Genomic DNA, 72,089 nt, shown 5'->3' on the forward strand with positions numbered 1-72,089 from the left:
GATATAACATTAAATTAACAAAATGATTGAAAAGATAAAATTAAAAAATGGGAAATGAGAAAATTATCCCCTCCAATATTAGAAGAATCTTTCAGATTGCACAGGATCAGCAAGTGCCCGAGTGGTTAGAAACAGACACACAGCCTCATGAAATGTCAGAAAACCAAAAGAGGAGAATCTAAAAGCATTTACATCAACAGCAATAAAAAAAGAGGAAATTCCAGCTGACATCAAACTTTTCTGGAATTTACTTACAAGAAATTTTAAAATGATTATATGTAAATATTATTAATTTATAGCTGGAAATAGCTTTCAGTAACATTTAAATCATTGCACGAGGTCAGAGTGGGACCATCCAGTTTGAAGCTCCGTGGAACCATAAAGGACACACTCAGGGTGCAGACTCAGTGAGCACCAAAGCCCCAATGAAGCAAGTCTTGCCCCATAAGGGTGTCTCCAGCACAGAAGTTCTCCCACTGCAGATACAGCTGAATCTCACAACCAGTTGGCCTGGTGGTCAATTCCTCCCAGTGATAACTACAACAATCAAGGCTTAACTACAACAAGACTGTGCAAAAAGCCCACAAGAGGGTGCACCAAGAGTGTCTACCGCAGGTAATTGGGACACTTAGCACAGAAAGTCACTCTATCGACACAGCAAAGCATAAAAAATGCTGAGACAAAGGAATAGGACACAAATGACAGAAATGGAGGAAAGCAAACTGCTGGATATAGAGTTAAAAACCACACTTTTAAGGTCTTTAAAGAACTGTCTAGAAGCCGCTGATAAATTTAGTAAGGCCCTCGAAAAGACTGGTGAGACCGCCAATAAATGTAGTGAGATCCTCAAGAAAATTAATGAGACCCTCGATGTTGTGATAAAGGACCAACTAGAAATTAAGCATACACTGACTGAAATAAAGAATATTATACAGACTCCCAACAGCAGACTAGAGGATCGCAAGAATCAAGTCAAAGATTTCAAATACCAAGAAGCAAAAAACACCCAACCGGAAAAGCAAAATGAAAAAAGAATCCCTAAGCCAGTCAATGAAGGAAAAATACCACATGATCTCACTCATTCATGGATAATAGAGACCATTATAAACTTTTGAACAATAATAGATACAGAGGCAGAGCTTCCTCAAACAGATTGTCAAACTGCAGTGGGAAGGCTGGGGAGGGTTGGGGGGCAGGAGGTAGTGGGGTAAGAGATCAACTAAAGGACTTATATGCATGCATATAAGCATAACCAATGGACATAAGACACTGGGGGATAGGGGAGGCTAGGGGACTGTCTAGGGCAGGGGGATAAAATGGACACATATGTAATACCCTTTGCAATACTTTAAGCAATAAATAAAAAAAAAGAAAAAAGAAAAAAGAATACGAAGATAGTGTAAGGAGCCTCTGGGACAGCTTCAAGCGTACCAACATCCGAATTATAGGGGTGCCAGAAGAAGAGAGAGAGCAAGAAATTGAAAACCTATTTGAAGAAATAATGACAGAAAACTTCCCCTACCTGGTGAAAGAAAGAGACTTACAAGTCCAAGAAGCGCAGAGATCCCCAAACAAAAGGAATCCAAAGAGGACCACACCAAGACACATCATAATTAAAATGCCAAGAGCAAAAGACAAAGAGAGAATCCTAAAAGCAGCAAGAGAAAGAAAGTCAGTTACCTACAAAGGAGTACCCATAGGACTGTCAGCTGATTTCTCAACAGAAACTTTGCAGGCCAGAAGGGAGTGGCAAGAAATATTCAAAGTGATGAATACCAAGAACCTACAACCAAGATTACTTTATCCAGCAAAACTATCAATCAGAAGTGAAGGTCAGATAAAGAGCTTCACAGATAAGAAAAAGCTAAAGGAGTTCATCACCACCAAACCAGTATTATATGAAATGCTGAAAGGTATTCTTTAAGAAGAGGAAGAAGAAGAAAAAGGTAAAGATACAAATTATGAACAACAAATACACATCTATCAACAAGTGAATCTAAAAATCAAGAGAATAAATAATCTGATGAACAGTATGAACTGGTGATTATAATAGAATCAGGGACATAGAAAGGGAATGGACTGACTATTCTTGGAGGGGGGGAAGGTGTGTGGGGGGTGCGGGAAGGGATTGGACAATAATCGTGCACCTATGGATGAGGACAGTGGGTGGGGAGTGAGGGCGGAGGGTGGGGTGGGAACTGGGTGGAGGGGAGTTATGGTGGGAAAAAAGAGGAACCAATGTAATAATCTGAACAATAAAGATTTAATTAAATAAATAAATAAATAAATAAATAAATAAATAAATAAATAGATAAATAAATAAATCATTTCACCATTTTCCAAGCAACTGTTATTAGTATACTGCAGCTAAATATCTCCCTGTCTCTGTTCACTTCTTCAGTCTGCCTCTGCTACAATCTGGTCCCCAATTAGAATGTTGCCTCCTGCTTACCATCTATCTCTGTACCTCTGGCCTTGGCATTTATGTAAGGTTACTCAGCAGGTTCCGGTCTCCCCTCCTGGACTCTGGCTCAGTTTCACACTCTGACCTTCTTACAATGAATTACTTTTGAAAGCACATAGCTTTCTTATCCTTACAGCCCAATAACCAACTAGAAAGTCCTTTGCAACAGGGAGAATGAAAAAATCTTATGTTTTTTCCTTGAAATAACCAAATTCATTTTAATCATTCAGGTGGATTTATCTTTTTTGTTGTTGTTGGGGAGCAGGTTTTTTATTTTTCTTCTTGTTTTTATTTTAGTTTATTTTCTCAGTGATTGAAATAATACTCATTTTCATTCCATAGTATATTTGTCAATTTCCTTTAGTCATTCAAAGTTTGCTCACTATATAGTATGTTTCTGAGCCATCCGCAACTACAATTCATAGCCCATGCATGTCCAGATCAGCAAAATGTATTTCAGTAGAGATAAGTTGAATAATAATGGATTCAAAAGTGACACTAATGAAAATGCTCAAAATATAAGATGTATTGCCTGTTGTATTGACAGAAATTAGTCATATTTAAAATTAGGTATGCATGCTGCACAAGGCACCAAAGCCTAAAGAGGATTTTATCCTAAAATGGTTATTAAGAAAATGCTACATGATTTTCAAAAATGCAGTCATTCAAGAACACACTAGGTAAGAAGCTGATGTGAGCACTACTGTGTGCAGTTTTATGTGGAAACCCAACAGTTAACTTCTTACTGTAAATGAATGAGGTGGTAGAGACCTCCCTAAGAATAGTTTCTGAATGGACCGGAAGCCCAAAGTCAATGTTTACCCATGTTTTTCACAGCACTTTGCTTTCAACATTGATTGAGCTTATTGAAAAGCTCCAACTGTTCATTTTTAAGCATCAAGTTAAATTGAAAGTTCCCAGTGGTGTTACTGAAACCTACAACTAGCAGGCACCTGGGTTTTTCAAAGAGCCAATGACCCTGACTATCATCAGTTGCTTAATCTCTTGGCAAGCAGCCACAGGAGATCTGAAATTAACTGCTTTTCTGGACTGTTTTCTTTGAATTAAAAGAAAAAAAAACTTATAGAAAGTAATTACAAAGACTTTAATTTAATTCTAGTAATTAAATGTGACTGCACCTATTATTATCATCCTCTTTTCTTTTCTGCATTACTACAGGAAAGGGGAGTTCCACATAAGAGTTTATGCCTAGCTGGGCATAATAAATTACATAAAATAAATGGACATACTACAAATGTATTATACTTGAACAACTTGAAAATAATTAGTATTTTTGTTTGGAGTGGGAAGAGTTATTAATTTTATAATGAAAGCAAAGTGTGACCAGGTCCAAGAACACTAAAATGACCAAATTCCACTTTTTACATAAGTGTGTGTGTGTGTATGTATGTGTGTGTGTGTGTGTGTGTGTGTGTGTATGTGTTGCTGTTGTTGTTTTTTGGTTTTTTGAGGGTTTTTTTTAGGTAAAGCTAGTATTGAAAATGGCAGAAATTCAGAGACCTGTATGACTGAATTCTTTTTCCTAAATTACTTCTACCTTAAGTTGAAAAAGAAAAAATAAAAAGGAAGCATTTTGGATAAAAAAAGTATGCCATGTCTTCCATTTACTCTCCATGTGGTATTTATGGCATTTTGACTAATGCCTATGTATAAGATTATCATCTAGTGAGTTCCAATTTAGCATAAGAATGAGCAACAAAAAGAATGAGAAGATCTCTGTATGTAACCCTTTAATAAAAGTTGTGTATTAAATTAATACCTGTAAAGTGGTTATTTCTTTCTATGACATTCATAAGTCCAATACAGAGAAGCAGAAGCAAATTATGTATTAGTTAACAAATATTTATTTATTCCATTTTGTCTTCAAACTATTTAAAATTAGAGGGTTCCCCATGATATTCTCATAGAGTTACATTAAAAGGTTAATAATTGCACTCATTATTACTGCTTACTCTTTACTATTGTTCCTAGTTTCTGCATACTATTCCAGGAGGTCAGCCAAACTCCCATCTAGAAATGCAGGCATGAATCCTTTACTATAGCAATCATCACAACCCATACGCTAACCACAGTATTTGTTTCAGTGATGAGAAGGTGATTGAATTGGTCCAACTGAAGTGCAACATAGAAACTCTGTGCACAATTCTAACGTATATGCTCTCTCCAAAAAAAGATGATATATTGGAAAGATTGTTACAGTTTGGCTATAAAATGAATGTCAGTCGTAGGAAGAACTGATACATGGAGAGAGCAGAGTCAGTGATGGATTCTAAGCTTTCCACAATCATATCAATACATTTTAGTTAATAAATAATATATATATTTTTTGTAAAACTGAGTATATTTGTTGTTTGAATCAAATGCCATTAATGTAGTAGATAGATGATACTACATCTAAGCTTAGTCAGTTACCCTAATCGGGAATTTGAATTCCAAGGAGATTCAGTTATATTTAAACTTAGGAAATCTAAACTTAAGCATAACTACTAAAAGCACTTCTAGTATCCATGTTTCAATCTATACTAAGGCTTTTTCCAAATAGCATAATGAATCTTAGAAATATGTTTCTACTCATGATATTAATGGCTTGTTAATCACCATCATGAATATTAGAAATGGGTTTTCAGTAAAATTAATAGTATTCTAAATATGTGAATTGACTAAAATAATTAAGAATCACTCATATTTGCACAAAACATAAATTCTTACAAAACTTGATCATTAAAGAGTTTGTGTCTAACTATTGGGTTCAAAACGTCTAATTTTTGTTATCATGTAAAAGTAAAATAGAATCTTATCTCTGTGATATTAGCATGTCTGACTTATGTGAACCTTTCATTCAAGGTGTGGTCAAAGCATCAAAAAGTCAGAGAGCTGGGGTTTCATTGAACTCATAAAATAGTGATATGAACTATTTTGTGTCTACTGGTTAATGTTTGCTTAATAAATTTCTGTATATAAGGCTGGAATTGGCCTAAGGGTTTCTTTCATTTTAAGCTTTTAGCAATACTAGAAATAGAGCTCATCTTCATCTACCTCAAAATTCTCCAGTGATTAACATAATCTAACAACAACAAAAGCTAAGCATTGTACATAACACAAATAGCTTAGAAAAGTTCACAATACCTATTGTTGAAGCAGTGGCTCTCACATATAATATTGTGATGCATGTGTCTGAAGGTAGGGTTTTTAGAGTGAGACAAAACCTGTTTCAGGAAGTAGGTAAAATTATAACTTTGACAGATTGTCTAGAGTTGAAAACAGTTATATTCTAATATTGACACAAAGCTAAATGTCAACTGAATGAAGAACATTAGGCCTGGAATTATATATTTTCTCAAAGATATTACTGTATTTATTTTAAGCTGATTTTTACTAAACTTTTTAAAGTTTCACTCTGAATGCAAAGCTTTTTTAGTTCAAGTATAATTGACATACAATATTAGTTTCATAGAAATTTGACATTTATATACCTTATGAATGATCACCATTAGAAGTCTAGTAACCATCTATCACTACACAGTTACTGTGATATTAATGAGTATATTTCCTATACTACACTTTATAGTATATGGAAGCAACCTAGGGGTCCAACAATATATGAATGGATAAAGAATAAGTGGATATATAGGGTGTCCCAAAAAATGTATTCATATTTTAACAGATGATAGCTCAGTTTTGAAAATAAAATGTATTTTAATAAACACTGCCTTAGTAATTATTAAAACTATGTGTATACACATATGCACATACAATATAATATTACTCAGCCACAAAAAAAGAATGAAATCTTGCCATTTGTGACAACATAGGTAGACCTAGAGGGTACAATGCTAAGTGAAATAAATCAGAGAAAAACAAATATTCATTTCACTTATATGTGGAATGTATAAAACCTAAATAAATAAAAAACAAAAAAAACAGTCTCATACTAGTATATATAGAAAACATCCTGATGTTGCCAGAGGATTGGGCAAGGGGTAGATGGGCAAAAAGGCGAAGAGGGTAATAAGTACGAACATAAATTAAAATTTTTATTACATAAATAACATAATTCTTTATAGAAAAATATTGATTGATTGTACATAATAATAAAGTCACTGCAAACATTGCTTATAATAAAACAAATCCATCTTCTTATTAGTTATTAATTATTTTTTGTCTCCCAGAATTGTTTTCTTTGTAGTCACACATACATGTACACACACATGTACAGTTATGGGAAATATATCTATAATTTAGGAGAGACGAAGAAAAGTTATAAAATATATTAGTTTTTCATTTAACATTTCCTTAGCAAAGTAATGCACATAATTCCAACTATTGTTTTAACTTAGTCATATTAAATTGTGTATTTGTCTTTTATTTCTATTACAAACAATGTTGTGGTGAATGTAATTATAATGTTATTTTGTTAATAGAGGAGGATTTCTTCATGGGTTAATATGAGAGTATTTCTCCCACCCTAAATTATAAAAAATAGAAGTAGAATTGCTGAGTTATAGAGAATGTATATGGAACATTTTAAGAAATACAACCAACTGTCTTTTAAGTGCTTCTCCAGCTAAAGAGAGGGTCTGTATCCATATACTAATTTTGTTATCAACTCTTGATATTAACATATTTTAATAGTTTGGTAATCTTACGAAAATAATCTATATCCCATCCACACTTTATCTGATTTTAAGTTTAAAGAGTGTTTCATAGATGTATTTGTGATTGGAATTCCCTCTTTTATAAATTTCCTGTTCATAACTTGAGTCTAGAAATGCTTTCATAGATACAGATGATCATTGCTATTTAGCATTAGCAATTACTAATGATTTCCAACTTATTTATTGTTTTGACACTTTTAATCTCTCAGTCATATCACTTACAAAAACAATCTACTGCTTTAAAAAGGTGGGCTACAAAAAATGATTGTGAATCACTGCTAAACTTAATGAATCTGTACTTATGTAAATACATATGTTTATATAAAAAGTGTACAACTTTCCTGAAGAGGGAATTATGGGAAGAAATTACTAATATTTTTTCTTTTAACTTCACATTCAAAGGCACAAAAAATAATGGATTTTTTTTCTAAATTTTGAACAACAAATCACAGGTATGGAAATTTTCTTTTTCAGAAAAAAACGCTTATTTTAATGTCAACAAACATTAAAAATACATGAAAAATATTCAATGAATTTCATTCCATTAATTGTGCAGTAGAATAAAAATACAGCTACATAGCTTTAGATATGAACTATTTAAATATTTGGAGTCTTGCTTAATTATACTTTTTCTTTTATGCCTTAAGTAAATTCTTCAACCACTCTGGTTTTTATTGTTCTTGTTCACAAAGTGAGAAAATATTTATGTCACAGTGTTGTTGTAAGTTATTGTACTAATGATGTGAGCAAATTATGCACTACAGCAATTACAATAATAAAATTGTAATATGCAAATTAGACCAGACAGCTGAATGACCTTCCGGATATCATTCCGGACATCCTTCCTGATGAAGCCATGGCAGCAGGGGTAGAGACAGAGGCAGTTAGGGGTGATCAGGCAAGCAGGCAGAGGTGGTTACAGGTGATCAGGCAGGGAGGCAAGTGGTTAGGGGTGACCAGGCAGTCAGGCAGGTGGTTAGGGGTGATCAGTCAGGCAGGCGAGTGGTTAGGAGCCAGTGTTCCCGGATTGTGAGAGGGATGTCTGATTGTGAGAGGGATGTCCTGTGATCGGGACTAAACTGGCAGATAGACATCCCTCAAGGGGTCCCAGATTGTGAGAGGGTGCAAGCCAAGCTGAGGGACCACCCACCACCATGCATAATTTTTGTGCACTGGTCCTCTACTAGTCTATAATAATAAAAGCATAATATGCTAATTAGACCAGACAGCCGAATGACCTTCTGGACACCCTTTTGGATGACCTTCCAGATGAAGCCAGGGCTGTGAGGGCTGAGGCAAGCCGCCATGGCTGTGAGGGTTGAGCCCCTCGCACAAATTGCATGCATTGGGACTCTAGTATATATATATATATATATATACAACCGCCTGTGGCCCCTCCCCCAACTAGCCTGGCTCAATGGGCCCCCCATGAGGGTGGGCCCGCCAGACACTACCCATGCACAAATTCACGCACTGAGACTCTAGTTTGAGAATAAAATAGAAGTAAAAATTGTGCTCATTAAATTAAAGATGGTTAAATAAAAATATAAAAAAGTATTTCTTAGGAAAAAGAAACACACAAAAGAACATATTCTCCTTTTACTTTCTTATCTCCCTTAAAAATTCTGGATTATAATTTTGTCTTTTTAAAAGATTTAGATTTTTTTTTATAATGTGGCTTTCAGATACATGCTAGCATTTTTATACTAGCATTTCATTAAGGCATTTTATCTTTAAATTTTCTGAATCTATTTCACAAAAGATACATACAATTACTGAAATGTAATATATATAATGGAAATCTAAATTTCTTGCTTGATCAGAAAAATTTTCAACAGGTTTCATGTCTCGTGTTTCCTATCGCTTTTATGAACAATGTCATTTTCTAAGGGAGTAAAAAGGCCAATTCTTTTCTTATGTAACACTAGAGGCCCAATGCACTAAAATTCATGCAAGAGTAGGCCTTCCTTCCCCCAGCTGTCGACACCAGCCTCCTTCTGGCACCTGGAACCCAGACTTCCTTTCTCTGGCTACCAGCAGGCACTTAAGAACTGGGCTGCTTCCCTCCTCTGGCCACCGGCACATACCTGGGACCCAGGCTGCTTTCCTCATCTGGCCACTAGCAGACACCTGGGATCTGGGCTGGCTTCTCTCCAGCCCCAGTTTCATCAGGAAGGATGTCCAGAATGACATCCAGAAGACTTCCAGTCTAATTCACATATTATCCTTTTATTATTATAGGCTACTAGAGGCCCAGTGCATAAAATTTGTGCACTGGGGGGTGTCACTCAGCTCAGCCTGCACCCTTTCACAATCCAGGACTGCTGGATCCCAACCACTAGCCTGCCTGCCAGCCTGATAGAAGCCTACCTGCTCCCCTGCCAGCCTCATTGCCCCCAACTGCCCTCCCCTGCTGGCCTGTGACCCTAGCTACCCTCTTCTGCTGACCTGGTTGCCCTTAACTGCCCTCCCCTGCCGGCCTAATCTCCCCCAACTGCCCTCCCCTGCTGACCTGATCGCACACAACTGCCCTCCTCTGCCAGCCATCTTGTGATTGTGGGTGCCACCATCTTTGCTGGTGGGGCAGTCAATTAGCATATTCCCTCTTTATTGGCTGTGGGTGCCACTATCTTTTCAATGGCATGAGGGTCAATTAACATATTCCCTCTTTATTAGATAGGATTATTATCTACACTAATAAAAGAGAAAAATGGTAATTGGCATACGGCGATACCGTTTTCATTGGCTAATCAGGGCTATATGCAAATTAACTGCCAACTAAGATTGGCAGTTAACTGCCAACTAAGATTGGCAGTTAACTGCCAACAAGATGGCGGCTAATTTGCATATGTAGGCACAATGCAGGGAGGCGAAAGGGAAAGCAGGAAGAAGCCCCCTGCCACTGACAGTGATCGGAAACCCAGGGGGGAGCTAAGAGCTGGGGGGCAGGGCAAAGGCGGCCCCAGGGCCGCCTTTGCCCTGCCCCCCAGCCATGATCGGAGAATCAGGCGCCTTTGCCACCCTGGCCAGTGATAGCAGGAAGTAGGGGTGGAGCCAGCAATGGGAGCTGGGCAGGGTCGAAGCTGGCAGTCCCAGGAGCTAGGGGTCCCTTGCCTGGGCCTAAAGCGAAGCCCACGATCGCGGCGCCCCCCTGCTGCCACTGCAGTTCCCCGCTGCCTGGGCCGGAAGCCTAGGCCAGAGGCATTAGGCCTGGGCAGGGGCGGAGCCTGCAACCGCGGGGAGCTGGGGGTCCCCTGCCCAGGCCTGACACCTCTGCCGGAGGCCTCAGACCTGGTCAAGGGGCCAATCCGGTGATTGGTGATCAGAGGGTGATGAGGGTCAACTCCTCTGGCTGAGGCATCAGGCCTGGGCGGGGGGCGGAGCCGGGGATTGGGGGGATATGATGGTCCCCTTGCCCAGGCCTGAAGCCTGGGTCAGAGGAGTCAGGCTTGGGCGGGGGGTGGAGCAAGCGATCAGAGGGAGATGGGGGTCCCCTGCCCAGGCATGATTCCTGGGCCAGAAGCCTCAGGCCTGGGCGGGGACCAGAGCCAGTGATTGGGGGGAGATGGGGGTCACCTGTCCAAGCCTGACACCTCTGGCAGAGGCGTCACGCCTGGGCAAGGGGCCGATCAGGCGATCGGAGGGTGATGCGGGTCAACGCCTGAGGGCTCCCAGTATGTGAGAGGGGGCAGGCTGGGCTGAGGGACACTCCCCCCCCCCCAACACCCAGTGCACGAATTTCGTGCACCGGGCCCCTAGTAGATAAATAATGGTCAGTTTCAACCTATTTATTCTGTGATCTTGTCTCCCTATCTATTGGTTTACATTTTCTAATTAGGTAACATGATAAGGAGTATGCTTTTTTTTTTTTTTGAAAGAAGTAATTTGTTGAGAGTTTTAGCCTATACATTATTCCCTCACTTCTGTTGTAATATTTTTATGCTCCTCATTCTGTAAGATTTCTGATCATTAGAATGAATGGCAATATTGTAGTTTGTTTGAAGAGCATTGATTTATCAATTGAGAAAGCATTTTTATGAGAAGTATCTAAGACTGTTCAGAGCAATTTCCAAATAAATTCACTGTTTTAGAATGGTTTTAAGCAACATAAATAAAACTTACACTCCACAGGTCAATATACCAAACTGATATCTCTATAGATTTTCAGAAAAATTATTGGGAGGTTTGTGAAAACAATTTAAGTTATGCCTCTCTTTCCATGTACTAGTATTTTGTCTTACTTTCAATACTACACTTGGTTGAAAAATCTTTGATTTTGTATGTCAAGAACCTATAGAACAGCTAGTGAAATGACACAAATAGATTTTTAATTAGACATGGAAAACATAGTTATGAATTAATTGACAATCCTTTAGATTGAAATAATAAAATAGAAAGTTAAAACCAGTGGAGAACCTAAACCCTCACTTGTTCTATAAATTAATACCAAATTATTAGAGAAAAATTACAAAAATATAATTATGTCTTTTTTCTTTGCTGCTAGTAACCATCTCTAGGTATCCTAAAAACACATCATTTCATCTCTAGTGATTGTCCCTCACTAAGAAGTTCTGTTTTCTAGAAAAGATGCCTCAGATACAGGACTGGAGATTCCTAAATTCTGGAAAGAGATATTATTGGACAACAAGGTTTTAGAAGATAATGCATTATTACATTAAATATCTGGTGAAAGATGAATAGCTAGTTTAATATTTTCTAATGTTATGTGTAAATTGTTCTTTCAATAAATTTAGCTTTCATGTAGAACATTCTTGAAAAAAGAGTAAAACATATTTAATTTTTATTTGATTCTTGCAGAAGGTAAAAAACAAACAAACAAAAAACTAGTAAAAGTTACATGTTAGAAACTAACATGTTTGCCAAAATCATTTGGGTTAATCACTAATAAAAATAGCATACTATTTTTCAGATGTTTTCCATGCTGGTTGGTGAGTTATAGCATTGATGGCAGCAGCTGTTTTCTTATTCTTATGCATAACCTAGTAAGTGTGATAAAGTAGGATTAGAAACTATTGGTGAATAGATTATTTATCCTATCTAATAATAGCCAAACATGGTAATTGATCATACCTTCGCTATGCCTCCCATTGGCTAATCAGTGAGATATGCAAATTAACCGCCAACAAAGATGGTGGCTAATTGGCATACTGCAGGCAGGGCAGGACAGTGAGAGCTGCCAGCGTGAGCCGCCATCCAGGCTCCCGTGGGAGACACCAGAAGCCACTTGCCTGCCGCCCAGGACCCGATCCGGGCGCGGGCCGTATGCACACTGGCCCTTCAAGCCCCAGGAGCCACCTGCCTGCCGGGCCCCGGAAGCCCCAGAAGCCAACAGATATGGCGGTAACTCTCTCAGTGAGTACTCTGAAAGTCAGTGGCATAAATACACCAATTAAAAGACAGATTATGAGGGTGAATCCAAAACAAAACCCACTTTAAATATAAAGACACATATAGATTAAAAGTAAATGAATTAAGCTGCAGCCTGTTTTGCTCAGTGGATAGAGCATTAACCCTTGGACTGAAGGGTTCCAGGTTAGATTCCAGGCAAGGGCATGTACCTCAGTTGCTGGCTTGATCCCCAGTCCCTATCAGAGCATGTGCAGGAGGCAACCAATCAATGTGTCTCTCCCTTTCCCTTCACTCTCTCTAAAATTCAATGGAAAAATATTCATGAGTGAAGATTCACAAAAACAAAGTAAATGGATTAAGTAAAATTAAAGAGATTATAAGAAAAATATATTCCAAATTTTGTTAGTTGTATAATGGTTATGTTTAAATTATTAACACCTAAGAAATTGAGTGAAGGGTACATACAATATGTTGTAGTATTTTATAGGGCTTTTTTTACATGTATTTCAAATTAAAATATTTAAAAAATTAAAAATTAATAAAATATTAATTGAAATGTATCTGTACTACATGAAAAAATCTCTTGTTTCTAGAATAATTTATTAAATTGTGCTAAAATTTACAAGGGTTCAATTAAAAAATATCTTAATTCTAAATGATATAATAGAAAATATATAATAATGCAGTTATAAGCACCTATCTGAAAATAAAAATTTAAAGAAGTGAATTTAAAGAAGGCATTAGCCAAAGAAAATATATGCACAACCCATGGACACAGACAACAGTATGGTGATGGCCAAAGAGAAGTGGGGGGCAAGAGCTGGGTAGAGGGGGCAAAAGGAGGGAAATAGGGACATCCTATATCCTATCTAATAAAAGAGAAACATGGTAATTAGCCGTACCTCCGCTACCCTTCCCATTGGCTAATCAGGGTGATATGCAAATTAACTGCCAGCCAAGATGGCGGCCGGCAGCCAGGCAGCTGGAAGCGAACATGAGGGTTGCTTGCTTCAGTGACAGAGTACTCCAACGTTCCCCGCCTGCTGCTGCCGGCCTCTGAGCTTGCAGTTTGAAACATTGTTACAAATATAGAAGCTAAACAAACCCCCAGAAACCTGCTTTCAGCTAGCCAGGATCTCAGAGCTGGAGTTAAAACAGTGTTTCGATTATAGAACCTAAACAAACCAGTTACCTGCTTTCAGCAGTGGAGGCCTAAGAGCTGGAGTCAAGCCTCAGAGCTAAAGCTGTCCCAGAATAAAAAGAAAAAAAAAAAGAAAAAAAGGAGCAGTTGGGAGCTTCAGTCATCCTCCAGCCTGAAAACAGCCCTCAGCCCCTCACCCAGACTGGCCAAGCACTCCAGTGGGGACCCCCACCCCGAAGGGGGTGTGACCAGCTGCAAACAGCCATCATACCCTCATTCAGGCTGGCCAGGAACCCCAGTGGGGACCCCCACCCTGATTCAGGACACCCTCAGGGCAAGCCAGCCGGCCCCCACCCATGCACCAGGCCTCTATCCTATATAGTAAAAGGGTAATATACCTCCCAGCACCAGGATCAGCGGAGCTTAGAGGCCTCCCGGCACTGGGATCAGTGTGACAGGGGGCAGCACCCAAACCCCCTGATCACCCTGCAGCTCTATCAGTGACAGGGGGAGGGGCCACAACCTCCCTATCGGCCCTGCTCTGTTCATGACAGGTGAAGGCGCCCAAACCCCCTGATCAGCCCTACTCTGTGCCTGATAGGGGGGAGCTCCACAACCCCCTGATTGCCCTGTGGCTATGTGTGTGACAGGGTGCGGCGCCCCAACCCCCCCCACCCCCCATGGGCCCTGCTCTGTGTGTGATGGGGTAGAGCCATAACCTCCCCATCGGCCCTGCCCTGAGTGTGACAGTGGTGGCGCCCCAACCCCCTGATCGACCCTGCTCTGTGGGTTATAGAGGGCAGTGCCCCACACCCCCCCCCCCGCCCCGCACGGGCCCTGCTCTGCGTGTGACAGGGTAGAGCCATAACCTCCCCATCGGCGCTGCCCTGAGTGTGACAGGGTGCGGCGCCCCAACCCCCTGATCCACCCTGCTCTGTGACAAGGGGCAGTGCCCCAACTCCCATATCGGCCCTACTCTATGAGTGACAGGGGGCAGCTCCTCAACCCTCTGATCGGCCCTGCTCTGTGAGTGACGGGGGGAGCTCCCCAACCCCCTGATCTATCCTGCTCTGTGCCTGACAGGGTACGGAGCCCCAACCCCCCTGATGGGCCCTGCTCTGTGAGTAACAGGGGGCACAGTGCCTCAACCCCCGGATTGGTCCTGCTCTCTGCATACAGGGGGTTGCGCCGCAACCTCCCCATCGACCCTGCCTTGAGTGTGACAGGGAGCGGTGCCCCAATCCTCAATCGACCCTACCCTGAGTATGACTGAGGGTGGCATCACAACCTCCCGATCCACCCTGCTCTGTGCATGACAGGGGGCGGCGCCCCAACTCCCCAATCTGCCCTGTTCTGAGCCTGACCAGGGGCTGCACCTAGCTAGGGTTTGGGCCTGCCCTCTGCCACCTGGGAGCAGGTCTAAGCCAGCAAGTCGTTATCTCCCAATTGGTCCCAGACTGCAAGAGGGCACAGGCCGGGCTGAGGGACCCCCCTCTCCCCAGAGTGCACAAATTTTTTGCACTGGGTCTCTAGTAATAATAATAAAAGGCTAATATGCACATTGACTGAATGGCAGAATGGCTGGTTGCTATGATGCACACTGGCCACTAGGGGGCAGACGCTCAATGCAGGAGCTGCCCCCTGGTGCTCAGTGCACTTCCATATGGGGAGTGCCACTCAGCCAGAAGCTGGCTCATGGCTGGCCAGCGCAGAGGTGGTGGCAGGAGCCTCTCCCACCTCCGTGGCAGCACTAAGAATGTCCAACTAATGGTTTAGGCCAAATCCCTTGGGGGCCTAAGCCTTTAGTCGGACATCCCCCGAGGGCTCCCTGGCTACCAGAAGGATGTCTGACTGCAAGTTTAGGCCTGGTCCCCCAGGGAGTGGGCCTAAGTCAATGGGTGGCCATCCCCCAAGGGGTTCTGGACTGCAAATGGGTGAAGGCTGGACTGAGGGACCCCCCCCCAAGTGCACAAATTTGTGTGCACTGGGCTTCTAGTTTGATTATATTCTTGCTGAAATTATAGAGATAGTTTAAAGTTATATATTTCTGAGTTATTTAGTTTGCTTTAATTCAGAAAGATGATAATTAACTTAATAAGTCTAGAAGCATAATAGGTCACAAAAGATCATAAGACAAACATTTAATTTATAAGTGTCATCATTATGATTTGTCAATCAGACTGCTTTCTACTCTTATTTTTATAACACTTAAAAGAGGTTTCCTATAAGAACCATAATTTTTAGCTCTCATTGGAAACAGACCAAGTTTCCATAAGCACATAAGTTGATAAAAATGTTGTGGTACATTTACACAATGGAATACCATAAGGCTATAAAAAGAAAAAAGAAAAAAAAGTGGGACCCTTTGAGACAGCATGGAGGGACCTAGAGAGCATTATGTTAAGTGAAATAAGCCAATCAGAGAAATACAAGTATCACATGATCTCACTCATATGTGGAATCTAATGAACAAAATAAACTGATGAACAAGGGAAAAAAAGGAGACATATGTACTACTATTTGTAATACTTTAAACAATATATATTTTTTTTAATTTAAAAAGAATAATGTAAAAAAAAAACAGATTCAGAGACATAGAAGCATGGAACAGGTTGATGAATTTCAGAGGGAAGGCGGGGGTGAAGGTTTGGGGAGTAGTGATTAACTAGGAACATATATGTATATATGCATAACCCATGGACACAGACAATAGAAAGGTGGAGGACTGGGAGGGGTGGGTGCTGGGTGGAGGGGGCCAATGGGAAAAACTAACAAACAAAGCTGATATTTGTAATGATTTCAACAATAAAGATATTTTTATAAAAAAAAGAACTATAATTTTGTTATGCTTTTTGAATGCTGCTGTTTCCCCCAAAATTTTCCACTATGCGACAAAGATGTGAGAATACAAATGTTCTCTTTTTTTAATCCTTGCCTGAGGATGTGTTTATTGATTTCAGAGATAGAGAGAAACATTAATATGAGAGAGAAATATTGATCATTTGCCTCCCTTACATGCCCCAACCAGGGATTGAACTGTCAACCTGGGTGCATATCCTGACCAGGAATTGAACCAGCAACCTTTTGGTGCACAAACTAATGCTCCAACCAACTGAGCCACCCTTCTAGGACCAAATGTTAATTTTAAAAGGCCATTCCTTCTATATTTGGGGTGTTCTCAGGCAAAAAAAAAAATGTTCTTTCATCAGAAATATCATTCCATCAACCATGTGCAGGAGTCCTATGATAAATTGTGAAGAAACAAGGCAATTAATATGAACCCAATCTAATAGAGCACACTATATAAAAGAGAAGGCAGGTTTATAAGTAATTAACTCTATACAATGTAAGTATTAATCTGGCACTATGAATGCAGTAGTTATAGAACAATAGGGAAAATAAATTAATCTCTGAGTGGAAAAAATGAGATTGTTAAGAATTCATATATTATATTTGCATATGGACTCAAAGGGTGATTAGGTGTAGGAAAGGTAGAAAGGGTACTCTAGACAGAGGGAGGAGCACGAGTAAAGACATCTAGTGCATTGGGCAGCTGGGGTCACAGGTCCTATCAGGAGAAGTTGTAGTAAATGAGGCCAGGTTGTGAATGGCCATGAATGCATGTATGCAATGATTAACCACAAAGAAATTACATGTTAGGATAAGTGATGTTAATAACTGTTAATATTGGAGAGAAAGAGGGGCTGAATGCAAGGATGCCTTTAGAAGCCCATGTAAATAATGCTAGCCAGAGGTGATGAAACTATATAAAGACAAGCTGAATCAGAATGAAAATAGGTTCTTAGAAGCATTTTAGACATTAATTTACAGTGTCTAAGGTTGTTTCTAGAGATAGATAAGAATACATTATATTAACTGAAATAAGGAATCCAGGGACAATAACCTGTGAGGGTGAGAAAAAGAAAATATGCTCATATTTGAACTTGGTACACTTGACAGGACCATGTATACTCAGGTAGAGAACATCAGTTTCAATTGCAAATCTGCATACGGATTTGATAAAATTCCTTGATCCAGCAGCTAGTGCTTCGGGAATTATTGGCATATCAACAGCAGTTGAAAAGAGCTAAAATTAAGTATCAATACTTAAGTTTCGAATAAATAACAGTTTTCAGTGGAAAGCTTGGGGACTTCACCAGGAGCCCACTCTCTTTGCTTACCATTTATTTTTCTCAACTCGGGGAATCTACTGAATTCTCTGCTTTGCTTTTGAGCCCCCTAATGACTATTTTTGGCCAAGTTTAAGTATGTACCATTATATTCAGGATATTGACCCTTCAAATCTCAACCTTGCTGGTAGCCTTAAATCCAATATTTTTCTATTCAGCTCAGTGATATGCCATAAACTTCAGGCTGTTACTTTCTCTACAGTCTCTCTGTATCTGTAGTAAATAAATTCTCTGACAGAAAAATTCTACAGAAAAACTCAGCTCACCACAACACCCTCTTGTTCTCTCTGGAATATTGACCATTAAATTCTTGGCTTTAGTTTTCTTTCTGATGAGTTCAAGTGGTTCTTTTTAAAAAAATACTATATTCAGATTCTATAGTTGGCCATGTGTTGGGAGGATGAATCCTGTAACAAGGGCTCTATCACAGACAGGTGTGAATTCTCCCCCATAGCATCTTATATGTAGCTCTATTAAAACATTATTGTAGCAGGGTTTTATTATTTATCCATATTTTTCTTAAGTCTAATGTGCTTTTCTCCCATTAGACTTAACAACAGACGATAGTTTATTATATATATATTTTAGCACTTAGTATCTGGTTCAGTAAAAGATGGATAAATAATGAAACTTTTAAATCTATGTGAAATTTTCTGAGAGCTATAAAGGATTATCATTTGTCCCTAAAGAAAAAAAGAACCTGTATTCATAATCACGCAGTGGAGTATGCCTGATGCCCTCACACTTTACCTTCCATTATTCTCAACTTCTTATTGTCTTCTGCTGCCCCATCCATTCTGCATCACTGCTCCAAGTTTTAATTGGTATGAAATAATGTGTTTTGCTTTTGTTTCTCTCTCTATGAAACTAATTTTCCTTCCTCAAAATCTCATTAAGCAGCATCTCCTTAGTGAAGGGTTTCTAAATGTCCTAACTTTCTTATGCTACTTCAATATTTTGCATTTTTACTGTTACACATATTATCTGCCTATACGTCTGTCTCTTCCATGGAGATAACTGCATATGGAGCCCACACGTAACCATTTTCTAAAACCTCTGTGACTAATATCAGCTACTTTCCATGGAGGGCCTACAGGCTATGGATAAGAGCTTTGTAAGCATTTTTTCCTTTACACTTCACATACACTGTAGTGGTAGGTATCACTTACATTTTATATATGAAAAACAAGTTCAAAAGTGTTGGGGAAATTATTTAAATTCACAAAGATAGCAGCAACATATCAGATCAAATAGTCATATATTGTCTCCAAACACTTGTTATTTTTTCCTTTTCTTTTTCTTTTTCTTTTTGAGTTCAGCTTTTTGTTTAATGTGTTACAAAAGAGGTTTAGTCAAAAAGACCAGAGTCCATGTCATCATCAGACTCCTCTTTCTTTGCTTCCACTTTCTCCTCCTCATCTGGAACAGCAGTGGACAGGCCTCCTGCTGGTATAGCATCAGCTGCTGGGAAGGTCCATCAGCCCCTACACTGCAGATGAGGAAGCCGTGTTCACATTGGCCAGAGTCTTTGCACATAAGCCTGGCCAGAATGGTTCAGTATTTACAAGAGCAGCTTTAATGAAGGCACTGATCTTATTTTGTGTCATCCTTAACCTCACCTTCCTTCAGGATAAGAACCCAGTAGGAGCAAGAGAGCTACAGGAGGAGGATATGGGGCCTGTAAGTGCTGTGTCGGGCGTGGTGCTAGTCTCAAGATGAAGTGAGGCCTTATCCCAACAAGGCCCTAGTGTCCTTGGAAGAACCTTACTGGAAGCTGGGGAAAGGGATCCAAATGCTTGTTCTTAATTTATATTCTTGCCATCCATATCAGTGCTTCGCACAAGGCAGGCACTACATAAACAGTATGAAACAGGATATACTATTTCTATTATATATTTATTATATTATATTATATTATATTATATTATATTATATTATATTATATTAATTATATTATACTAGAGGCCCGGTACACGGAAATTCGTCACTCAGGGAGGTGGGGGGAGGGTCCCTCAGCCCAGCCTGTGCCCTTTCACAGTCCAGGAGCCCTCAGGGGATGTCTGACTGACAGCTTAGACCTGCACCTCATGGGGAGAAGACCTAGGCTGCAGTCGGACATCCTTAGGGCTGCTGAGGAGGCAGGAGAGGCTCCCACCACCACTGCTGTGCTGGCAGCCATCAGCCTGGCTTGTGGCTGAGCAGAGCTCCCCATGTGGGAGCGTACTGAACACCAGGGAACAGCTCCTGCATTAAGAATCTGCCCCCTGGTGGTCAGTGTGTGTCATAGTGACCAGTCATTCTCAGTAGTTCTGCTTTTAGGGTCAGTTTGCATATTACCCTTTTATTATATAGGATAGAGGCTTGGTGCATGGGTGGGGGCCTGCTGGTTTGCCCTGAAGGGTGTCCCGGATCGGGGTGGGGGTCCTGCTGGGGTGCCTGGCCAGCCTGGGTGAGGGGCTGAGGGCCATTTTTAGGCTGGCCAAGCCCCCCACGAAGTAACTTCCCAGCCTCTCCTTTTTTTCTTTTTCTGTTTTATTCTGGGATTTATTTACCTTCTATAATTGAAACTTTGTAGCCTTGAGTGGAGCTCAGAGCCAGCCAGGGCGGTTGGAAGCTTGGCTTCCTCCATTGCCAGGGGCAACCCAAGCCTCCTGCTCGCTCCAGCTCTGTGGCCACGGCCGGCCGAAAGCAGGTATTTGGGATTTATTTATCTTCTATAATTGAAACTTTGTTGCCTTGAGTGGAGCTCAGAGCCAGCTGCGGCAGGCAGGAAGCTTGGCTTCCTCCATCACTGGAGCAACCAAGCCTCCTGCTTGCTCCAGCTCCATGGCTGCTGGCCGTCATCTTGGTTGGGTTAATTTGCATATAGTCGTTCTGATTGGCTGGTGGGCATGGCTTAAGGCATAGCGAAAGTATGGTCAATTTGCATGTTTGTCTTTTATTAGTGTAAGTTAATTATATTATATTTTAAAGAAATATGTCAGGATTATTTTATCACAACTATTTTGAGGTTAATCACCAAACAGTAAATCTGATTCATCTTTATTTATTTCAGGCAAAACAATGAAAAGACAGCAATGAATCATTTTTTAAAAATGTATTTTATTGATTTTATACAGAGAGGAAGGGAGAGAGATAGAGAGTTAGAAACATCAATGAGAGAGATACATCGATCAGCTGCCTCCCGCACATCTCCTACTGGGGATGTGCCCGCAACCCAGGTACATGCCTTTGACTGGAATCAAACCTGGGACCCTTCAGTCCCCAGGCCGATGCTCTATCCACTGAGCCAAACCAGTTCTGGCCAGCAATGAATCATTTGCTCAAAAGAATCAACCATGTGAAAACCAGAACATTTAATGAGTAAATTTATATAGCTGTTTGGTCTTCTTAAAATTACATAATTTCCATATAGGGGATGTGTGAGTAAATACTTTTATTTCAACAATTTGGTAATCTGCAAAAAGAAAAGTTGTGGGCAGACTTCATTGGTAATTCAACAAAAGCTCCTTTATTGAAATAACATAAAAGAGATGATTGCTTGTGAAAACATAAAAATGTACACAAAGATTGGGGGCTTAAGTTTTATCAGTGCATCCTGAATGGTATGAACTTTGTATCTATTACATCACATTTACATTGTTGCCACTGGGGAGGAAAAAAAAACAACCTTCATATTAAAGAATATCAGAATCATTTATTTAGAAATAATCAAAGCTAAGCAGAGGGAAGATTTTCCTTCCCTGTAGATTGAAATAAGAGTTGTATTATCATGAGCTAAACAGAAAGAATCAATTCATAGAGTAGTGAATAATTATCTTCATGAAATATCTACTACATCTAATCATGTATTATGTATTAAAATACAATTTAAGTACATAATACAAAGGAAGCTAAAGAGCTATGGTATTCCCAGAAACACTTATTATGCCATTACATTGTGCATTACATTGGATAAAAAGAATGGTAACACAGGGTATTTGAGAATCAGAATTAAAGGACATATCCTATGTAATAAAAGGGTAATATGAAAGTCAACTGAAAGGCAGAACGACCAGTCGCTATGATGTGCATTGACCACCAGGGGGCAGACACTCAATGCAGGAACTGCCCTCTGGTGGTTAGTGTGCTCCCACAGGGGTAGCACCGCTCAACCAGAAGCCTCTCCCACCTCTGTGACAGCGTTAAGGATGTCCAACTGAGACTGATGGCTTAGGCCCTCTCCTCAGGGAGTGGCCTAAGCCATCAGTCGGACATCCCCTGAGGCTCCCAGACTTCAAGAGGGTGCAGGCTGGGCTGAGGGACCCTCGCCCCCCCCCCCCCCACCACACACACACACACACACACACACACACACACACACACACACACATCAGTGCATGAATCTTGTGCACCTGGCCTCTAATAATCAATAGAATTACACACACAAGTTTATAGTCAAATCTTTGCAACTGACTAGCAGACTGTGCTTTGTGAAAGTTCAACAGTATGGTATTTCAGTTCTCTTTTCACTGTGACCTCACACTTTCTCGTGCTGTCTTATTCCCTATCTGTTTTGCATGTGTGGAAGTAATTTGAATTTTAATCAGTCAGAAAACTAATTTACTCAAGTAAATTATAGAATGCTTTCTAAAGTAAATAGCACTAGTCTGATTATTTAACGCCTTGTTTTATATTTTTACCAACAAATCTGTAATCTGTTTTTATCAACAAATTAGCAAGCTACAGGTCAACACTGTTAGTGGTAGTTTCCAAAGTTTCACACAAGCTGACCTCAGATTTAATTTCAAAGGTAACTTATTGGGTTGAATGGGGCCACTATCAAAGTTTTAAAAAAAAGATCAAAGAAATCACATATATAGAGATTTTCAAAGTGTTTTTCTTCTGGCATTAGTTCGATTACATACGCATTCACACAAAATGGACCATTGGGGAAGTCCAACCATAAACTGTCATTTCATTGTGGGGGGGAGGGATTCCCAAACAATGGAAATATTATTAATTAGGAATTTAATGTTCATAATTTACTCAGTTTATCAACTTTGCATAAAAGACTTCTCACAGATACTAGGATATTATTTGTGATACATGCTGTAAGATAACAACATAATATCAGTATTTCAACACTAAAACAAAATGAATTTTTTCAATAATAAAATTATTATATTCAATATGCATAAGCCTGACTGGTGTTGCTCAGTGGTTGAGCATCGAGCTATGAACCAAGAGGTCACTGGTCAGGACACATGCTGGGTTGCAGACTCCATCACCAGTGGGGGTCATGCAGGAGGCAGCTGATCAACGATTGATCTCTCTCATTGATCTTTCTATTTCTCTCTCTCTCCCTCTCCCTTCTTCTCTGAAAGTAATAAAAATATATTTAAGACAAAAACAAAAAAATGTGTAAAAAGTACTTTCTAAATTATCAAAGAATAATGTATGCATTAATTTTGAATATATATATATATATATATCACAAATATGTATGCACACATTTGCATCTTTCATTGTTGAGAGTTACTTTTGTTTTATTTATTTATAAAGCAATGTTATCTATATAGTAACTTTCACTAAACCAGAATAGTGAAACATCCAATCACCTATTATGAAACCACTCCTAATAAATGTAACCTTACAATACAATACAAGAGTGCCACAATGTTTACTAAGGAATTATACACACATTTGTCATTTTCTCTCTAATTCATCTTCCTATGGAAAGAGATTTCTGATATGCATCAGAAATGTAAAGGGATAATATTACTGTCTCCATTTCTTAAATATAATTGCTAGACTAAAGCTAGAAACAAATAATGAGAACACCAACATAAAGAAATCAATCCGGCATTAAAAAAATATGGTAATCAACGTATCTTTCTTCCTTTTCTAAAAAAATATTTTATTGATTTTTTACAGAGAGGAAGGGAGAGAGATAGAGAGTTAGAAACATCGATGAGAGAGAAACATTGATCAGCTGCCTCCTGCACATCTCCTACTGGGGATGTGCCCGCAACCCAGGTACATGCCCTTGACCGGAATCGAACCTGGGACCTTTCAGTCCGTAAGCCGACGCTCTATCCACTGAGCCAAACCGGTTTCGGCATCTTTCTTCCTTTGAGCACTACTCCCTCCAATGATAGTAGCAGGTGCGTGAAGTTTGGTAGACACTTTTGTTTTGGAAGGAGGAACCAGATTGAGGTATGATACAAGTGTTAAGAGAGGCATCTCGGTTAGACTTTAAGAGACAGAGGCAATTTAGGATATTAGGAGATTTCCATGGTATCTATCACATAAGGCTAGAATAGGGAAGCAAGTAGGATTCAGCAGAAACATAGAATAATTATTTTAAAAGTTTCATTTCAGTGAGTTGTTGCTTTTTTCTTAATTATCAGTAACTTAATTGTAACAGTTTGGGGAATTAGTGGAAGCAGCTGAAATAAAAGAAAACCACAGGAATAGCATCATGCAATCGATTTCCTCAAACTCATTAACCACAATTTATTAACATAGAAATACACAGAAATTATTTTATTCAAAATGCATAAACCTGACTGGTGTGGCTCAGTGGTTGAGCATCGAACTATGAACCAGGAGGTCACTCTTCGATTCCTGGTCAGGGCACATGCCCAGGTTACAGGCTCTATCCCTGTAGGTTACCTTACTAATACCACATCTTTTAGGTCTGAAAATTTTACAAAGGCCCTATATTACAAATATATTTCAGATATGTAACACTGCCCTTATAGTCTTTATGCTTATTATGACTCTGATTATGACCTCCTAAGAGTTTATAAATGAAAAATATTAAATCATTCAGTGAGATTATATAAGTGCAGAACATTTGGTAAAACATGAAAGTAGAAATCCCTTATTATGGCTTCATATGTTCAGAACTGCTTCAGAAACATTTCTTTGCTTTTTGGCATATATGAACATTTGTTCTTTGTACTCTGCATTTCATAGGGCTAATATTTAATGCAATCACACAGAGTAACTTAATAAAGGTCAAGACTGTTCATCCGTACTTCTAAAATTTCCACACACTGTTTTTTGCACTTGAAAGTTAGACAAAATGAGGTACTATCTGTGGGAGCAAGTTCCTCCTTGATTCTGCTGGACTACACCAACTGTTGTGGGAGGACAGGTCCATGGGTGCCAGGAATTAGGCGGAAGAGAAGTCCTGGGCATATACGAGAGGCTTTATTGTAGACCAAGTAGCTATTGCTACCACGGAGCCATCAGACAAAGCAGTTCTTTAAAGTAGCTTTACAAGGTAGTCACCCAAAGCAGCCCTTCCTAATATAGTAGCAAACATGGGAGCAGGCCACCCACTGGTCAGTCGTACATTTTATACCAACTCAGACAAAAGAGGCTTCTTACCAAATAGTGACATCAGTGTTTGGGTTATAGAAAATCACGCCTGCTCAGTGCATACAGTAAGATTGTTGTGTCCTTGCTTTGGCGCTTGCAAGTTGGCCGTGAACATCCGGCATACATTGGACAGGGCCCCCACTGTAGTTTGAATTTGCATTTCTCAGATAATTACTGACATTGGGCATCTTTTCATATGTTTATCGGCCTTCAATATGTTGTCATCCTTAGAGAAGTGTCTATTCAGGTCTTTTGCCATTTTTTTTAATTGGATCATTCGTTTTTTTGGTGTTGAATTGCATAAGTTCTTTATAAATTTTGGATATTAATTAAAACCATAATGATATATCACCTCACACTGTCAAATACTAGTGAGGATGTGGAGAAAAGAAAAGCTTCAGGCACTGTCGGTGAGAATGCAGATTTGTGCAGCCACTGTGGAAAACAATATGAAATTTCCTCAAAAAATTAAAAATGGTACTACCCTATGTCCTAGCAATTCTACTTCTGGAAATATACCTGGACAAACCCAAACCACTGATTCGAAAGAATAGAGGATGGGGTAAAAATAGGCTTATAGTTTTGAGTATGCAAAACACAGCATTTAGTCTTGTACTATTGTTTATGAAGTATTTTCTTATTTTCTGTATTAACAACTGTAAACTTACTTTTGTCCCACCATGTAGATGTACTCCTATGTTTATTGCAGCATTGTTTACAATAGCTAAGATTTGGCAGCAGCCCAAGTGCCCATCAGTAGATGAGTGGATAAGAATATTGCAGTATGTTTACACAATGGAATACTACTCAACCATAAAAAAGAAGGAAATCTTACCTTCTGTGATAGCCTGGATGGATCTGGAGAGTATTATGCTAAGTGAAACAAGCCAGTCAGAGAAAAACACATTCCATATGATTTCATTTACATGTGGAATCTAATGAACAAAATAAACAAGTAAAATAGAAGCAGACACATAGATACAGAAAACAGACCAACAGCTGTCAGAGGAGAGGGGGATTAGGTTGGTTGTTAAAAAGGTGAAAGCATTAAGCACACACACACACACAAAAGCTCATAGACACAGGCAACAGTATGGTGATTACCAGAGGGAGAGGGAGGTGGTGGGTGGAAGAGGGTAAATGGGAGATAACTAGTGATGGGATGACATTTGATTAGAGACAGTGAACACACAATATAATATACAGATTTTATATTATAGAATTAGACATATGAAACCTATATTAACCATTTTCACCCCAATACATTTAAAAAAATACAACTAGACAAACGTTAGAGACATCTTTACTAGCTTCATTTAGAAATTACTTACTACAAATGAGCCATATATTGTCCTTACTGCACAGTGTCCTCCATATTGTATACATTAACGCTTGGAAACCTCATAACAACCCTACGATAAAGAAACTATAACTTTCCTTTGTAGAGCATCATGTCTAAGTTCATAGAGCCAGTGACTATAACTAAATATATGCAGCCTGGCTGTAAAATCTGTACTCTGAAATATTACTCTAACAAGTCTGCATCAATAATTCCATTTATATGGCATACTAGAGGCCCGATGCACGAAATAAATGCAAGAGTAGGCCTTCTTTCCCCCGGCTGCCGGCACCGGCTTCCCTCTGGCACCTGGGACCCGGGCTTCCCTCACAGCCTTGGCTTCCTCTGGAAAGTCATCTGGTCTAATTAGCATATTATGCTTTTATTATTATAGATACTATGTATTGTGATTATATTTCCCTTTTATTCTTCACATCACCCAAATTCTACAAAGTTAGATATTCAGAGTTCAGCTTTTAAATTCAAGTGGTTTGGTAAAAATCCCAGTGATTATTACAGTTCCTGGAAACTAGTAGAATTTTTATTAAGTTTAATAACTGAATGAATCAATACATGAATGCTTTTTTAAAAACTCAATTACTAAAGAAAATATATTTAATATCATGAACATTTTTCTTATTTTAAATTTGTAAACTAAATTCTGAAAGCTCTTACTTTATCCTTTGAAAAGTCCATATAAATCACTACAGATAAATAATGGCCATACTGATATGCTGATACATTAATAGTCCTAAAAATGTCAGTTAGGTTATTTAAATGATCAATTTGGAAAAACAATTCAATTACTTGGCATGTAACAGAACACAGACTTTAAATATTATGTGTTTTACTACAATAACTAAGGAGGGACAATAGGTGGACAAGATGGGAGCTGAGTAAAGAAATCCATTTTATTTTATTTTATTTTATTGCTGCTAGGAGAAGTATCATGTAAATTTCAAATTTTACATTGTATAATTATAGAGTATGACTAGATATTAAGGTGCTTAGGCAGTTCCCCCTGAGGGGCATGAGGGTTGAGTATAAATGAGAATTAAAAATAAAAACCACATTAATATTAATTTGACAAGGACAGTAGTCTAATTGACTAATGACTCTTTTTTAGACAGGACAGATTCACTTTAAAAAGAATTTGTAAACATTAAAATGTATCTTTAAATTTATAAATAACACCAAACAACTGTATTTACTTTATGATATGGTTTTATAATGTTAGACTTCAAGCTTTATTTCCCTCCCTGTTTTTCAGTATTAGACATACATAAAGTTAAAAAAACCTTTTAAAAATGTGTTAGATGCATTTATATTTATTTTTTACAAAAGCAGATAATATATTCATGCTATTGCTTTGAGTTTCAAATTGCTCATTAATCATATTTACAAGAAAGATTGAAAAATCTTCCATATCATTGGATTCAGATAAAGAAAACCCATCATATTGCTCTGATAAATAATAAACATAATCATAAATTCTATAGCATCAACATAAATCATTTGAGTAAATTATTCTTTTAAATATATTATGTTCAAAATATCCTGCTAGCTATTCTACAGTTAAGTTGCTGATTTTTCTTTTTAAGTGAAGCTCATATTTTCATGTAGTTACTTTTATTCATATAAAGTAATTATTGATGCTGAAACATATATTTTAATATGAATATTTTGTTTTTCCCATTAAAGGTTACTTAATGATTTTACTAAATAAAATATGAATGCCATAATGTATTAAAATGTGCTAGTTGCACCACAGCTTGTAATTGGCATTTCAAAATAGAGTGAATATAAGATTTTCTTATTATTTTATAATAAAATAAACATTAAAAATTATTTCAGGACTACACCTCTATTTTATTTATTCTAGTTTTTTTTTCCAAACTTACTATGAATATTAGTGTGTAGACTAAAATAAAGCTTAGAGTATTTTTCTCTCTTATTTAAATGTCTTTATAAGTAAAATTCAAAGCTAAGTGTGTTTCATGTACAATTTTAGCTACTCTGCTCTAATTCTTTACTGAGATTTATTTTTTGCATTGGTTATTGTTTTAACTACCTTATAATTAAAATTCTTAACTGACTATATGACATTAAAATGGTACCTTTTCTATAAAAATGAGAAATTATGTGGCCAGTTAATACTTTTCAGAATTTTCTATAGCTAGTCTTCTTAATGACAGTCAAACAAGGTTTTTAGTTAAATTTGACTAGTATGTATAAGAAATGGTTCTTACTACTAAAATTCTACATAAATTGTGAGTCTGTTATTTATTTTTACAATGCTTTGCCAGTCATTTTTATTTAAAAATTTTAAATATTATCTGTTTTCTTTTGATGAAGTATACTATATGGATAAGCTTCAATGCCTTGAAAATATCTCTTCCTATGAGTCATTCTTTGAGTCAGATGTCTTAACTACCCTTAAAAAATACAGATATTGCCCGGCCCCAGTGTCCTCAGTGGTTGAGCATCGACCTATGAACCGGGAGGTCACGTTTGATTCCCATTCTGGGCACATGCCTGGGTTGCAGGCTCAATCTCCAGTGTGGAGCGTGCAGGAAACAGCTGATCAATGATTCTTTCTCATTGATGTATCTGTCTCTTTCTCCCTCTCCCTTTCTCTCTGAAATCAATAAATATATATATATATTTTTTAAAATACAGATGTAAGAACATTCTTTATCTGTTGTTTCCTGGGTATTCTGATGGAGAATAGCTTTTCTGCTGTATTTAGCAATGGATGAAACTCAATAAGCTTCCCAAGACCTCTGGTGAAATGGATTTGTCAGATGCAACTTTCGCACCTTACAGAATAGCAGCATATCAACATACCTCTTTTTCTCCTAAATTACTTCTTATTCTTTCATACACTACATTGAGCTAATAGACACATAAAGGCTGGAGTTTGGGGTTCTTTGTTTTTTTTGTGTTTTTCTTTTTAATGAAAAGTGTAGGCACTAAATATAGGTTAAAATGCCTTTGCAACAGTATCGTAGCAATGGAAATTCTAAACTAAAGCAATTAGAATGGGAAAATAATATAATCTAAACAGGTATATCAGAAGGAATGAGTATGATAATTACAAATCACCACCAAGCTGGCTCAGTCCACATCCCATGCCAATATCCCCTATGAAGACACAATTTTCATCCCCTGGATTTCAAATGCTCCCCCACTCCTGGATTCTAGAAGGGTGGAGACTATAAAGCTGAAAGTTTATGCCTCTCCAACCATGGTCTACTTTAAGATCAAAGGTCTAATTATACACATATGCCAAAGTATCCACTATATTTTAAATTCCTAAATGCAAATTACTTTTCTAATAGAGAAAATGTATACAATGTTATAAAAGAAAAATCCAGAAACTTCAATTCATTTATCAGCACCTACCATTGGATAAAAAGGCTATGCAAAGGCAAAAGCGGTTACTGGTGTGAAAGTGCTTCACTCTGTTCATTCTAGGAGTGCAGATTGCTCATTTTGTTTTTGCACGTCATGCTTTACAAATTAAACATTCTTTTAGAAAAAAGAGTTTCAATGCATGGACAGCCAAAAAGGAGGAGGTATGGAAGAATAAGTGCATAAGATAAAAACCATGAAACCATTCCAAAATGAAGTTAAATTGAAGGTGGCTGTAGATGTTTAGAAGCAAGGAAAACAGTGCCATTTCCAATATGTTTTAAGTAATAAAAACAAAACTAGCATTGTTTTAACTCTCATTCTCTGGCTCTCTAGAGACTCAAGATACATCTGCTACATCAGTTTGCAATTACGTAGGGTGACACAATGACCAACAATTATCTAGTCACAAATAACCAAAAACCTTAAATTTTCTTTGTTTGGATGTTATATTTTTTTCTGTTTCCACAAAAAAATATTCAAATTAAATATCAATATTACTAAAACAGCAAATTTGTTGCCATGACATATTTAGTATCAAGAATTGTTAATTATTACTAGACAGGACATTGGGATAAATATTTTATCAAAACTGAGTAAAATAATTTATATGTGCCAGAAAATGTGAAAAATTAACCCAAGAGTCCAGAGACAGAATTCACCAGAAGAAGGATTCTTCCTATGATTCATGGAGCCCACTGATCTGAGAGGCGAGGAAAAAGATAGGCTGAAAATAGATTTCATTGATCTTCCTACTATCTTTAATGAAAACCTTCTCAACTTTATTTCACTCCTTAACTTTAACTCTTTCATTTCCAACAAGGTGAAGATGTTCTGTATGCTTTGTTTTCACTCCCCAATCATGATTGCCTACATATTAGTATAATCTTTAATACTTCTATGAAAGCATTTTACTAAGATGACAACAGCTATCTAAAACAGTTTGTTTTTAAAATATGTTTTTATTGACTTCAGAGAGGAAGGGAGCGGAGATAGAAACATCCATGATGAGAGAGAATCACTGATTGGCTGCCTCCTGCACACACCCCACTGGGGATCCAGCCCACAACCCTGGCATGTGCCCTGACCAGGAATCAAACATGACTTCATGAATCATAGGTCTGTGCTCAACCATGGAGCCACACAAGCCTGGCTAAAATAGTTTCAAAATTTGATTTTAGTCAACTTCTTTCTTGAAATTTGTAAGATGTCTACCTTAAAACACTTTCCTATCTTTTCTATCACTTTTAAATGTTGTTTTTATGCATTTCTTAGTTGTTTTAAATCTTCTCAGTACTCTGTGAGCTTCTGTTATGAAACCTTGCCATAAAAGTTAGTGTTCCCTACATGTCTGCTCTTGGTCTACCCTTGTCATTTTATATACTTTCCTTCAGCAACCTTATCCATAGTTATTATTATAAATATTGTGGCGACTTCCTATAGGATATCTTCACCCTACTGACTTATAAGTGATTTAATTTAAGTGTCCATAATTGAATTAGTTACCTAATATTCAAAATATCTCCTATCTCTGAATTCTTCATTTTGGTTGAAGACTCCATGATCAATTTGGTTGCTCAAGCCAGAAACATGGGTCACAAAGATTCATTGATTTCCTTTCACATTTGTTTCTTAGTCCTTGTGCTTTCATGTATGCCTATTTTAGCTGTCTCTTCTTAGAAATTATAACCTTTTTTGCTTTAAATTTCTTACCTTGACTGTCACAATGTCCTTTAGAAAAGTATTGACATTTCATATGCTTTTAATTTTAACATACTTTCCAATTTATTCTCCACTCCCCAACCCCACAGCCAGAGGGATGTTTCTAAAAAGCATAATTATAATATTTCTCTACTTTAAAATTTTTCAACATTCCACTTGGGTGTATGATAAAGTTCAAACTCCTCTGCATAAAATGAAAAGCTCTGTAGCACAGTCACAGTCATACAGAGCAATCTAGTTTTACTAAGCCGACCACATAATATCCTCTACCTGTTTCTTTTGTCTTTAATGACCTTTTCTTATTTGACATCTATTGAAGGAAAACATTCTGGAATCTCTAGACAGGTTCTTCCTCTTCTGAGATTGTATAGCAACTTGATTATGGCCTTTCATAATCCTTATTGTGCTCATCAGGATTTAAAATAATATATTGCATACTATTCATCTATGTATCTTCAGTTCTTAGAGGTGTCTTAATAAACTATTTTGAAGAAAAAAAAAGAAAGGAGGATGAAGTGAAGGACAAATAGGATAAAAGAAATTTTATCATTAATTCTAATATTAGGATTTCTCTCAGCTCTACTCAAAGTCTATTAACATAAATGTTTCACATTCTTTTTGTTGCATACATACAAGATGGAGGTTAATTTTATGTTCCAACTTGACTGGGCCACATGTTGTCCAAATATTTGGTCAAGCATTATAGTGGGGGTATCCATAAGGGTGTTTCTGGATAAGAATAACATTTGAATGGGTGAACTGAATAAGCAAATTACCTTCTCCAGTATGGGAAAGCCTCATTCAATCAGTTGAAGGGTATATAGAATTAGAAGGCTGGCACTCCCATGAGTAAGAGGGAATTTCCTCCTGCCTTGAGCTGTGACATCGGATTTTTTTTTTTTTTTTTACTGTCATTAGATTTGAACTGAAATATTGGCTTTTTCTGATATATAGAGAGAAACAGATATATATGTAGACATAGATACATAAATTCTATTGGTTATATTTCTCTGGAGAACCCTAATACACAAGTACACATAAGGATTAAAATGTACACATATGAGAGTGGTACATTTTGAATATATCATACTTAGACTAAATTATAATTAACTTTTCAAGCCACAGAATGAATGACTCATAATGGCTACTTATTTCTGCAAAAGGAAAAATGTACACAGGAATGATAGGAATGATGAAGATGGAAAAAATCATTCTTTTGATTCCACCGCTTTCTTATATTAGCACCAAGAAATTATTTTACTACTTTGGAAAACTAATAAGAAATAGAGACAAGATTCAAATTCAGGACCCAGGTTCTCATCACTATTTAATTCTACTGCTCAGATCCCAACAAGCCTACCAAATAGGTACCTGCCTACAAAACAAGTTACAGGGTAGACCAATGCACACAATATTCAGGGTTCCAAGCATATTATATATTTGAATATCATTACAATAAGTGAGTATAAAGGATTCAACTGTCCATTTACACAAATAAATGGTGAATATAAAGTATTTCCAATTTGACTAAAGTATATTATTCTCAAATGGAAATGTACCATTATTTTTCTTAAAAAGTCCCTTTCTGATACTCATATTACCTTTGCTGCATAGAGATGTAATAAATATTTAAAAAAGAAGCTACAAATGAAAAGCCTGAAAACAGTGACAATTTGTGGTAGTGTTTTCTGCCCCAAAATACAAAGAAATAGATATATTACTATTTTTATGATGAGCTGCTGAGAGCATTACAACATTGTTAACTTTGTTAGGATGAAAAGAAAAGGGCAAATGGAATGAAATGGTGAGAGATGCATAGGAAATTGCAACTATGAACTGGATTTGTTGAATTATCTGTTGAAATGTGTCTGACTTTATTTTTGAACAAATGTGGGAGTAGAAGTTACAATACATGTAGTTGTCATGTTGCTGATGGAAAGACCCTGGAAGACATGTTTAGTATTAAGCTGTTCTACAAACAAGAAATATTCAAAGTATAAATTCCAAGAGGCAGTCAGAGAGCATACATGGGATCTGAAATAAATATGCTTCAACAGAGTTAAGAAAGAACCTGAAGTCATAGCTGTGCACACAAAGATACTTTCATATCTTGGCTAATCTCACAAGAAGCACATGTATCTTTTTAAATTAATGTTCTCATTTTTGTTAGGTAAGCACCCAGAAGTGGAATTGTTGGGTCACATGGAATATCTATCTATAGTTTTTTTTAGGAATTTCCATACAAGTTTTCCATAGGGGCTTCACCACTTTGCAATCCCATCAAGGCTTCCCTTTTCTCTGGCTCCTTGCCAACACATGTTATTTATTGATTGTTTTATAATACCCATTCTGACTGGTGTGAGATTATATCTCATTGTGGTCTTGATTTTAATTTCCCTGATGATTAATGATGTTGACCATCTTTTCATATGTCTGTTGGTCATCTCTATGTATCTTTTGGAGAATACCTTCATGCATGCTTCCCATGTTTTGATTGGGCCATATTTTTATTGAGTTGTTTGAGTTTTTCATGTGTTTTATTGGATATAGAAGTAACCTATGTTTCCATTGATAAATGATTGAATAAAGAAGATATGAATATATATATATATATATATATATATATATATATATATATATATTAGAAGAGCCTGGTGCACGAAATTCATGCACGGGGTGGTGGGGTCCCTCAGCCCAGCCTGCACCCTCTCCAATCTGGCATCCCTCTCACAATCCAGGACTGCTGGCTCCCAACTGCTCACCTGCCTGCCTGCCTGATTGCCCCTAACTGCTTCTGCCTGCCAGCCTGATTGATGCCTAACTGCTCCCCTGCCAGCCTGGTCACTCCTAACTGCCCTTCCCTGCAGGCCTGATTGCCCCTAACTGTCCTCCCCTGCCAGCCCGAGTGCCCCTAACTGCCCTCCCTTGCTGGCCTAGTTGCCCCTAACTTCCCCCCCTTGCTAGCCTGGTCACCCCTAACTGCCTTCCCCTGCTGGCCTGGTCATACCCAACTGCCCACCCCTGCAGGTCTGGGTCCCCCACTACTGTCCTCCCTTTCAGGCCTGGTCCCTCCCAACTGCCCTCCCTTGCAGGCCTGATTGCCCACAACTTCCCTCCCCTGCCAGCCATCTTGTGGTGGCCATCTTGTGTCCACATGGGGGCAGCCATCTCTGACCACTTGGAGATGGCCATCTTGTGTGTTGGAGTGATTGTCAATTTGCATATTATCTCTTTATTATATAAGATATATATATATATATATATATATATATATATATATATATACTGATTTTGAGAGGGAGAGAAAGAGAAACATTAATAAGAGAGAAACATTAATCGGCTACCTCCTGCACACACCCTATAGGAGATAAAGCTCACAACCCAGACATGTGCCCTGAATCAAACCAGCAACCTCTCAGTGCATGGGATGACACTCAACCAATAGAGCCACACTGTCCAGGGCCAGAGAAAATCTTAAGGCCAACAATAGAGAGACAGTCAGTTACCTACAAGTGAGGTCCCATAAGGTTATGAGTTGATTTCTCAACAAAAAACATTACAAGCTAGAAAGGAGTGGCATGAAGTATTAAAAGTAATGAAAAGCAAGGATCTGAAACCAAGACTACACTATCCATCAACACTATTATTCAAAACTGGAGGTGAAATAAAGAGAGGTTACCATATCCCCCCTCTCCAAAGAAAAGGCTAAAGGAGTTTTTCATCACCAACCCAACATTGCAAGAAATGATAAGGGACTGTTGTAAGTAGAAGAAATATATATAGAGAGAGTAACATATGAATAAAAAATAAAAATGGCTATAAATAAGTACCTATCAATAATAACGTTAAATGTACATGAATTAAATGCTCCAACCAAAATATATAGGGTCATACACCATGACAAAGTGGGATTTATTCCATGGAATCAAGGCTGGTACAATATTTTCAAGTCAATAAATATGTTATATTGCAGAAACAAAATGAAAGATAAAAATCACATGATCATATCAGTAGACACAGAAAAAGCATTTATCAAAATCCAACACCAATTTTTCATAAAATCTCTCAGCAAACTGGTAATAGAGGGAACACACCTCAACATAATAAATGCCATATATGACAAGCCTACATCCAACATTATTTTTAATGGGCAAAACTAAAAGTAATTTTCTTAAAAACAGGAACAAGCTGTGGTTGTCCACTTTCACCACTCATTCAACATAGTACTAGAAGTCCTAGCCACAGTGATAAGACAAGCAGAGAAAATAAAAGACATCTAAATTAGAAAGGAGGAAGTTAAACTCTCATTATTCACAGATGACATGATATTGTACATAAAAAACTCTAAAGCAGTGGTTCTCAACCTGCCTAATGCTGCGACCTTTTAATACAGTTCCTCGTGTTGTGGTGACCCCCAACCATAAAATTATTTTCGTTGCTACTTCATAACTGTAATTTTGCTACTGTTATGAATCATCATATAAATATCTGATATGCAGGATGTATTTAGACCACTGTGAAAGGGCCATTCGACCCCCCAAAGGGGTCGCAACCCACAGGTTGGGAACCGCTGCCCTAAAGACTCCATCCAAAAACTACCAGGTTTAATAAATGAATTTGGCAAAGTAGCAGGATACAAAATTAATATAAAAAATTGATTGCATTTTAATACTCCAATAGTAAACTCTTAGAAAGAGAAACTAAAACACACATACACAAAACACACACACACAAATCCCATTTACCATTACAATGAAAACAATAAGATACCTTAGAATAAACTTAACCAAAGAGGAAAAAAAGCAAAAACAAAAACAAAACCAAAGAAAACCTGTACTCATATAACAATATAACATTGAGAAAAGAAATAGAGAAAGATAGGCTTCCCTTCGCCTCTTCCGAACACGTTTCGGCCTGCTGCTGCTGGATTTTTATGCCCATCATCCCACCATGCAGCGTGACCCTCCGAAAAGAAGCCGGAGAAGAAGACAGAAAAACGTTTTTTTGACGCCGTGTCCTTCGGGAAGGACCTGCTGGCTGGCGGGGTGGCGGTGGCTGTGTCCAAGACGGCCGTGGCGCCCATGGAGCGGGTGAAGCTTCTGCTGCAGGTGCAGGCGTCGTCCAAGCAGATCTCCCCCGAGATGCAGTACAAGGGCATAGTGGGCTGTCTGCTGCGGATTCCCCGCGAGCAGGGTTTCTTCAGTTACTGGCGTGGCAATCTTGCAAATGTCATTAGGTATTTTCCAACACAAGCTCTAAATTTTGCTTTTAAGGACAAATACAAACAACTTTTCATGTCCGGAGTTAATAAAGAAAAACACTTCTGGAGATGGTTTTTGGCAAACCTGGCTTCTGGCAGAGCAGCTGGGGCAACATCCTTATATGTAGTATATCCACTAGATTTTGCTCGAACCGGAATAGGTGTTGATGTTGGAAAAGGTGCTGCAGAGCGACAATTCAAGGGTTTAGGTGACTGTATTATGAAAATAGCAAAATCAGATGGAATTATTGGTTTATACCAAGGGTTTGGTGTTTCAGTACAGGGCATCATTGTGTACCGAGCCTCTTATTTTGGAGTTTATGACACAGTTAAGGTAATTTGGGACTTTAGTATATATTAAATTGTTCGTTTCCTTTTTTAAATTCTTTGTTGTTTAGAGTATTGCATATAGTATTACATATGTCTCCTTCTTCCCCTCATTGACCTCCCTGGCCACTATCTCCCTTTCCACGCCCCCACTCCCCACACATGCCCTCACCCCACTAGTGTCTGTGCCATTGGTTATGCTTATATGCATGCATGCAAGGTCCTTTGGTTGATCTCTTACCACCACCACCACCACCACCACCACCACCACCCCCGCCTTCCCTCTGGAGTTTGACAGTCTGTTTGATGCTTCTCTGTTTCTAGATCTATTTATGTTCATCAGTTGATGTTGTTTATTATATTCCACGAATGAGTGAGATCATGTGATATTTATCTTTATCTGACTGGTTTATTTCGCTTAGCATAATGCTCTCCATGTCCAGCCATGCTCTTGCAAACGGTAAGATTTCTCTCTTCTTTACAGCAGCGTAGTATTCCATTGTGTACATGTACTAGAGTTTTTCAATCTGCTCATCTGCTGGTGGGCACTTGGGCTGTTTCAGATCTTAGCTATTGTGAATTGTGCTGCTATGAACTTAGGGGTGCATATGTCCTTTCTGATTGGTGTTTCTGATTTCGTGGGATATATTCCTAGAGGTGGAATTACTGGGTCAAGGAAGAGTTCTATTTTTTATTGTTTTATTGTTTTAATTAGTAACATGTTCAGTAGATATGTTTACTTATAATTATATAAATCAAAATAAATGATGGAATAAAAGACATTAAAAAAAAGAAATAGAAAAAGGTAAAAACAAGTAGAAGCTCTATGTTCATGGATTGGAAAAATTAACATCATTAAAATGTCCATAGTAGCCAAAGCAATCTGTAAACTCAGTGCAATCCCTATTAAAATACCATCAGCATAGTTCACAGATCTGGAACAAATATTCCAAAAGTGTATATGGAACAAAAAAAAAAAATAAAACACACACACACACACAAAAGCCACAGCAATCTTGAGAAAAAGGAACAAAGTTGGAGAGAGCACAATACCGGAGATCAGACTATACTACAAAGCCATCATAATCAAAATAGCCTGGTATACTATATAATAAAAGGCCAGCAACCGTAACAGCATAATGACTAGAACTACCAATCAACCAGTCATTATGAGGTGCATTGACCACCTCTTGGTTCCTCCCCCCAGCCTGCAGGCTCCGATTGCTGCATGGCCAATGGGGAACCACGGGTAACCGGGGTGGATGGTGGCGGGGCAAGACTGGGGACTGGCGAGTGGACAGAAGGCAGACCTCTTGGTCCCTGCCCCTGGCCCGTAGACTCCGATCAATCGCCCAGCCAATGGGGAACCAGGGTAAGTGGAGGTGGTGGGGTGGGACTGGGGACTGGCAAGTGGGCAGAAGATGGCCCTGATCACAGGCTAGGCCTAGGGACCCACCCATGCACAATTTTGTGCGCCGGGCTTCTAGTGGCACAATAATAGGCATATAGATCAATGGAACAGATCAGAGCCCCCGGAAATGGACCCATACAATCAATTAATATTTGGCAAAGGAAGCAAGAGCATACAATGAAGTTAAGACAGTCTCTTCAATAAATAGTGTTTGGGAAATTGAACAGGTACATGCAAAAAAAAAAAAAAAATGAAACCAGACCACCAACTTACACTATGCACAAAAATAAACTCAAAATGAATAAAAGACTTAAATGTAAGTTGCAAAACCATAACAATCCTAGAAGAAAAAGGGGCAGTAAAATCTCAGACATATTTCATAGCAATATTTTTGCTGATATTGCAACAAAGATAAAATAAAACAGAAATAAAGGAAAATATAAACAAATGGGATTATATCAAACTAAACTATTTCTGTACAGAAAAAAAAAAATTGAAAAGGGAACCCACTATAAGAGGAGAACATGTTTGCCAATGACATCTCTCACAAAGCGTTAATTTGGTTAATTTCCAAAATATATAAAGAACTCATACAACTCAACAAAAGGAAGACCCACAATCCAATTAAAAAAATAGGAAAAAGGACCTAAATAGATACTTCTCCAAAGAGGACATACAAATGGCCAATAAACATGGAAAAATCCTCAATATCACTAATCACCAGAGAGATGCAAATTAAAACTACAATGAGGTGTCACCTCACACCTGCCAGAATGGCTACCATCAATAAATCAACAAACAACAAGTGCTGGCGAGGCTGTGGAAAAAAGAAACCCTAGAATACTGCTGGTGGAAATGCAGACTGGTGCAGCACTGTGGAAAACATTATGGAGATTCCTCAAAAAATTAAGAATGGAACTACCATTTGACCAAGCAATCCCACTTCTGAGAATATATCCTAAGAATTCTGAAACACCAATTAGAAGCAATATATACAGCATGTCCTTATGTTCATAGCAGTATAATTTACAACAGCTAAGATCTGGAACCAGCCCAAATGCCCATTAGTATATGAGTGGATAAAAAAGCTGTGGCACATACCAATTTAAGCATGGACCTATGAACAAGAGTCAAGGTTCAATTCCTGGTCAGGGCACATGCCAGGGTTACAGGCTTGATCCCCCAGTGGGGGATGTGCTGGAGGCAACCAATCAATGATATTCTCTCTTCATTGATGTTTCTATCTCTCCCTCTCCCTTCCTCTCTAAAGTCAACAAAAAATATATTTTTAAAAAAGCTGTGGCACATTTACACATGGAATTTATGTGGCTATATAAAAGAAGGACATCTTATCCTTTGAGACAGCCTGGGTTGACCTGGAGATTATTATGCTAAGCAAACTAAGCCAGTCAGAAAGAGAAAAATATCACATGATTTCACTTATATGTGGAATCTAATGAACAAAATAAATTGACAAATAGGTTCAGAAACATGAAACAGACTGACCAATCTCAGAGGGAAGGGAGGTTGGAGATTAACCATAGAACTTATATGTATATATGCATAGCCCATGGACACAGACAATAGTGTAGCGAAGGCATGTTGTGGCACAGGAGCTGGACAGAATTGGCGGAGTAATCACATTGTAACATATAAAAATGTCAAATCACTATATTGTACACTTGAATCTAATATAGCCAACATATGACTGTATACTATCTATACTTAAATAAATATGCCATCTTCATTTAAAATATTTTTTAAAGTCTTTCAGAAGGGATTTGCACATAAATTTATACAACCCTTTTATAGGAATTATTTCTGACTTGACTTGATCAAGTATTGTAGAATGAAGTGTAATTCCAATTCCCTTGGCTTAGTACACCTGATAAAGTGGAACTAAATTTTTTGGTTCAAAGCTAATTGTCTTAAATCCTTACATTGTCACTGGACCAAATCAATTATATTAGTTTTCTACATTACATAAGAAGTTACCACAAATTTAGTGGCTAAAGCAACACACATTTATTGTTTAACAGTTCCTGGTATAAAGAGTCCTATTTGGCATAATCGGATCCTCTTCTCAGAATTTTACAAGGTTACTGTCTAAGCTAGGCAGACTGTAGTCTCACCAGATACTTGAATGGGGAAAACATTAGTTTCAAGTTTCCCTCAGATTACTGGCAGATTCATTTCCTTGCAGCTAAGGAGATACAGACTCATGGTGACTTTCTCCTTGAAAGCCAGAGGAGAGAATCTCTTTTGCTTCGGGTCTCTGACTTCTAGACTCTTTTCTAACGGGCTCAAGTTTTAACTAAAATAAATAATTGCCTTTGGTTAATATCTCTTTTAAATTTAAAGTAAATTGATTTGGAACCCTAGTACATCTGCATAATCCCTTCACTTTTGTTGGTTTGTTTGTTTGTTTGTTTGAAGGAACAGACTCAAGGAGAATGGATTGTATAAGAGTATAGGTCAGTGATGGCGAACCTTTTGAGCTCGGCATGTCAGCATTTTGAAAAACCCTAACTTAACTCTGGTGCCATGTCACATATAGAAATTTTTTGATATTTGCAACCATAGTAAAACAAAGACTTATATTTTTGATATTTATTTTATATATTTAAATGCCATTTAACAAAGAAAAATCAACCAAAAAAATGAGTTTGCGTGTCACCTCTGACATGCATGTCATAGGTTTGCCATCACTGGTATAGGTCATTAGGAATCATTTCTGAATACTTCTTACCTATACCGACCATGAGAAGTGTACTGAGAAGTGAATATACAGGATCAGACACAAATTCAACTAATTATAGCCTTGAAAATTTCTAAACCAAAAGATTTCTACTTTTACTAGTAATACCTAAATCACAGAACTCATCAATTCTACCAATCATGTCTATATTATTATATTCTGACTTTCTTAGTAGCATGAAATAATCAGCATTTTCTTTTTTTTTATATATTTTATTGATTTTTTTTTTTTTTTACAGAGAGGAAGGGAGAGAGATAGAGAGTTAGAAACATCGATAAGAGAGAAACATCGATCAGCTGCCTCCTGCACATTTCCCACTGGGGATGTGCCTGCAACCCAGGTACATGCCCTTGACCGGAATCAAACCTGGGACCTTTCAGTCCGCAGGCCGACGCTCTATCCACTGAGCCAAACCAGTTTCGGCTAATCAGCATTTTCTTAAAGCCCTCCTTTATTAACTGTAAGCTTCAAATATTCTTGTATCACTAATGAGGTATGTTTTCTTACAAATACTATTTTCCATTCTTTTATTTTGTTGTTTCCAGTTTTTCAAAATGTTTTTTATTTAAGTTGAAGCTTCAGTTTAATATAAGATGAGTCTAAGAAGATTTAATGTATGCTTGTGTACCAACAAGCACACTTTCTGATTTTTATAAACAACATATGTTCCACCAAGGAAGTGAGTACTTTGTTGTTATATTAGCACAAACTATTTCCAATTTGTATTTGTTAAATATTGACTTACACCAAACATTTTCCTATTGTTTGATGATTATTTTCCAATATTTTACAATGGTTTAATATGTAATATAAAGATTGATTACATTTATTTTTCTTGGATATTCAAAAGCCAATATTTAGTTTGACAAGTGATTTTTATCTTTAAAAAATCCTCTGGCCCATCTTTCTGTAATTACATGGAAAATTTTTTTCTCTTCTTAATTAAAGTGCAAGCACAAAAGATAAATATGTGGTCTTCAGTATAAACTCTTTCATATTTTTTTTTAGTTACATAGGCTTTTTAGATGTCTTGATGATTCTCAATGAAATTTAAAAAACAAAGTCTGCTAGCTTAGTTCATGATTCAAATCATTGATGCCTAACAAGTTTAACACACCCAGGATCTGTACATTGTATACTCTTTCTCTATCCCATTCTTTTCTCTATTCCATCTTGTTGTTTGTTTGGTTTTTTGGTGTGTGTTTTTGCCCCTGTATTCTATAAGTTCCCATGTCAACTGTTTCCAATGTCACAGGTTAAAATAAGCAACATTTGCCTTTTTTACAATCCTCTGTTACTAGCTTTATCTAGGTTTTTTTTTTCTTTTCTTTTCTTTGTTTTTCAGGCCTGTCAGGTGAAAAGAATGCTTTACAATTCCCTTTATGCCATGTGTAATTGAATTTTCATTTCTTTTTAGTGTTTTCTCTTTAAGCATTCACTAATTTTTTTTCTGTGTTCTGATAAATTAATAGCTTCCTTTCTGTAGTAGTAGTCTCCATGTGTTTTACTTCAACTATATCATTTCATAGGTACAATGATTGAGCCCATATAGTACATGCTTCCTAAGTAATTACAGCTGTTTGTACCAAAACATTTCCCCAACTTCAGTGAAAATGTAAGATAAAAATCTTACTCAGTGAGAAAATGCTTTGTATCTTGGAAAAGAAAAGGGAGCATGACACATTTAATAAGACAGAATTATTTTTTTTATCCTCAACATATCCTAAAATAAATCAAATAATTTTACTATACAAAAAAACATACTGTTGCCATATAATGTATATTTAGTATGGGAATATACATTGCTAAAAACACTATAGAGGAGATGGTGGCATAGGTAAATGTGGTACTTGCCATCTCCCATAACCACATCAAAATTACAACTAAAATACAGAACAACCATAATTCAGAACCTCCTGAAAGCTGGCTGAATTGAAGTCCTACAACTAGAGGAGTAAAGAAGAAAGCACATGGGATTAGTAGAAGAGGCAGAGACATGGAACAGGCTGGTCCAACACCCACATGTGGTATTTTTTATTTGCGAGTGATATCTAGTCGGTCAAGGCCTTCCATGAGAAACAAGGGGTCCTAGCCCCACACCAGACCACTCAGCCCAGGGTTGCAGTGCTGTGAAGAAAAGCCCCTGTAACTTTGAACTATAAAAACCAGTGGGGATTGTGGTTGAGTGACACTGAGGCTGCAGGAGACCCAGGCAGTTCCTCTTAAAGGGCAAGCACATAGACTTACTCAGACTTGCTCACTCTGAGATCCAGCCCTGGGGCAGTAGCTGGGGTGGAGGGAAGGGGGTCCAGGGACATAGAGTAAAAAACTGGATTGTCTGACATCAGAGCAAGAACTTGGGGGAAGCTTTCTCCGAGACAGGGGTGCCTATAGAGGCCATTGTTCCTATGGTGAGATGTCCCCTTTCACAGAGCTGACTCCCAGGCTACATATCTGAGTCTCTGTCAACCTAGCTCACACTGTTCACTCCACCTTGGTGATTCCCTGAGACCCCACCCCATCCAGTTTGCAGCCTCATCCAAGTTGTTTGCAGATGCTTTTCGATATAAATGGCCTGTCTTGAATCAGGCTTCAGACTTTCTTAAAATATCTCAAAAAACACTAGCTGGAATCAGCATGCCCCATATCCTATATAATAAAACCCTAATATGCAAATTGACCAAGCGGTGGAACTACCAGTCGCTATGACATTCACTGACCACCAGGGGGCAGACACTTAATGCAAGAGCTGCCCTCTGATGGTCAGTGTGCTCCCACAGGGAGAGCACTGCTCATGGCTAGCAAGCACAGCAGCAGCAGTGGGAGCCTCTCCCACCTCTAAAGCAGCGCTAAGGGACTAAGCTGGCAGGCAGACATCCTCCAAGAGGGACTGTGAAAGGGCACAGACTGAGTTGAGGGGCCCCCCACCAGTGCATGAATGTCATGCACTGGGCCTCTAGTCATTCAATAAGAGGCCCCAGATCCAGCACTAGCTTCAGCCTACCTTGGTTCACAGGTTGGCCTCTCTTGGGCCCTTCTAAGACCAACACAAGTAGCAGACATCTGCAGATTACTCTGTATCTCCTGATGGGTGGCCCAAGGCAGGGCACAGAAAATGGCTGACTTTGCACCTCCCAGAAGGCCCCAGAGCCAGAGCACCCAGTGGACAGTTTCAGACAATGCCCAATTACACTTTACACATCCATGAGTGACACAGTCAAGGACCATACTCAGTGAGCACTTAAAGCCCACTGAAGCAAGTCCCACTCTATTAGGATATCTCCTGGCACTGCAGCTCTTCTGCTGTAGTCACAGCTGGTCCTCACAGCTATTTACCCTGGGAGTCAATTCCTTCCAGTCATGCCAATAGCAATCAAAGCTCAACTACAACAAGACAGTGCACAAGCCTACACAGGGGCACCCCTAGTGTATCCAGCTCAGGTAACTTGGGAGGCTGAGCCACATGGCCCTACAGGACACTTGCTACACAAAGCCATTTGACCAATTCCAGGAGACATAGCAGTTCTACCTAATACATAGAAACAAACACAGGGAAGCAGCCCAAATGCAGAGACAAACATGACACAAGTGAAAAAACAGAAGAAATCTCCAGAAAAAGAACTAAATGAAATGAAAGCAAGCAAACTACTAGACACGGAGTTTAAAACAATGGTTATAAAGATGATCAAGGATCTCAATGAGAACTACAAGGGACTTAGTGAGAATTTCAACAATCTTAGTATGAATTTCAATGAGTTAGTGAGAACATCAAAGACATGAAAAGGACCAATCAAAAATTATGGACACTAACTGAAATGAAGAATAATTTACAGGTAATCAACAGGATAGTATAGGATGCTGAGAATCAAGTCAGCAATTTGGAATATGGGGAAACAAAAAATACCCATTCAAAAGAGCATAAAGAAAAAAAGAATCCAATAATATGAAGATAGTGTGAGGAGCCTCTGAGACAACTTCAAGCACACCAACGTTCACATCATGGGGGTGCCAGAAGGAGAAGAGAGACTCCAAGATATTGAAAACCTATTTGAAGAAATAATGACAGAAAACTTCCCCTACCTGGTAAAAAAAAAATAAAAATACATTTACAAATCCAGGAAGCCCAGAGTCCCAAACAAGAGGAACCTTAGAGGCCCACACCAAGACACTTCATAATTAAAATGCCAAAGGTTAAAGACAAAGAGAGAATCTTAAAAACAGCAAGAGAAAAGCAGGTAGTTACCTACATGGAAACACCCATAAAACTATCAGCTTGTCAGCTGATATCTCTGCAGAAACTTTGCAGGCCAGAAGGGAGTAACAAGAAATATTCAGTGATAAATAGCAAGGGCCTGCAACCAAGTTTACTCTACCTAGTAAATATATCATTTAAGGTTGAAAGTCAGATAAAGAGCTTCAAAAGACAAGAAAAAGCTAATGGAGTTCATCGCCACCAAACCAGTATTATATGGAACTAGAGGCCCAGTGCATGAATTTATGTACGGGTGGGATCAGACCAGCCCGCCCCTATCGGGGCAGATCAGGGGTGGAGCCAGCTGCGGGGAAGGGCCACGGGCAGTTGGCTGGCTGGCCCCACCCCTGATGAGGGGGGGGGGCAATCCCTCCTGTTCTAACTTCCCATTGAACTCTCGGTGAAATCTAGGTCAAGGAGTCAATTTGCATATTAGCCTTTTATTATATAGGATGTTGAAATGTTGAAGGGTATTCTTTTTTTGTTTGTTTGTTAATACTTCCCCAAGGATATTTTTCCCATTGATTTTTAGAGAGAGTGGAAGAGACAGAGAGAAACATTGATGTCAGAGAGACACATTGATCGATTGCCTCCCACATGTGGCTTGACCAGGGCCGGGGATTGAGCCTGCAACTGAAGTATGTGCCTTTGACTGTAATCAAACACAGAGCCCTTTGGTCTGTAGGCTGATGCTCCAGCCACTGAGCCAAACTGACCAAGGTGAAGGGTATTTTTTAAGAATAAGATTTTCCTTTAAAAGATAAAAATATGAACAATCAATGGCAATAAATATATATCTATCAATAATTGAATCTAAAAATCAAAATAAATTAACAAGGAAGCTAATGAACAAAATAAACTAATGAATAAAATGAAATCAGAAGCATGTGTATGTAGCGGCTATAGGGTTAAGCCTCAGACTGACCTGTGGCAGGGCCACAAAAAAGTCCCAGCTTGGAGGGAAGAGCCCTCCTAGCATAATTAAGCTTAACCTTATAGTCCTCCCTAGTTCCTTCCTAGGTAACTAATGGGCTGTAGAAAGTGTAGCAAGTGCTGCAAAAACAAGGTGAAACTCACAAGAACATTGTAAACATGTTGACCACTTCCCTTGTTTTGCTTTGTGTGCTCCGACTATAAAATAAAGCAGGGGCCAAGCTGGGGATCGGTGTGAACTACAGAGGAAACACCTTTTCTAATGGCTCAGTGGCTAAGCTCCCTGTATGCCACTGGTAATATTCTTAGTAACTTGGGTAATAAGGATACAAGAAGGTGATGTAGGGTTTTTCCACCTCACTCCTGGAGAAAAAAACGAAGGTCCACTGCTGGAGGGCTAAGAAATGCAGGAGGCAACCAATCACCAGGCATGGTGTCAGATTGTTCACATCACCTTTCAACATCTTGTGGAGTCAATGCCAAGAAGGCTCGCTGCAGTATTAAAGGCAAAAGGTGGCCCAACGAAGTACTGATGATGTGGTCATAATAATCTGGCAACTCAGTATATATATATATATATATATATATATATATATATATATATATAGTCCTAATTAATATAACCATGTAATTGATCTTGATATTTTGTCTTCCTCATCCCCCACATTATTCTTAACATTATCTTGGATATTTTTAACTCACTATTACTTCAATATTATCATATTATCACTGGTTGTATTTAGATATTGCTAGCAAACTTCAAGTGTACACAAGTTATTAATCAAATCATATAATGTTTAAGCTGCCATATTTGAATTATTTCCAAAATTGTTTGGACTATTCTTGATTATTGTAATTATAAATGAATTTTAAAATCATATTGTCAATTTCTAAAATAAAGCATGCTGAGATTTCAATTGAGATTGCATTGGTAATTTACTTTTTAACAATGTTGAGTGTTCTCTCTATAAATACAGATATTTCTCCTGTAATTAAGGTCTCTTTTAATTTCTTTCAGCAATGTTTTGTAGTTTTCAAAATAAAGGCCATAAATACACAGGGTGGTAGAAAAGTGAGTTTACAGTTGTTCTTACGAAAAAAAAAAAATGCAATACACTGGGTGGTAAAATAGTGAGTTTAGCCTTAACCGGTTTGGCTCAGTGGATAGAGCATTGGCCTGTGCACTCAAGGGTCCCAGGTTTGATTCCAGTCAAGGGCATGTACCTTGGTTGCGGGCACATCCTCAGTGGGGAGTGTGCAGGAGGCAGCTGATCGATGTTTCTCTCTCATCGATGTTTCTAACTCTCTATCCTTCTCCCTTCTTCTCTGTAAAAAATCACTAAAATAAATTTTAAAAAATAGTGAGTTTACAGTTGCTCTTATCCTATATAATAAAACGGTAATATGCAAATTGACCCTAAAGACAGAGTGACCAGGAACAACTGGTTGCTATGACCTGCACTGACGATCAGGAGGCATATGCTTAACTCAGAAGCTCCGCTCAGCCACAAGCCGGACTTTGGCAGGAGCCTCTCCTGCCTCTGTGGCGCTAAGAATGTCCGACTGTGGCTTATGTCAGTTCCCTGCAGAGAGCAGGCCTAAGCCACAGTCAGACATCCCCCAAGGGCTCCTGGACTGCAAAAAGGCACAGGCTGGGATGAAGACCACCCCCCAGTGCACAAAATTTTGTGAACTGATCCTCTAGTGGAAAAATAATACAATGATTAATAAATATTAATGCAAGAATAAATAAATAAATACTTTTGCCCTACCTTGTATATATATAGAATACATAAAAATCAAATTGATATCCTATTTTTAAACATTAGTACCTTTTTATTTTCCATATTTGTAATGGAATCAGTTATGCACATCACACTTTTACTATTTATAAAATTTGAATTATGTTCAGAAGAGATCAATCAAAAGAGAGAGAGAGAGTCCATGGAATTATATTATAATAAGATTTATGTTATTTATGATCTTCAATACTAAAAAAAGATGTTTCAGATTGGGGGGAAAAGTCCAGATAAAGGATCAATAGGTGAAAAAAGAAAAGTGAGAGGCAAAATTCAACTTAAGACTTAACAGTGGATATGCTAACAAATAGTTAAATCGAAAGAAGGAGCGACATGTTATGAAAAACAGCAAATTATTCATCAATGAAGATATTTAAACTCCTGGTAGAGGAAAATCAAGCATGAAATGGGCTAAAAAACCAGCTTAATTTTAAAGACTCTTCCTCTAAGTTTCATAATGCTTAGACTATGTATTTGCTCCATATCTGCTATTTTCAGTATGTTAGGCTGTACATTTAAGTTCAGGATAAAGAAAATAACAGTTTCCCCTTTGCTAATTTCTATTGAGATGATTTTTTTTTATTTCATTCATTCATTCATCACATATTTATTTAACTTAGGTTAAACTGGATCTGAACTAGGTATTAGAACTACCTGAAGAAAGTAAATGCATGCTTTCAGAGGTTCACAGAATACTGGCTATATAAAATAAATATATAGGAAGTTAGTAGTACATACATAAGGTTGTATTTAATTCAGTCTAAGGCTGTGGTTCTCAACCTTCCTAATGCTGCAACCTTTAATACAGTTCCTCATATTGTGGTGACCCCCAACCATAAAATTATTTTCGTTGCTACTTCATAACTGTAATTTTGCTACTGTTATGAATCATAATGTAAATATCTGATATGCAGGATGTATTTTCATTGTTACAAATTGAACATAATTAAAGCATAGTGATTAATCACAAAAACAATATGTAATTATATATGTGTTTTCCACTCCTAGGCGACCCCTGTGAAAGGGTCGTTTGACCCCTAGAGGGGTCGTGACCCACAGGTTGAGAACCACTGGTCTAAGGGAACCTAAGAGAGGATGTGCATTTCATCTGAAAAATATATAGGAATGATTAGAAGTAACCAAGTTAAAAAGAGTTGGAAGGGCATTCCAGGCCTAGGGAGCTGCATAGACCAAGAAAGTGAGGGTTAGGAACTTGAGTTATAAGATCTGAGTTCTGAATTTTTCCTCTTTTATACATCACTAAAGGCCCTATGCATGAAATCTGTGCACGGGCGGGGTCCCTAGGCCTGGCCGGCGATCAGGGGCTATCAGGGCTGTCTTGCCCAGTCCCGAATAGGGCTGGGCTGGGCCACCCAGGGCCTGTCAGGTGCTGGCCAAGGCCTGGGGGCCTGTGGACAGAGCCTGCCAGCTGCCGGACAAGGCCTGCCGGATAGGCAAGGGAAGTGGGGAGGGACCAGGGGAGGTTGGCTGGCCATGGAAGGTTGGCTGTGGGAGTGCACTTACCACCAGGGGGCAGCTCCTGCGTTCAGTGTCTGCCCCCTGGTGGTCAGTGTGTGTCAGAGCAACTTGGCAACCAGTGGTTCTGGTCATTCTGGTCTTTCAGTCATAATGGTTGCTTAGGCTTTAATATATATATAGACTAGAGGCCTGGTGCACAAAAATTTGTGCACTCAGGAGGGTGGGGGGGGGGGTCCCTCAGCCCGGCCTGTGCCCTCTTGCAGTCTGGGACACCTCGGGAGATAACGACCTGCTGGCTTAGGCCTGCTCCCAGGTGGCAGACTGCAGGCCTAATCCCTAGGTGCAGCCCCTGGTCGGGCTCAGAGCAGGGCCGATTGGGGAGTTGGGGTGCCACCCCATGTCATGCACAGAGCAGGGCAGATCGGGAGGTTGTGATGCCTCCCTCAGTCACGCTCAGGGTAGGGCCGTTTGGGGGATTGGGGTACCGCCCCCTGTCACACTCAAGGCAGGGTCTATGGGGAGGTTGCAGCGCCACCCCCTGTCACGCACAGAGCAGGGCCAATAAGGGGGTTGAGGAGCTCCCCCCTGTCACGCACAGAGCAGGGCCCATCAGGGGCTTGGGGAGCTCCCCCCTGTCATGCACAGAGCAGGGCCCAACAGGGGGTTGAAGAGCTAACCCCTGTCACTCAGAGAGTAGGGCGGGTAGGGGAGTTGGGGCACCACCCCCTGTCACACACAGAGCAGGGCCCATCAGGGGGTTGGTGTGCTGCCACTGTCACACTCAGGGCAGGGCCTATGGGGAGGTTATGGCTCTACCCCATCATACACAAAGCAGGGCCCGTGGGGGGAGGGGGTTGGGGCGCTGCCCTCTATCACCCACAGAGCAGGGCTGATCAGGGGGTTGGCGTGCCGCACTCCGTCACACACAGAGCTGCAGGGCGATCAGGGGGTTGGGGAGCTCCCCCCTATCAGGCACAGAGCAGGGCCAATCAGGGGGTTGGGGTGCCTTCCCCTGTCAGAAACAGAGCAGGGCGGATAGGGAGGTTGTGGCCCCTCCCCCTGTCACACACAGAGCCGCAGGGCGATCAGGGTGTTTGGGCACTGCCCCCTGTCATGCTGATCCCAGTGCTGGAAGGCATATTACCCTTTTACTATATAGAATAGAGGCCTGGTGCACGCGTGGGGGCCGGCTGGTTTGCCCTGAAGGGTGTCCTGGATCAGGGTGGGGGTCCCCACTGCGGTGCCTGGCCAGCCTGGGTGAGGGGATGATGGCTGTTTGCAGCTGGTCACACACCCTTCAGGGTGGGGGTCCCCACTGAGGTGCCTGGCCAGTCTGGGTGAGGGGCTGAGGGCTGTTTTCAGGCTGGGACTGAAGCTCCCAATGGGTCCTTTTTTTCTTTTTTTTTCTTTTTTTTTCTTTTTTTTTATTTTGGGCCAGCTTTAGCTCTGAGGCTCCAGCTCTGAGGCTTCAGCTGCTGAAAGCAGGTATCTGGTTTGTTTCAGTTCTATAATCGAAACTCTGTATCAACTCCAGCTCTGAGATCCCGGCTCACCGAAAGCAGGTTTCTGGGATTTTGTTTAGCTTCTATATTTGTTACAATGTTTCTTAAACTGCAGGCTCAGAGGCCGGCAAGGCTGGCGGGGAACTTTGGAGTCCTCCGTGACTGAAGCAAGCAAGCCTTATGTTAGTTTCAAGCTGCCTGGCTGCCAGCCGCCATCTTGGCTGGCAGTTAATTTGCATATCTCGCTGATTAGCCAATGGGAAGGGTAGCTGTCATATGCGAATTACCATGTTTCTCTTTTATTAGATAGGATATTTGGATTATCAGATATCATTTTTTTCTTCGTTTTTGGATATTTCTCTTTGTTGTATCTTTTTCTTTGGGGATTATTTGCAGGATTAACTGTTTGTAAAGACATTGAAACATACTAGTAAAGTCAATAACATTTTTCCCACTTTTATTTATGGATTAACATTCGGAGAATTTGGGGTTTTCTCAGTAAGAAGAATCTATTCAAAAGATTTTTAAAATGTTCTTCCTGATATAATGCACAAAATGAGGAAGAGGAAGCTTGAGTTCCAATCTATATATATAAAAGACTAAGTGACCATACATCCATCCATTCAACCCTCTGACCAACCAGCCAGTACATATGATGCGCACTGGCAATTTAAAAATAAATGTTGACTCATGAATGCATGATACTTATAAAGCTCTCACTGGTACCAATCGCACAAGTGTGTCTGTTGTTTTTATATCATGTCTTTGTTATTGTTATATCATGTTGTTATTATTTATTTACTAGAGGCCCAGTCCGTGAAATTCGTGCAGTGGAGCGGGGGGATTCCTCAGCCAGGCCTGTGCCCTCTTACAGTCTGGGACCCCTTGGGGAATGTCTGCCTTCCAGTTTAGGCTCAATCCCTGATTGGGCCTAAGCCAGCAGTCAGACATCCTTCTCACAGTCTGGGACTCCTTGCTCTTTACTGCTCGCCTGCAGCAGAGGCACTAAAGGCTCCCACCACTGCAACTGTGCTCACCAGCTGTGAGCCTGGCTTCTGGCTGAGTGGCGCTCTCCCTGTGGGAGCGCACTGACCATCAGGGGGCAGCTCCTGCATTGAGAGTCTGCCCTCTGGTGGTCAGTGTGTGTCATACGACCGCTTGTTCTACTGGTCGTTCAACCGTTTGGTTGATTTGCACATTAGGGTTTTATTATATAGGATTAATCAATTTATATATTATTTTCATATACATTTCATAAAGAAAACATTGCTAGTTTGCTTTAATCTCTGACACTTCTATTATAGAGAAAGGGCAAATAGTGATATTAAAATATATCTTCTAATTAAATACCTTTCAATGTGCATGAATCTGTACACCGAACCACTAGTACATTCATAAGATGGTATGGATGCAAAACTGGACAAAACTGTGACTTTGGAGGGGCCCTGATAAAGAGCCTAATTGAGATGAGCAGTGTTACTGGATTGATAAAATATGGCAGCAGAGTTTTATGTTAACAGAAATAACTGTGAAAAGGTTTAGCATTAGTACTTTTAGTAGCAATAGCTACTGTGTCTGTCTTTGCTTTAGCAGGTATTTTATGTAGGTGACAGGCTGACAGGAGAACAATCAGGGTTTATTTCTGGTTGAATTTTTAGTTTCTTCTTTCATATGCAGGTTATTGTTTGAGAAGAAATGTACCCATATTCTCGGCTTTGTCAGCAGTCTTCCTTTTCAAGTTTTTGAAGCTTGTCATAGATAGCGAGCACACAAGTGAACTTTTTAAAGCTTTTCATTGTATGTGCATGATGTCCTCTATGACTTTGAGTTTGAAATAAGTAAAATGAAGTTATCCATGCTTAAAAATTAGGATTTGGCATATTGCAACATAACTACTTCAAACTGCAAAATTGCTGGTATCACTGTGGAATTGTATCAGTCTGGCTTGCCTAGTGCACTACTGGTTTTCAGTAAATGTTGAAATAAATCATAATAATGGGCTTTCAAATCTGACTGGAGCCTGAGTAATTCCACTTATTTTGAGAAAGTGAGTTACTTTAATTGTGTAAGTATATTAACCTGAAAACTTTATTATATGGCAAATTTATTCTAATGAATTTCTCCCTGAAAAAGTAAGGCATTTCTGAAGATACATGAATGCTCTCAGTCTAGAGTACCAATTAATTCACTACAGAGGTACTTTTCCAAATGGCACTCTAGTAAACTGAGTTAATGTTGTGCCTAATCACCTCTAGAATCAACATTCTAACAGGACGTGTCTGGATATTTGCCAAACAAAATGATTTAAAGCAGTAATAACTGAAAACTGAAAATCTTGGTTAATACAATTTTCTTTAAATATCAAGAATGATGGGTGGTAACTCTTTCTGAGATTTCAGAATGAATAAGAAAAACATTAGAGGAATTTTTATCCTCTACAGATTTAGAGGAGATCACCATGACATTACAAATGCAGATTATTCCATAAAATAAAACACACACACACACACACACACGCATACACACTCTTAATGGGAATAATGAGCAAGATATTTCTAATTACTTTGAAATAACATTTACTGAGTGCTTAAAATGTATATATTATTTTAAAATGTATATATTATTTTATCATCTTGCCCTAGCCAGGTGGCTCAATTGGTTAAAGATCACTCCATATACCAAAAATTGTGGGTTTAATTCCTGGTCAGGTCTCATACATAGGTTGCAGGTTTGATCCCTAGTCAGGGCAGGTATGGCAGGCAACTGACCAATGTTTTTCATATTACTATTTCACTCTCTGTCTCTCTCTCTTTCTCTGTCTTTCTCCCTTCCAATCTAAAATCAATAAATGCATCCTTGAGTGAGAATAAAAATAAAAATAAAAAATTAATGCATCACCCTGACTGGTTTGGCTCAGTGGAGAGAGCATTGGCCTGTAGACTGAAGGGTCCCAGGTTGGATTTTGGTCAAGGGCATGTACCTTGGTTGCGGTCACATCCCCAGAAGGAGGTGTGCAGGAGGCAGCTGATTAGTGTTTCTCTCTCATTGATGTTTCTAACTCTCTATCTCTCTTCCTTCCTCTCTGTAAAAATCAACAAAATATATTTTTTAAAAAATTAATACATCATTTCATTTAATTCTTATAAAAATAGAAAAACAATAAACTAGAGACCTGGTGCATGAAAATTCATGCACTGGAGGGGGTGGTACCTCAGCCCGGCCTGCCCCCTCTCATAGTCTGGGAGCCCTCAGGAGTGGGAGGTAACCCGGTGATCAGGGAAAGGCAACGCCACATCACACCTCTGCTGCTGCCACTGCTGGAAGCACAAGCCTCGGCCGGCCCTGGTTACCTGAGCCTCGGGCGGCCCTGAGTGGCTGGGGGACTGAGGGGACTGGGGGGCTCCAGAGAGAGGCACACAGAGCAGCTGGGCCCTCTGGCCTTGCCACAAACCTGCCACTCCAGCAGGGCTTAGGGGACTGGGCGCTACCATCTTGTGGCTGTGGGCACTGCCATATTTTAGGGCCTGGCAGTCAATTAGCATATTGCCTCCTTATTGGCTGCGGGTGCCGCAATCTTTTCAATGGCATGAGGTTCAATTAGCATATTCCCTCTTTATCAGATAGGATTAGAAAAGTAGCTATCTTTATAGATAAATAAGATGTTTTACAGAGAGGTTAAGTCATCTAATATAGATCACAGCTACTATCAACACCTTTAGGCATTACATTATATCAGGGCAAATTTAGGCTGAGCATATGGTCAATGATGGTATATAAATTCATTTTTTATTTTATAAAGAATATAATTTTCAGCTAGCAATATTTTATTGATAGTTTATTAAGTTGCAAAGCTTTTATTGGGCAACATTAAACTTTTTGATAAACAACTTAAGAAGGTTTAAAATAAGGCAAGTTTTATGATCATATATTGCTAAAATATGTTAATAGCCCAAGAAGAGTAAAATTTTAGGACAGATAAGTTTTCAGTGAATATTCTTTGATAAGCTGGGCTTGGAAAAGTAGAAAATGAGATATCAAGATTTTTTAGACTATTAAACTGATCGTATATATTTCCATAATAGCATCCAAAGAATGAATATAAACTAAATTTTACTTTTATTATGTATAGCATTCTAAAATTTAAAAAAAACCCACAAATATTATAATATGCTGTTTCTTCACACCTGCAAGGGCTTTCTCCCAGCTGAAAGAATAGTTATAAATATTTTTAAATTAGGCTGACAATAAGAATAAGAAATGATGTCTTAAAATATAATTAGCTCACATAGGTATAAAAAAAAAATACTGTAGTTTGCTTCATCTCAGTATGCACCTTAAGAATCTGAAGCATCCAGAAATGTTATATTTGGGTAAATCAATAGTTTAGAAATATAATACATGTGTATTAGTCAGGGTGCTCCAGAGAAATAGAACCAATAAAATATATGTATATCCATCTATCTATCATCTATCTAGATATAGATATGTTGTTTTATAGAGAAATTAAGTATCTAATAAATGTATGTAATTATATTAAGTTATTGTATACACAGAGAGAGAAAGACAGAGAGAGAGAGAGAGAGAGAGAGAGAGAGAGAGAGAGAGAGAGAGAGAAACACACACACACGCAGAAACACACATACATACATTTATTATAGGAAGTGGCCCACAGATTATGGGGCTTATTATTGAGAACTCCAATAATCTGATTCTCAAACTAGAGAACCAGGAAAACTGATGCTATAATTTAGTCTGAGTCTAAAGCTCAGGAACCAGGAACACCCTTAGTAGAGCATAGGATATGGTGTAAGTCTTGATTCAAACAGAAAGCGAATTGTCCTGGCCAGGTAGCTCAGTTGGTTAGAACATTGTCCAGATACCACAAGGATTTTTGGGTTGTTCCCTAGTCAGGAGATATACAACAATAAACCAATTAATAAATAAATAAAATAATGTTCCACCTTTTTGTTCTATTCAGTCAATTAAGGGATTGGATGATGCCCATCGTCATTGGTGAGGAAGGTCTTCTTTCCTTAGTCTACCAACTCAAATGCTAATCTCTTCTAGAATCACCCTCACAGACCCAGAAAGAATGTTTTACCAGATATCTGAGCACCCATTAACGCAGACAAGTTGACACATAGAAAACTAACCATCACAGGATGTTAATTGAAAATATTTAATTAAAATAGAAAAGCCAAAGGTAGGACATTCTAAGATTTTGAATCAGACTGTACAAAGGTAACCAAAATTTTCATTTTGCTGTATATCTTCAATCATTCTCTCATATATTGAAAACTATTTATAGATCACTTATAATGTATATACACTTTACCAGTCAACAGGAACATATTCTTGCCCTCGTGAATGTTAATGTATAGTGGGAAACATAGGTAAATTAACAATAGTTTAATGAGTATGTGGATAAAACTGCAGAAAAGCTTGTATGTACAAAAAATGAGATCCTAACCCAGATTTTCTGATCATAAGATGATTCCAAAAACAAGTTGCCCAAAAAAAAGACCTGGAGATTTTAATTTATGTAAGGATTAGGATTAGGGACAGGAGAAAAAAAGAGCAGAAATACTTCTCAGACAAAGAGAACAACACATGTTCAGGAATACAGAAATGAAAGAGAACAGGATTATATTTTTAAAAATATTAAATTCAGCTTCTGGCCCTATCCAGTTTGGCTCAATGGATAGGGCTTCAGCCTGTGGATTGAAGGGTCCCAGGTTCAATCCAGTCAAGGACACCTGCATGGGTTGTGGGCTCAAACCCCAGTAGGGGGCATGCAGGAGGCAGCCAATCAATGATTCTCATCAATCATGTTTCAATCTCCCTCTCCCTCTCCCTTCCTCTCTCTGAAATCAATAAAAATGTATTTTTTTAAAAAGATATATTCAGTTTCTGTAAAAATTTTTTAGAAGTGAAGTGGAGAAATATTAATCTAAAGAGATAAATATGAGAATGTTCACAAAGAATTTTAAAGTCATGATAAAAACTTTGAATTTTATCCTAAACAATATAACTATGAAAGGCATTTAAATAGGCAGGTGACTGCCTATTTGCATTTGAGAGAGATTGTGTTGGAGGATGCTGAACAGTGGCAATGAGGCCAGTTAGAAAGGTGAAGTAGTAATTCAAAAAAGAGAAAATGATGACTTGACTTGATTGAAGATAATGGGAATAAAAATAAAGTGGGCATTATAAATCTAATTTATTGGTTTAGAGAGAATTTCTTGTTGTTGAGATGTATAAATAAAAAAATGAAGACTAAGAGAGATTCAAAATGGCGGCAGAGTTAGGAGGATGCTACAGGGACATGATCCCAGGAACAATTTGAAATTACAACTGAAATATGGAAAGGCTTCTTGAATAATCAATGGAAACCTCACAGGAGAGAACCCTGATACCCAAGGAAAAGGTGGAGACCACACAGAGACTGGAAGGAGGGGTGGAGGCTTGAAAGTGCTGGCTGGGTGCCCACAGACAGCAACTGAAGTCCCAAAAAGATATCTCAGCTGTGGGGGATTGGCACTGAGAACTCTGGGGTCTAATCCCAAAGCTGGGCTCCTTAGCAGAGAGCACCAAATCTGAGGAAGATACCCACATAACATCTAGCTGTGAAAAGTAGAAGGGTGCTGTCTGCCAGGGCATGGCAGCTGAAAGTTCAGACACCCTCTTGAAGGGACAGCAAACAAATATTCCCTGTGGATCACACTCCTTATGCTCTGACAGAGGGAGGGTGAAGTGGACTGGAACAGTGAGAGCAGAAGCCAGGACTGGGGACTCTGGGAATAGAGCTCAGAAGGCAGATACCCTAAGTTTCCTGGGCTGAGTCATTCCTTCACTCAGCAGAGGATATATTTCCTACACAGACATTTGCCTTGCCTAGGGGGAAGACAGTAAACACACCCTATAGGAAAACACCTTGCCTTGAGGCCACTTAAGAGATTAAAAGTAACAATTAGCCTCCAGGCAAAAACAATTGCCCCACCCTGTTAAAAATAACTTTCACTACACCTGAGGAAGATTGCCTGGGGGCAATTCAAGTGGGAATCATATTAATCTATAGACAAAGTTGGACTCTGGAGTATTTGAGTCTTTGCCTGATCCAATTAGTAAGAAACAGCCTTTAACATTGTCCTACACTAGAGACTGAGAAGTGTAGAGGATCTACCTAATACACAGTCACAAACCCAAACAGACAACCAAAATGAGGAGACAAAGAAACAACTGCCAAATGAAAGAACTAGCGAATTCTCCAGAAGAAGAGAAAAATGATGCAGAGGTAAGAAATTTATCTGAAACAGAGTTCATATTAATGATGGTAAAAATGCTCAATCATATAAAAAAAGGTATAGTAACTATAAAAACAGAGAACAGTCTGACATAAAGAATGAGATAACCAAAATAAAGAACACATTGGAAGGAATACACAGCAGATTAGGGGAAGCTGAGGATTAAATGAGTGAATTAGAAGACAGAGTTGAAACTATCACTCAATCATAGAATCAAAAAGAAAAATAAAACAATTAAAAAACAGGAGGACAGCTTAAGGGAGCTGTGGGAAAATGTGAAACATAACAATATTAGAATAGCAGGTGTGCTAGAAGAGGCAGAAAGGGAAAAAGGAATAGAGAAGGTGTTTGAAGAAATAATGGCAGAAAACTTCCCTAACCTGGTAAAGCAAAAATTCACACAAGTTCAGGATGCAAAGAGAACCCCAAATAAGAACCCAAACAGACCCAGACATATCATAATTAAAATGTCAAAAATTAAAGACAAAGAGAGAACGTAAAGGCAGCAAGAGAAAAGAAAACTGTTACCTACAAAGGAGTTCCCATAAGGCTCACACCTGATTTCTCATCAGAAACTCTACAGGCCAGAAGGGAATGGCATGAAGTACTCAAGGTAATGGAAAGCGAGGATCTGAGACCAAGATTGCTATATCCAGCAAGGCTATCATTCAAAATAGATAATCAAATAAAGAGCTTCTCAGACAAAAAAAGAAAAAAAAGTAGGCTAAAGGAGTTCATTACCACCAAGCCAGCATTACAAGAAATGTTAAAGGGATTGCTGTAAGGGATTGCTAAGAAAAGGAAACAGAGAGAGAAACGTAGCCATACAGAATTAAAATGGCTATAAATAATTACCTCTCATAATAACCCTAAATGTAAACAGAATAAATGCTCCTATCAAAAGGCATAGGGTAGCTGAATGGATATGAAAACATAACCCAACTATATGCTATTTAAAAGAGACCCTCCTCAAAACAAAAGACACACACAGGATGCAAATGAAGGTATGGAAAAAAATTTTCATGCAAATGGAAAAGAAAAAAAAGCTGGAGTAGCAATAATCATATCTGACAATATAGACTTTAAAATGAAGGCCATCACAAGACACCATAAAGGGCATTACATAATCCTAAAGGAATAGATCCAATAAGAGGATATAACCCTGGTAAAAATATATGCAACCAATACAGGTGCACCTAAATACATATAAACAAACAAACAAAAAAAACTTCTAGAGGATTTTAATGGAGAAATTGACAATACAGTCATAGTAGGGGACTTTAACACCCCTTTGACTTCACTGAAAAGATCTTCCAGACAAAAACTTAACAAGGAAACAGAGACTCTAAAGGACAAACTGAATCAGATGGATTTAATAGACATTTATAGAACATTTCACACCAACACAGCAGAATATACATTCTTCTCATGTGCACATGGATCATTCACAAAGCAAAACCACATGTTAAAACACAAAATAAGTTTCTACAAGTTCAAAAAGATTGAAATCATATCAAGCATATTCTCATATCACAATGGAATGAAATTAGAAATCAACTATAGTAAAAACACCCCAAAACATTCAAACACATGGAGGCTAAATAGGATATTATTAAACAATGAATGGGTCACCAATGAGATCAAGAAAGAAATAAAAAACTTCCTGGAAACAAATGCAAATAAACACAAACAACCAAAAATCTCTGGGACACAGCATAAGCAGTCCTGAGAGGGAAGTTCATAGCACTACAAGGATACCTCAAAAAAAAAAAAAAAAAAAAAAACCAAGAAAAAATGGCAATAACTTATTTAACCCTACAACTTAAAGAATTAAAAAAAGAAAAGAAGAAAGGTCCAGAGAAAGTAGAAGGACGGACATAATAAAGATTAAAGCAAAAATAAATGACATAGAGACAAAAAAAAAAAAAAATCAATGAAACCAAGAGCTGGTTCTTTGAAAGGATAAACAAAATTGATAAACCATTAGCCAGACTCATCAAGAAACAAAGAGAGCCATAACCGATTTGGCTCAGTGGATAGAGCATCGGCCTGCGTACTGAAGGGTCCCAGGTTCGATTCTTGTCAAGGGCATGTACCTTGGTTGCGGGCACATCCCCAGTGGGGGGTGTGCAGGAGGCACCTGATTGATGTTTCTCTCTCATCGATGTTTCTGACTCTCTATCCCTCTCCCTTCCTCTCTGTAAAAAATCAATAAAAAATAGATTTAAAAAAAAAGAAACAAAGAGAGAGGACTCAAATAAATAAAATCAGAAATGAAAGTGGAGAAGTAACCATGGACACCACAGAAATACAAAGGATTTTAAGAAAACACTATGAGCAACTATATGCCAAGAAGCTGAACAATGTGGATGAGATAGACAAATTCCTAGAAAAATACAATCTCCCAAAACTGAATCAGGAAGAATCAAGAAACCTGAATAGGCTAAAAACAACTGATGAAATAGAAGCAGTAACCAAAAAACACCCACAAAACAAAAGCCCAGGTCCAGATGGCTTCACAGGGAAGTTTTACCAACCATTCAAAGAAGAACTAATATCTATACTCCTCAAACTATTTCAGAAAATCCAAAAGGAAGGGACACTTCCAAACTCTTTTTATGAAGCCAGCATCATCCTAATTCCAAAACCAGATAGAGACTCTACAAAGAAAGAGAATTATAGGCCAATATTCCTGATGAACATAGATGCTAAAATCCTCAACAAAATATTAGCAAATCATATCTAGCAATATATTAAAAAGATCATACAACATGATCAAGTGATATTTATTCCAAGGATGCAAGGCTGGTACAATATTCACAAATCAATAAACATGATACATCACACAAATAAATTGAAAGACAAAAATCACATGATCATATCAATAGATGCAGAAAAAGCATTTGATGAAATCCAACACCCATTTTTTATAAAAACTCTCAACAAGGTGGGAATAAAGGGTGCACATCTCCACATGATAAAGACCATATATGACAAACCTACAGCCAACATGATATTCAATGGGCAAAAAGTAAAACCATTTTCTCTAAGAACAAGAACAAGACAGGGATGCCCACTTTCAGCACTCATGTTCAACATAATATTGAAAGTGCTAGCCGCAGTGATCAGAAAGATGAAGAAATAAAAGCATCCACATTAAAAAATAAGAAGTAAAAAACTGTTATTATTTGCAGATGACATGATATTGTACATAGAAAACCCTAAAGACTCTACCAAAAAATTGCTAGACTTAATAAATGAATTACGCAATGTAACAGGATACAAAATTAACACCCAGAAATCTATGATTTTTTTATACACCAATAATAAACTCACAGAAAGAGAAACTAAAAAAGCAATCCCATTTACAATTGCACCCCCAAAATTAAGATACCTAAGAATAAACTTAAGGATGTAAAAGACCTGTACTCGAAAAACTATAGGACATTTATAAAAGATGTAGAGGGCCCTGGCCAGTTTTGCTCAGTAGATAGAGCATCGGCCTGCAGACTGAAGGGTCCCAGGTTCGATTCTGGTCAACGGCATGTACCTTGGTTGTGGGCACATGGCCCAGTGGGGAGTGTGCAGGAGGCAGCTGATTGTTGTTCTCTCTCATAGATGTTTCTAACTCTCTATCCCTCTCGCTTCCTCTCTGTAAAAAATCAATAAAATATATTTAAAAAAGATGTAGAGGAAGACATAAACAAATGGAAGAATATACCGTGTTCATGGATTGGTAGAATCAACATCATTAAAAAGTCCACACTACCCAAAGAAATCTATAGATTCAATGCAATCCCCATTAAGATACCAATGGAATATTTCAGAGACCTAGAACAAGCCCTACTCTAATGTTTTCTAAACGGGTGCACCACTGGTCTACCTCCTGTTACTATGTCAACAAGCTTATTTTTAAGGGCATAGATATTCATGAGGAATGTTTGCTATCACATAGCTGGTCCTAATAATCCCCTTTGTCCCTCAAACTATATGGCCAAGGTTTCCTCTATTCACTCCCTGTGATACTGTGTTCCTTTGAAAGAAAGACAACATTTTATTGAGCTTTCTCTATTATGGTTCTATACCAATTATAATGTGTGTGTTGATGGTTGGAGGTATTTTTTCCATACCATTAAGCAATTCTCCATCAGCTGGGTGTCCTACAATTCAACTCAATTCTGGCACTATCTACCTGGAGCTAGCATTAGATCCACAGGTTAGAGGCTCAGTTCTAGAAGACTGCCCCAGCATTCTGATATCAATTTTAAGTCCAGGTTGTCATCAACTGGCCAAAGAATGGAATTTCCAATGACTTCATCCCCAGCTTTGATTAATTTGCAAGAGCAGCTCACAAAACTCAGATAAATATTTTACTCATTGGATTATCAGTTTATTATAAAAGGATAGAACTCAGAAACAATCAGATAGAAGAGATGCATAGAGAAAGGTATTAGGAAAGGGTGTAGAGCTTTCTTGCTCTCTCCAACCATATCAACCTCCCAAAATCATTTTTCTTTTCTTTTTTTAAAATATATTTTTATTGATTTTAGAGAAGAAGGGAGAGGAAGAGAGAGATAGAAACATCAGTGATGAGAGAGAATAACTGATAGGCTGCCTCCTGCATAGTCCTCACTGGGGATTGAGTCCACAACCCGGGCATGTGTCCTTGACTTGAATCAAACCCGGGATCCTTCAGTCCACAAGCCAATGCTCTATCCACTGAGCCAAACTGACTAGGGCTCAAAATCATTTTTCTTCATTTCTGAGTAATATATTTATTTGTAATTTTATATTATTTAATTTTTTCTTTTTTAAAAATATATGTTATTGTTTTTTTTACAGAGAGGAATAGGGTTAGAAACATCAATGAGAGAGAAACATCGATCAGCTGCCTCCTGCACACCCCCTACTGGGGATGTGCCCACAAACAAGGTACATGCCCTTGACCAGAATCAAACCTGGCACCCTTCAGTTCACAAGCTGACACTCTATCCACTGAGCCAAACCGGTTAAAGCAGCCGTGGGCAAACTACGGCCCACAGGCCGGATCTGGCCCATTCGGCTGTTCTATCCGGCCCGCGGAGCCGAAAGAGCAGAGGGTTCTCTTGCTCTCCCCTCCGCTCCTTCACCAGCAGCAGTGTTAACATGTATTAGTTCACACAAACACTCCATCCATGCTTTTGTTTTGGCCCTCCGGTCCAGTTTAAGAACCCATTATGGCCCTCTAGTCAAAAAGTTTGCCCACCCCTGGTTAAAGCAATGGTTCTCAACCTTGGCTGCACATTAGAATCACCTGTTTCCTTGTTATGGGGTGAGGCCACAACATTAGTAACAAAGAAACAGAATTTCCGGAGGATGAGGCCCAGAAATCAGGATTTTAAAAACATTACCAGGTGATTCTACTGTGCAGCCAAAGTTGAGAACCACTGGGTTAAGGCTATTTAATTTTTTCTTGATTAAACGTGTAACATGTTTTCCAAACTGGAAGCACTCCAAACCATATCCTCTGGGGGTTGATGGATGCTTCATTATATAGGCACAACTGATTAAATCATTGGCCACTATCAATTTAACTTCCAGTCCCTCCACCCTTCCAAAGGCCTAGACTTAAAGTTCCAACCATCCCATCACATAGTTCTCCTGGCAACAAGCCCTCATCCTCAGCTGATGTCCCAAAGTCACCTCATTCACATAACAAGACACCTTTATGCTCACACCACTTAGGTAAATTCTAAGGATTTTAGGAACCAGAGTTCTAAAACAAGATGAAGACCAGACATATAAGTACTATAAATCCAAATATCAAAATTATATTTTCAATATGGTTCCATCTAATCTATTTTTGTTTAAAATCCTTGATATTTAGGCAAAGGCATGCTGTGAGAACATTGTTTCGAGAATTTGTCATGCTCCTCTCCCCTATTTTCAGTTATTTGAGATATTTCAATGTTTCATTCTTTTCCATCACTTGGTAAAAGAATGTTCAAGAGGTAAAGGAAGAAAAATATTAAGTTTCTCTGTTACATTAAATTTCTCAAACTGCCACCAATTTGACAAAAATTCATGAACACCATAGGTGCATCAGTTAAGAACAAATTACAATATCAAGGAGAATAGAACTTGATATCTGACATTTAATAACATTTTATATTAAATTAAAGGCCTGATGTATGAAATTCGTGCAAGGGGCTCGGCTCTCGCAGTCTGGAAGGTCATCCGGAAGGACGTCTGTATGGTCCTTCGGCTATCTGGTCTAATTAGCATATTATGCTTTTATTATTATCTATTATATAAGAATTGTTCCCCTTATCTTCTGTATAAGTGTAAACTTGTAATACAACTTTAACATAGCATCACTCACTTCCTGGATGTTTTATGAACACAGTAGATGCTTTTGCTCTCAGGGCCTTTGCACTAACTTTGCCTTGAACACCCTTCTTCTTGACACCTGCATGGCTGGTTCTATCCCTCCATTAAAATATTTATTCAAACAGTGCCTTTCAGAGAGACCTTTCCAAGCAGCCTTATATTTCTTCATAACAATATTGCAAACTGACCTATTATATATTTATTTGTTTATATTCTTTCTACCTCTACTAGTTTCTAACTCCAAGATAAAATATATTTTGGTTATTTTCTTCATTGCCTCACACACAATGTCAAGAATAGAACTTGATTCATAGTAAACACTCAATAAATATTTGTTAAGTGAATTAATGAGTAAGTCATTTAATTTCTATTGTATAGATCATTTGGCACAACATTATCACTCCAATTAAATAAAAATAAGATAGCTAAAGATTGAATTTTAATATATTAAACATTTGTCAGTTTTGTAAACATATCATTTACTTTTAGGAGATCAAAGGGTAAAAAATTCTTGATGAAAAATACAGAAAAATGTTTAAAATGTACATATAATTTTAAAAGACCAGCTTAATCCCACTGCTAAATAATTTTATCATGTTCACTTGTTATCATTTGTGTTCAGACCTGATTTCTCAGCTGCGTTTCATGTATCTCTTCTCTGCAAGAAACTCCAAGGTCTGCTCCCATTTATTTACTCAGATTTTATGCACAAGAATAAGTTATAGCTCTTTGAGACAGAGCATCTCATTTACCAAGACACCCCACAGAAACCAGCAATTACACTGCTATACAAAAGGTTTCCATCCAAGCAAATAATTTGTTTTCTAGTGAAAAATAAAGGATATCTCACCTCTGGAAAGAGACTTTTTTTTTTTTCATAACTGTGAATGACCTGAAAGACCCATCTGGTCTTTCCACAAATGAAAGAAAGAAAATCTTTCAAGGATAAAATATTACTTATTCTATGAAAAAACAATTTAATTTTTTTTTAAAAAAGAATGAATTTGGCTTGTATCACGGCATGTGTCTGATTTGCATCACTTTCAGCTAGTACTGTTGTACCATTTAATATATTTTTGTTGTACACTGCATATGTAAAGGGAAGCAAATATTTTATTTCAGGATAAGAATTTGCAATAAGAAAACCATTTTCACATGATCATAATAAATGAAATGTTGTGCATAAATATTTTATTACTTGCTGACAAATAAAGTCAATAACACCTTTGCGCCTATATGCATTTTTCTATGAAAAAGTTCTGAACATATACTGAAACATATTTCTGCCTCAAAGAATATGGAAAACTCAGCCATTTTCCAGAATATGTAATATAATAGTCAGACAAAATAAAACATATTGCTCCCATGATTGTGGAAACACATAAAATAATTTTAATTAGCTTAATTTTAAAAGTATCTTTCAATGGATTGTTTTTGCACGTAGGAAGTAATCAATTTATCATCAAGCATTGCTTCAATTAATTTTGTGGGGTTCAGCAGTCTAGGTCACACAATATAGATTAAAAGCCATTCAACAAATTTTATTCCAAAGCATTTGTTTCTTTTCCCTTCACAATTACTTCCTTGGCTCAAATATTCATTATATTTAATCTGGATATGTTAATGGTCCCTTAACTTGTCTTTCTGGGAATAATTTCAACTCAGCTCAAGAGCTACTCAATGCCACTTCTAGATAACTCTTTCATATAATGGAAAATAGGATAGTGGATCTAATAGACTGTGTAAAATCTTAGAAACTTTGCTAGATGCATGATTTTAGATCTATCAACCTCTGATTCAATATTCTTGTCTATAAACAAAACAATATCAAATTTCTGTGCAAATAAAATGAGGTGAAATTTGGCAAGAAGCATCATGGGTTGAAGAGGACAAGTGCTGACTTAATGCCAGTTCTCTTTCTTCTTTCCTGTGGCTTTAAACTATTCAAGTCCACTCATTGGTGTCTTCCCATCTTCTATACAATAAACTCCAATATCACTAAGATATACAAACCCTACATGATATGTCTGTATTTCCAAAATCATTTCTCACCATGCTTTCTTCAGAATATAGTTGATACCACAAAAATGGATAAGGCTATGCTCCTATACAAAATACATTTTTGTGTGTTTTTAAATACTCTATATTTCTTTGCTGATGGGACACTGCATTTTGCCACTGAAAACATGTCTGAACCCAGAAATTGTCCCTGTGGCTAGTTATCTAGAACATTCGTCCCCTACAACTATCCTTGTCCACTTCTTTCTTGCAATATTTTCATGTACTCTCAAAGTACACTTAATCCAGTTTGAAGAAAATAGGCTTAAAAAATAAGCCAGAAATATTTCTTCAAAGAAAATGAATGTCTACTTAATGGCAGTACAATAATCTTAAAATTTCAAATGACCATGTAATAGATTTTTTAAAATCAGATATAAGGTCATATATATTTCCACTTGGAACCTGGCCACTGCCAAGTTAGCAAGTCCAAGACAGTCTTTTTGGGGATACAACATGATATGGAGAAGATTCTAAGTCCACAGTTGAGGAATTCATAGACTAACCTAAAGATATTTGACATTCAGACATAACTAGCAGAGTTGACTAAACTATACAAGGTTGACTACAGACTCATGAGTGAGCTCAGCCAAGACAAGAAGAGCCAACCAGGTGATCCATAGACTCATAAATACTACCGAATATTTTTTAAACTGCTGCATTTTGAAGTAGCAACTATTAAACCCTGTGCTTTTTTATTCATATCATTAAGCTAGACCATATAGAATACAATGTTCAAAGTTCAATATTGAGTAAAGGGAAAATGCAAAAATAAATTATATAGATAAATATATTCCCTTATGTCAATTTTAAATGTCTTAGTTTTATGTATATTTGGCATTGCTTATTTATTATAATTTATACTGTATTTTACTATTTTAAATTATATTTTATACTACTTCAGTTGTCAGTTCACATTGAATATGAAAATAAATGTCTTAACATTCATAGCAATTTATTTAAAAGATATGTACTGAGTACTAGCTAAAGGCAAAGGATTAGACAATAAATCCTGAGTTGTCCTGCCAATGAAACTTTATTCAGGATAACCAAGAAATGTATGCTGTTAATGGCTTTGGAAAATGGGCAATCATTTTCACTTCATACTCCAATTAGGAAATTCCATTTACCACCAACAACAACACTTCCATCAACAACAACATCCCCTACCCCTCACTGTTCTGTGTGACATGTTGTTATACATACCAGGATGACAGAGCACAATACTTCAGGATGCAATGCAAAGTTCAAACGAAATACTGTTGCTTCTCTTATAACCTTTCCTAGGGTATAAAAGCAAAGCAAGAATTTAGCAACTAATGTCAAAATAAATATTCTCAAAAGTAATTATGTTTTTCTCTCATATATCATTAAGGATCCTGATGTAAGAAAATGCCATCCCTGTATAAAACACACTAGCAGATTAGCAGAAATTAAAGAATTCAAGAATAGGAAGTTGTTATGAATTGTACAAGGTTATTACTGTTGCAGCCATACTGGCTTAAGGATTTCCAAAGAAAAAGTTGAGGGAAAATACTATTGAGAAAATTATGAGAAGTTTTACTAGCATCCCACTGCATAGAATCTATAATTTATTGTAGTTATGCTAAATTAACATAGTAGTAAAATTATATTATCCTATCTAATAAAAGAGAAACATGGTAATTAGCGTACGACCGCTACCCTTCCAATTGGTTAATCAGGGCGATATGCAAATTAACTGCCAGCCAAGATGGCAGCCGGCAGCCTGGCAGCTTAAAGCAAACATGAGGCTTGCTTGCTTCGGTGACGGAGGACTCCAATGTTCCCCGCCTGCCGCTGCCGGCCTCTGAGCTGCAACTCTAAGCAACTAGGTTACAAATATAGAAGCTAAACAAAACCCCAGAAACCTGCTTTAGTCGGCCAGGCTTCAGCCAGCAGGATGACAACATTGTTTCAAATACAGAGGATAAACAAAGGCCAGAAACCTGCTTTCAGCAGCAGAGGCCTAAGAGCTGGAGTCAAGCTTCAGAGCTAAAGCTGGCCCAGAATAAAAAAAAGAAAAAGAAAAAAAGGAGCGGTTGGGAGCTTCAGTCACCCGCCACCCTGAAAACAGCCCTCAGCCCCTCACCCAGACTGGCCAGGCACCCCAGTGGGGACCCCCACCCTGAAGGGTGTGTGATCAGCTGCAAACAGCCATCATCCCCTCACCCAGGCTGGCCAGGCACCCCAGTGGGGACCCCCACCCTGATCCAGGACACCCTTCAGGGCAAACCAGCTGGCCCCCACCCATGCACCAGGGCCCTGTCCTATATAGTAAAAGGGTAATATGCCTCCCAGCACTGGGATCAGTGGAGCTGCGAGGCCTCCCGGCACCAGGATCAGCGTGACAGGGGGCAGCGCCCAAACCCCTGATCACCCTGCGGCTTTGTGTGTGACAGGGGGCTGGGCCACAACCTCCCTATTGGCCCTGCTCTGTTGGTGACAGGGGAAGGCACCCCAACCCCCTGATCAGCCCTGCTCTGTGCCTGATAGGGGGGAGCTCCCCAACCCCCTGATCACCCAGCGGCTCTGTGTGTGTGACAGGGTGTGGTGCCCCAACCCCCTGATCGGCCCTGCTCTGTGTGTGACAGGGTGCGGCACCCCAACCCCCTAGCCCCACGGGCCCTGCTCTGTGTGTGACAGGGTAGAGCCATAACCCCCCCATCGGCCCAGCCCTGAGTGTGACAGTGGCGGCGCCCCAACCCCCTGATCAGCCCTGCTCTGTGTGTGACAGGGGGTAGTGCCCCAACTCCCCTATCGGCCCTACTCTGTGAGTGACAGGGGGGAGTTTCCCAACCCCCTGATGGGCCCTGCTCTGTGCGTGACAGTGGGGAGCACCCCAACCCCCTGATCGACCCTGCTCTGTGCGTGACAGGGTACGGAGCCCCAACCCTCCTGATAGGCCCTGCTCTGTGAGTGACAGGGGGGAGCTCCCCAACCCCCTGATTGGCCCTGCTCTGTACATGACAAGGGGTGGCACTGCAACCTGCCCATCGACCCTGCCTTGAGTGTGACAGCGGGCGGTGCCTCAACCCCCAATTGGCCCTACCCTGAGCGTCACTGAGGGTGGCATCGCAACCTCCTGATCCGCCCTGCTCTGTGCATGACAGGGGCGGCACCCCAACTCCCCAATCAGCCCTGCTCTGAGCCCGACCAGGGGCTGCACCTAGGGATTGGGCCTGCCCTCTGCCACCCAGGAGCAGGCCTAAGCCAGCAGGTCATTATCTTCCGAGGGGTCCCAGACTGCGAGAGGGCACAGGCCGGGCTGAGGGACCACCCCTCCCCCCACCCCGAGTGCACAAATTTTTGTGCACCAGGCCTCTGGTCTATTTATAAAAAGCCAGTGTCCAGGACGTCCAAATGACTGGTCACCATGAGGTGCATTGAGCACCTCTTGGTCCTTCCCCCGTCGCCCACAGGCTCCAATTGCAGCAAGGCAGGCAGCCGGTGGGTGGTGCTGCTAGCATGGAGGGGCAGCGGGTGGGTGAGCAGGGCAGCAAAGGTGGCAAGCAGCTGTGGTGGGTGGGTGGGAGGGGCTGTGAGCAGCAGCAGGCTACCATGCGATTTTGCGTTCTGGGCCTCTAGTATATTATATAAAGCTTATTTTAGAGTATAGTGTGATTTTTTTAAACTTGTGTTTTTACCATGAAGTTCTGAATAGACTAAATCCTCTAGGTAAATTATAGATATCCATACCAGTTGGACCCCAATACGATTATTGCGTGCATTTTAGGAAATAATCTATACTAATAAAGAGCTAATATGCTAATAGTCAGGAAGCCATAATGGTAACGACCAGGCTATTAGCATATTAGCTGGGGCGTTGCTCTGGAGATGGGGCAGAAGCAGGGAGGCACCCCAAGGAGGCGGGACACCCCGTGCTGAGGAGAGCAGGGGTGAGAGAGCATAGTGCCCCCCTCACCAGTCCTTCGCCACCCACCACTCACACTCTGAGTGCCAGGGGAAGGAGGACAGCTCAGCAGGCGGGGGGCTTCCCCTCTCCTCTGGCTCCATGACTGGCGGAGCAGCCGCTTTGCTCTGGAGACAGGGCGGAAGCTGGGAGGCACCCAGAGATGGTGAGACCAGCCCTATGCGACTCAAGGGACTGAGGGCAGGGCTTGAAGCGGCCAGAGAAGGCCAGAGGGTTTGGGGGCTGGGCCAGGCCAACTGGAGCTCAGCTTGGAGAGGTTCAGGTGTCAAGGCTGGGCAGTGCCCACGCGATTTCTTATTGCTTGCTGGGCTCCTAGTATTTCATTAGGACTGTTTACTTCTGTGTGCTAGGGAAAGGGGGAGGAGGAGGGAGAAAGGATTAACACAACATAATCCCTGCACTCAGAAACTCACAATCTGACTTTGAAGATTCTACAACACTGTTTCTAGTTGAAAGTGCTATTGCATTTTGAAAAGCTCTAGAATAGTAATAGTAATACGAATGCCAAGAACTTTATAGTACTTTCTGTACCTCAGATTCAAGTCAAAGTATTTTACATAGGTGTGCTCATTTAATTATCACAAGAAATATATGTACTAGGAATTACCAAAAAGTTTATTTTGCAAATGTTGGAAGTGAGGCACAGGCTAGTAAGTACTACTATTACTATTGGAAACTCAGACAGGAAGTAACTGGACTGGAACTTGAAGCCATACAGTCTGGTTCTGGTGTGTGTGCCCTGAACAATTATACTACTACACAAACTCTCCTGGAATCTTTTAATGTACTTTAGAGAGCCGTTTAATGTCTTTCCAGGCTAGTACCTCCATATATTACAGTCTATATTGCTCAAGCTCTGATTTTGAAGCTAAATGGGGCAGATATTGAATCCTGAACTCGTATCACCCTGTATAAGGTGCTTCTCTTAACTTTAGAAAAAGAGTTTTCTCAGTTCTAAATGATAAGTTACAATAATATTCTCTTAGTCCATGTGATTT

The 72,089-nt window shown here is 38.9% G+C and overlaps 1 pseudogene across 1 annotated transcript; it reads left to right on the forward strand.

Moving 5' to 3' along the window:
• The first annotated feature begins 36,637 nt into the window (after positions 1-36,637).
• On the forward strand, positions 36,638-42,842 carry LOC308515412 (ADP/ATP translocase 4-like; annotated as a pseudogene). Its single transcript has 2 exons — positions 36,638-37,281; positions 42,789-42,842. The product of its transcript is annotated as an ADP/ATP translocase 4-like (transcript).
• Positions 42,843-72,089: the final 29,247 nt, after the last annotated feature.

Source organism: Myotis nattereri (assembly GCF_964212035.1).
Source record: "Myotis nattereri genome assembly, chromosome: 3".
NCBI classification, from domain to species: Eukaryota; Metazoa; Chordata; class Mammalia; order Chiroptera; family Vespertilionidae; genus Myotis; species Myotis nattereri.